The 72,089-nt window shown below is 40.8% G+C and overlaps 1 non-coding gene and 2 pseudogenes across 1 annotated transcript; 2 read left to right on the forward strand and 1 right to left on the reverse strand.

Annotated features, from left to right (window-relative positions):
* Positions 1-407: 407 nt before the first annotated feature.
* On the forward strand, positions 408-514 carry LOC127484966 (U6 spliceosomal RNA). Its single transcript, XR_007912171.1, has one exon. It is a non-coding gene; the product is annotated as a U6 spliceosomal RNA (small nuclear RNA).
* Positions 515-25,538: 25,024 nt separating this feature from the next.
* On the reverse strand, positions 25,539-57,953 carry LOC100340202 (inorganic pyrophosphatase-like; annotated as a pseudogene).
* Positions 31,826-32,595, forward strand: LOC100347544 (ribosome biogenesis protein NSA2 homolog pseudogene; annotated as a pseudogene).
* Positions 57,954-72,089: the final 14,136 nt, after the last annotated feature.

Consider the following 72,089-nt stretch of genomic DNA (forward strand, 5'->3'; position numbering starts at 1 on the left):
GATAAATTTTTAAACATATTGGATTAAATAAAATATTTAAATTTAATTTACCTTGTTAGTAAACATTTTTTTTAAAGAGATGTATTTATTGGTATGAAAGCAGAATTACAGAGAGAGAGAGAGCTGCTGGTTTACCCCCCAAATAGTGGTAATGACCTGGGCTGGGCCAGATCAAAGCCAGGAGCTTCTTCTGGGTCGCCCATATGGAAGGAGCCAAGGATTTGGGTAATCCTCCACTGCTTTCCCAGGCACATTAGCAGGGAGCTGGACTGGACATGGAACAGCCAGGACTTGAACTGGTGCCCATATTGGATGCAAGCATTGTGGTCCATGGCCTAACCCACTGTGCCACAGCACTGGCCCCTTAAGTAAAATTTTTAATGTGGCCAGAACACTTAAGATTACCTGTGCTTGCATTGGCAGCACATATACTAAAATTGGAATGATACAGAGAAGATTAGCATGGATCCTGCACAAGGATGACATGCAAATTCGTGAAGCGTTCCATATTTTTTTTAAAAAAGATTACCTATGAGGCTCATCTTTGTGATACATAGTCTTTTCTATTGTACAAAAATGATTTACTTACCCTTTCTTTATCCTGCCCTAAAGAGCCAGACAACTACCCCTCCACCATAGGGTTGGAAGACAGCATGTTTTATAGGAGTTGGAATCAGAAAAACTCTGGATTTCAAGCATTCAAAAGCAACTGTTGCAGGAATGAGGTGCTGCTGTAGGCAGGACAGTAGCTAGCAGAGAGGAGATGAGGTTTGACAGCCTTGGATGACCTTCATGGCAGCCCAAGCCTCTGTTGCTCATGCCTCCTTCCCTGTACCATCCAAACCTTCTTCCCATGCACTGCTTAAATATCCTTTTTTTTTTTTTTTAAATTTATATATTTGAAAGGCAGAGTGACAGAGAAAGAGAGAGATATCGAGAAGGAGAGATCTTCCATCAGCTGGTTCATTCCCAAAAGGGTCACAGCATCAAATTCTAGGCCAGGCTAAACTCAGGAGCCAGGAAATCCATACTGTTTTCCCATGTGGATGGCAGGGACCCAAGTACTTGGGCCATCATCTTTTGGCTTCCCAAGAACCAGCATTCTGATATGCAGGCATTACAAGTGGTAGCTTAATCCATTGTGCTACAATGCTGGCCCCATACCTCTCTTTCTTTTTTCTTTTCAAAGATTTATTTACTTATTTGAAAAGCAGAGTTTCAGAGAGGCAGAGGCAGAGAGACAGAAGTCTTCCATCTGCTGGTCCACTCCCTAAATGGTTGCAACAGGCAGAGCTGGGCCAATCTGAAACCAGGAGCTAGGAGTTTCATCTGGGTCCCTCAGGGGGCTGCAGGAGCCCAAGGACTTAGCCCATCCTCTACTGCTCTCCCAGACCATAGCAGACAGCTGGATCAGAAGTGGAGCAGCCAACTAACTGGCACCCATACGGGATGCTGGCACTGCAGGCAGCAGCTTTTACCCACTATGCCACAGTGCCGGCCCACATAGCTCCCTTTCTAAATACTGCCCAAACTACCCCACTCCCACCTCCACTTCCATGTGGTGGAAATGGCAAGTTCTGCAATGCTGCTAACTTAGAACAGGCACCTGGGACCAGTTGTGGCCCAGCAGGTTACGCTGCCACTTGGCAACACCAGCATCTCATATGGGAGTACCTGTTCAAGTCCCAGCTGCTTCACTTCTGATCCAGCTTCTTGCAAATGTGCCCAGAAGGACAGTAGAAGATGGCCCAAATACTTAGGCCCCTGCCTTCAAATAAATAAATCTTTAAAAAAAATCAAAAGAGTACATTAAAAAATTCCTAGAACTGGAGAATCAAATCCAGACTGAAAAGTCTGTTGAAGGAATTGAAACAGATCCACATATCCCCAGGTCAAGACAATACCACTCTAATTCTAGATCCTTTGTGAGGTGTTTTTGTTTATCTACATTCAATATCTTTCAGGGTCTTCTGTTTTTCCAATGTACTGTAATTTTATGACTGCAACATTGGAAACCAAAAGACAATGGAGCAATGTCTCCAAAATTCTGAGGAAAAATATTTTGCAGCTTAGATCTCTAAATCTAGAAAAACTGTCCAGCCAATGACAGCACTGCAGATATGCTATGTCCCTCCCCCCAAATACATTCTCATATGTCATTTATCATGAAGCTCCGGGATGACAATTCCATAAAAACAAGAAACTAAACTGAGAAGGAAATAGTATGGGATCCAAAAATGGGTGATGAAAGGCAGAATCCTCAGGAAGAAAAACATTTTTCTTCCCTTAGAGAATTTTGTGTGAACTAACTGGAGAGTGATTCCTAGGTATGAACAAACTATGGACAAAAAATGAGGCAATCATCAACTCTGGTAGAATAAAATAAATGAGATAGGAAAGGTAATCACAGTGTTTGGCCACAAATAATATTTATATAGTTAGATAAGTATTAAGTATCTAATAGAAACAGTTATATATGATTTGGTGGGAGGTAAAAGCATATGTGTGTGTACTTTGTGGCAGTGGGCTGCAAGAGAGTTAGAATTGCACCTTTCAGCACAGGGTGTCCCTGAATAAAACTCAAAGACTGAAATTTTAGAAGAAAGAGCTAAAAAAATTGAAGTGGTCATCATTGGGAAAGGCCATCCATTGTGCAGTTCATACAAGTAGTGGAAATGAGAGAGATGGACAGTGAATCAGGAAGGGCTAAGAGAAGATAGATAATGTAGGAAGTCCATAGGAAAATGGATTATAAAGCCAAGAAAAACAAAACATTAAAATACTCAGAATTCTTAATCCTAGAGAACAATTATACAATATAATATCAGAGTATGCAGTATGTGGACTAGGAAAAAAAAACTATTTCATGAGGATTTTTTTAAAATCCTGGAATGTAATGAAATGAGCGTTAATTCTGTAGATTAGATGGCATGATAGCCTATTTACCAGCAAGATGTATGAAGACCACTTGAGTGATCTTCCTTGGAATGATTCCTTGATAAAATTTCTGAGACTTACATAAATCTTTTCCTTTTTAAAGGCAAGAAGGATATGCCAAATAACTCTTTTACATTCTAATTTTTTTCAATGTGCTGCCAAACTAAAAACCACATTATTTTTTGAGGTGTTTGAAATATCATTAGAAATTATATTAGAGTTTTATTGTTGTATAACAAATTATCACAAAAGTAGTGACTTAAAACATATTTATTAAGTCACTTTCTGTGGGATCAGGAGCATAACTGGCTCCCTTGTTTCAGTTAAGATATCAGATGGGCTTTGTTCTCAACTGGGGAAAGATCTTCCAATGCAGAGGTTGCCAGAATTCAGTTAGAGGTTGCATTCAGATCCCAAAAGCTCACCAACATTCCTTGCTATGTGAACTTCTTCAAGAAGATTGCCCACTGGGTTAAGTCAGCAAGGAGGCTCAGTCAGTCCACCAGAGTGGAGTCTTACATAACATAAAAAACCACAGGGTGATACTCCATCACCTTTGCTGTGTCCTATTTCATAGAGCAAGTCAGAGATCATGTCTCAGTTCAGGGGCAGGGAATTCAACAAAGGCAGGAAATCAGTGGAAGTTACCTTCCATCTGTCTGCCACCTGAGTATATGACAACTAAAGAAAAAGCTAAGATTTTCTAAGCCTTGGTGAGCAAACTTTGTGTTTAACATAATAGTATCTCTACAGTTGCATGTTTTAAATGTTCTTTAAAAATTTTTATAGTTTAAAAGTAGTTTTTGATGAAACAACTCACAGCCCCACCCCGTTCTATTTTCATCTATTTGACTTAACTGTGCAATTGTTGTAAGTGGTGTTCATCTTATTTCCCATGCCTAGCACAAGGCCTGACTTGTACAAGCTGACCAATGAACGGTTGGCAATAAAATGAATTCCCTAAAATGTTTCAAAAATTCTAATATCAGTCCAGAAATTGTACCCTGGCTTGACAAGGTAAAGACCTGCCATCTAATAGTTCATGATTATTATTGCCACTGAGGTATAGAATAATAATGAAAACTAAAACTCAGTGTTTTCTCTGTCTCTGACACTGGTGAAAGTGTCATATACATTTTGGCTATTTTTTCTTGCAATTATTCTAAAAAGGTAATCATATATTTTAAGAACAATGAGTCCCTCTAAAGACACTAAGGCAGTAAGTTTCATAGTCAGTAGAGCTGAGATTCAAAACTAACATTTATCCTCTTACAACTTTATTAACTACATCCTCTTATTTTTTCTTGGTAAGGCAAAGGATGCCTTAGCCAACTCTCACATTACCATTCTCTTTTGACCTCAAGGTGTTCAACAGGTCTTTGCCCTTTGCACACAAAATAGTCTTCCACATTTAAACCATGAATAATTATTTTATGCAGCTCTTAAAATGTATTTATAAATAATCATGCATTCAAACATAATAAGTCATTTAGGACTGTAATTAGTCATTGTCAAGTCCTGGCAAACAGCAGGATTCTAATTGGAAAGCAGTGTTTGCCCTACTTGTGCCTCAATGAAACTTTCAGAGAAGGGCAGCATGTGCTTCTTAATCTGTTTTTCTAACAGCTAGTAGCAAATCAATGAAGATGAGGCTGGTGGGTATGATAAATTAATATGCACACTGACAACTTATAACCATGCAATTGCTTAGGGAATTACTATGCGACCATACCCAAGTAATTATATGTTTTAAATGATTTATCTCAATTTGTTAACAATACACCCCTAAAATGGAAATAAAAAGAGAGAAATGCAAATAGCATGCTATACCAACTTTATGTTGAACTTATTAAGAGGTTGCCCTTTTAATGAAGAATTTAATCAGTTAAGAGGTTTGTTATGAATAAGCATTCTTACTACTTGTTAAGTGTTTGTCACCACAGACCTGTCATAGTCTTCCTAATTATGATTAATACCTTATCTTGGATTCCATCTTCATTCACGTTTCAGTAATAAATGTAAGTTCTATTATATGATCAAGGTTCATGAAAACAGGATGATTTGCCTGTGACCTTATATTTTATTCATTTGTACATTCATATTTAACAGATTTCTGTGCAGTGAAAGTTAACCTTATAAGTCTTCTAATTTTTAAAGTGCATTTTATCCTTGACATGCTTTAAAGCCCTTTATACAATTTTAAATCATGGTTGTGTACTCAAGATAAATGAAAAATCCTAACATTTTGATTACCCTCCTGGATACCTAGAGACTGCTATTTAGGGGCACTGTTTAAAAATATTTTTTATCTAGTATGGGAAGAGTTAGTTTAATTCTCTCAAGCATTGCTAACGTTCTCATTATGGAAGGCCCAGACTTGTGAAGTTCAAAACAGCACATATAAAATGCAAGGTCAGATTTTCATTGCACTCTCTATATACACTGTGGTAAAAATAGATGTTTGTGTTGTTGGTTTTAGATTTTAGTGGAAAATTGTGTAGTCCTTTTTATATAATAGTATCTCTTTCTCTTTTTTGTTCTTTCTTTCCCATTCTTATGTGCATCCCATTTTCTGTTTACTTTTTCTCTCTTTTCTTTATTGTTATTTCTGCCCCCCTTTTGTTCCTTCTCTTAATTTTTTCTCCGTCTTCACTTTATTCCCTTCTCCTCTGCACTCTTCTTTGTGCACAGTCTCTGTGGATGCATTCTCACTATTTCCAACATCCTCTGTCCTTCTCTTTCTCGCCCTTTCTTGTCTACCTTATTCTCACTCAAGGGAGTTTGCATTCTCTGCTTGCATAAAAGGCAGACTGTAAGACATCTTTGAGTTTGATTTTGCATTTCATTTTTGTAAAGAATCTTTGGTTATTTACACTATCAGGTGTCAAAAGCTCAGAAAGGAACTAAACATAATAGTATTATTTCTTTTTCTATCCTTTTTATTAGACTGTGCAAGAATCTCTAGGAGAGCTATAAGTGCTACCTTTACTCATAAGCTTATGGGTGACACCATAAAAATTAAGCCAATTAATTTTTTTGGCGAAAATAACAATAATAATAGTAACAACGGACTGTAAGAAAGCCAGATCATTTATCAAACCTGAAGTCTGCTCTCCGAAGGGCTGGATATCAATGAGGGGCAACCTCTTTAGAAAGAAGCTCTCTGCTCCCCAGAGCCACAGGATCCTTCTCAATCTCTGGTGTTGATGAGGAACACTCCACACACACAGCATCATCAAGGCATTTGTAGTAAGCCAGGTAGCAAGAGCGAAGTGTATGCAAATCAGAGAAATGAACCCTCTCCTGAGGTCTTCCAAATCACTCAATTCTTGAAGCAATTAGCAGATAGTCTATTTCCCTTTAAACTAGATGCATTTACATTTTCCTCATCATTTGAAGCATGTCTTCACACATTTCAGGTTCTCCATTATAAGCAGAGATAAGTGCTATGCACTTATTGTCGAATCCAGTGGAATAAAGTCAAACACTTGTGGTAGGCAATATTCTAATGTTGTAAAGATCTGATGAGTTTTTCCTTAAAAAAATAACACAAAACAGACTACATTTTAATTACATTTTCTCAGAGGTATCTGGGGGAAGAAGGGTCATGTGTTTAAGAGTGTTTAATGTACTTAAAAATTATATCTTCTAGCAGGCTCCAGTACGGATTTAATAGGTCTGATCTTTTGAAATGAATCCTATATCATATTTATGATGATGTCTTACGCGAGAACGAGCCTAAATCTAATGACAGTCAATTCCTTTGATGAGGGTGATGATTACATCACTCGAACCAACACATTCACAGCCATCTTATCTTACTGACAACAAACTAGTAGCTTTGGACATAAATTTAATGTTTTAATCTCAGGGTTTTGGTTGTTATTTGTGGACAAGCCAGAACTAAGTTAGTTGTGCTTGTATAAATAAAGAGGAAATAGAAAGATCAGAAGCCAGAATTTTCCTTTGGTCATGATTTTCAACTTCTCTAAACACCATTTCTTTCCCATAATAACTATGAAATCTCTACCATACGGCAGGCACGGTGCTACAACCGATCTTCAAATTGTTGAGTCTTCTACAAGTCTGTTGTAGTAACAGCTAATAAGGACTGAAAAGGCTAGTGTGCCAACCGCAAGGAAACATGACAAAGTTGTATATAAGTGAACATAGATAATTGAGAGTGGATTATAAAAATTATTAGTAAATAAGAATCTATAGCAAATAAAAAGCCTAGATGAAGATAAATCAATTTCAAGTTTCAAAAATTTCTCAGGTAAACATAGGCATTTTCTTTTTTTTTTAAAGAATTATTTTATTTATTTGAAAGTCAGAGTTACACAGAGAGAGAAGGAGAGGCAAAGAGAGAGAGAGGGGGGTCTTCCATCTGATGGTTCACTCCCCAAATGACTGCAACGGCCGGAGCTGAGCTGAGTTGATCCAAAGCTAAGAGCTAGGAGCTTCCTCCAGGTCTTCCATGCGGGTGCAGGGGCCCAAGGAGTTGAGCCATCTTCCACTGCTTTCCCAGGCCACAGCAGAGAGCTGTATTGGAAGAGGAGCAGCCAGGACCCAAACTGGCGCCCAGATGGGATGCTGGCACTGCAGGTGGAGGCTTTTACCCATATGGGTGCCAGTTTTAACCTGTTGTGCCACAGCACCGGCCCTGGAATTTTCTTAAATTGCTCTTTTAATGGCAAAAACTTTTTTCCTATTAGAATAAAATTAAATTAGAATTTCATAATTTTCATTCTTTCAGGATGAAATCTGACTTAATGCTGTGTAGTCTAGGTCTTTGAATACTTAATCATTAGAACACTTAAGAGAGGAATCCTCCTTCTGAGGGAAAGGTAATTCAAAGTACAGCTCACAGTTCCAGCTTAGCTGAGTTGACATGGTATAAAGTCACAATAGTTGGTAAAATATGTATTGGCCAAAAATCATGTTGAGACAACTGGTTAGGCAAATGTAAAGGAAAAAAAGTCCACTAAATTATTTTTTAAAACAATTATTTATTTTAAAGGTAGGCAGAGAGAGAGGGAGAGACGTATATCTTTTGTTTGCTGGCTCATTCCTCAAATGGCTGCAACAGCTGTGGCTAGGCCAGGAGCTCAAGCTCCATCTGCGTCTCCCATGCGGGTGCAGGGGCCCAAGAATTTGGGCCATTGTCTGCTGCTTTCCCAGGCACATTAAGCAGGGAGCTGGATCAGAAGTGGAACAGCTGGGACTTGAACCGGCACCCATATGGGATGCCAGTGTCACAAGTGGCAGCTTAACCTGCTGCGCCACAATGCTGGCCCCATACTCACTAAATTCTTACCTAATTTCTAACACCATTAAATTCTAAATGAATGTATTGACTCAGAACAACATAACTATGTTCTACTAATCTTAAGTAATCATTTGAAAATGGAGTTTCAAATCATTTTAAGAAATTACATGATGGCTGGCACCGTGGCTTACTTGGTTAATCCTCCGCCTGTAGCGCCAGCATCCCATATGGGTGCCAGGTTCTAGTCCCAGTTACTCCTCTTCCAATCCTCTTTGCTATGGCCCAGGAAGGCAGTGGAGGATGGCCCAAGTGCTTGGGCCCTGCACCCACATGGGAGACCAGGAGGAAGCACCTGGCTCCTGGCTTCGGACTGGGGCAGCGTGCCGGCCGTAGCGGCCATTTGGGGAGTGAACCAACGGAAGGAAGACCTTTCTCTCTGTCTCTCTGTCTAACTCTGCCTGTCCAAAAAAAAAAAAAAAAAAGAAATTACATGATGATTTTAATAAAACCATGAAAACATTAAATAACAGATTATGTGTGCAAATGCTGAGTGTGGGTGAGATGCAGACACACATCAGGAGTCAGAGGAGTGAGTGTGATCTCAGCACAAAATAGAAGAATGCTCAGAAAGAGACTACCTTTTGGCCCTGTTGATAATGATTTTTAATATAATAGATTTACTGAGATGTAATTCACATGTCATATAATCCATCAATTTAAAGGGACAACTCATTGATTTTAGGATATTCACAGAGTTGTGTAACCATCTTCTCAACCAACTTCAGAATATGAAGGTACTTCAAAAGTTCACAGAGGGGCCGGCGCTATGGCACTGTGGGTTAATGCCCTGGCCTAAAGTGCCAGCATCCCATATGGGCACTGGTTCGAGACCCGGCTACTCTACTTCCAATCCAGCTCTCCACTATGGACTAGGAAAGCAGTAGAAGATGGCTCAAGTCCTTGGGCCCCTGCACCCATGTGGGAGACCCAGAAGAAGCTCCTGGCCCCTGGGTTCAGATTGGCACAGCTCCAGCCATTGCAGCCAACTGGGGAGTGAACCATCGGATGGAAGACCTCTCTCTCTCTCTCTCTCTCTCTCTCTGCCTCTCTTCTCTCTATGTAACTCTGACTTTTAAATAAATAAATAAGTCTTTAAAAAAAAGTTCATAGAAAGGGGCGGGCATTGTGGTGCATCAGGTTAAGCTCCTGCCTGTGACACTGGAATCCCATATGTGTGCCAATGTGAGTCCTGGCTGCTCCATTGTTGATCTGGCTCCCTGCTAATGTTCTTGGCAAGCAGTGAAAGACGTGCCTGTGGAGGCCCAAATGGGGTTGTAGGCTCTTCAGTGGGAGAGGAATCAGATGTTACCTCTTGATGAAAGAAGTGTTTATTATAGGTATGCTTTAAAACTGTTACAAATAATAGGGAATGGGTTCACTTTCATATATATTTGCTAGGTAAATTGACATACCCTTTTGTAGGGCAACTTGGAAATACATATCAAAATACACAATAATTCTATTTTGGGGAGTTTTAGGGTATGGATATACTTGCAAAAATGTCAAAAATATTAGCTTCCTCCATACCTCCAATTTTTTATTTTGAAAGTATTTGAAACTACAGAAATGTTTTGTAGTAGACTAGAGGTGATCACAAATGATTTGATAGGTTTTTTTTTTATTTATTCACAGAAAGAGTTATAGACAGTGAGAGACAGAGAGAAAGGTCTTCCTTCCGCTGGTTCACTCCCCAAATGGCCACTACAGCTGGTGCTGAACTGATCCAAAGCCAGGAGCCAGGTGCTTCTCCTGGTCTCCCATGAGGGTGCAGGGGCCCAAGCACCTGGGCCATCCTCCAGTGCACTCCCGGGCCACAGCAGCAACTTGGACTGGAAGAGGAGCAACTGGGACTAGAACCCGGTGCCCATATGGGATGCTGGCGCTACAGGCGGAGGATTAGCCATGTGAGCCACCAAGTGAGCCAGGTGAGCCTTAATGAGACGTGTTTGCCTTCTTTTCCTTGGAATCTGAGCTACCATGATCTGAGAAATACAAAATGGTACAAGTTACTCTGCTAATTCTGCACAGAATTCTCCTGTGCTGACAGGAGACCTAGATGTTTCTGGTATGGTTTCTTGAAGTCCTGAGCTACCTTGTAAGTTTGACCACCCTGGTAGAGAGACTATGTACAGAAATCCTGAGACTGCAGTGCGGTAGGGGAGAATTCCAGTTAAATCCAGCCATTCTCACCAGGACATCGGGCATGTTTCAAAGTCTCTAAATCAGCCTATTCATCAGTTTTGTGAATACCAGTCAACAAGTGATGCCAAGTAATGCCACAGGGAGCAGAGCATCATTCGGGCAAAGCCTCCCCAAATCCATGGCCCACAAAATAGTGCCATATAATAGAATAGTTTTTTAAAATCCCTTAAGCTTTGGGATAAATTGATATGCAGCAATGGATAATGAGAATACCCGTCACCTATATCCATCGACTATTAACATTTTGCCACATGTGTGTTCCTGCCTATTTAAATTTTTTTTATTTTTTTAACTTTTATTTAATGAATAATTATTTCCAAAGTACAGCTTATGGATTACAATGGCTCCCCCCGACCCCATAATTTCCCTCCCACCCGCAACCCTCCCCTTTCCCGCTCCCTCTCCCCTTCCATTCACATCAAGATTCATTTTCAATTCTCTTTATATACAGAAGATCAGTTTAGCATATATTAAGTAAAGATTTCAACAGTTTGCACCCACATAGAAACACAAAGTGAAAAATACTGTTTGAGTACTAGTTATAGCATTAAATCACAATGTACAGCACATTAAGGACAGAGATCCTACGTGAGCAGCAAGTGCACAGTGACTCCTGTTGTTGACTTAACAAATTGACACTCTTGTTTATGGCATCAGTAATCACCCTAGGCTCTTGTCAGGAGTTGCCAAGGCTATGGAAGCCTTTTGAGTTCACTGACTCTGATCATATTTAGAAAGGTCATAGTCAAGGTGGAAGTTCTCTTCTCCCTTCAGAGAAAGGTACCTCCTTCTTTGATGACCTGTTCTTTCCACTGGGATCTCATTCTCAGAGATCTTCCATTTAGGTCATTTTTATTTTTTTTGCCAGAGTGTCTTGGCTTTCCATGCCTGAAATACTCTCATGGGCTTTTCAGCCAGATCTGCATGCCTTAAAGGCTGATTCTGAGGCCAGAGTGCTGTTTAAGACATCTGACATTCTATGAGTCTGCTGTGTATCTCACTTCCCATGTTGGATCGTTCTCTCCCTTTATTATTCTATCGGTTAGTATTTGCAGACACTAGTCTTGTTTATGTGATCCCTTTGGCTCTTAGTCCTTTCATTATGATCAATTGTGAACAGAAATTGATCACTTGGACTAGTGAGATGGCATTGGTACATGCCACCTTGATGGGATTGAATTGAAATCCCCTGGTATGTTTCTAACTCTACCATTTGGGGCAAGTCACCTTGAGCATGTCCCACATAGTACATCTCTTCCCTCTCTTATTCCCACTCTTATATTTAACAGGGATCACTTTTCAGTTAAGTTTCAACACTTAAGAATGAATTACAAAATTCAACCAATAGTATTAATTAGAATAAACAAAAAAATACTAAGAGGGATAAGGTATTAAGTTGTTCATCAACAGTCAGGGCAAGTACTGATCAAGTCACCGTTTCTCATAGTGTTCATTTCACTTGAAGAGGTTCCTTTTTGGTGCTCGGTTGGTTGTCACCAATCAGGGAGAACATATGGTATTTGTCCCTTTGGGACTGGCTTAATTCACTCAGCATGATGTTTTCCAGATTCCTCCATTTTGTTGCAAATGACCGGATTTCATTGTTTTTGACTGCTGTATAGTATTCTATAGAGTACATGTCCCATAATTTCTTTATCCAGTCTACTGTTGATGGGCATTTAGCTTGATTCCAGGTCTTAGCTAATGTGAATTGAGCTGCAATAAACATTAAGGTGCAGACAGCTTTTTTGTTTGCCAATTTAATTTCCTTTGGGTAAATTCCAAGGAGTGGGATGGCTGGGTTGAATGGTAGGGTTATATTCAGGTTTCTGAGGAATCTCCAGACTGACTTCCATAGTGGCTTAACCATTTGCATTCCCACCAACAGTGGGTTAGTGTCCCTTTTCCCCTACATCTTCTCCAGCATCTATTGTTGGTAGATTTCTGTAGGTGAGCCATTCTAACCAGGGTGAGGTGAAACCTCATTGTGGTTTTGATTTGCATTTCCCTGATTGCTAGTGATCTTGAACATTTTTTCATGTGCCTGTTGGCCATTTGGATTTCCTCTTTTGAAAAATGTCTATTGAGGTCCTTGGCCCATCTCTTAAGTGGGTTGTTAGTTTTGTTTTGTGGAATTTCTTGATCTCTTTGTAGATTCTGGTTATTAATCCTTTGTCTATTGCATAGTTTGCAAATATTTTTTCCCATTCTGTCGGTTGCCTCTTCACTTTCCTGACTGTTTCTTTTGCAGTACAGAAACTTCTCAATTTGATGCAATCCCAGTAGTTAATTTTGGCTTTGACTGCTTGCGCCTCCAGGGTCTTTTCTAGGAAGTCTTTGCCGGTGCCAATATCTTGCGGGGTTTCTCCAATGTTCTCTAATAATTTGATGGTGTCAGGTTGTAGATTTAGGTCTTTAATCCACGTTGAGTGGATTTTTTCTGTAAGGTGTAAGGTAGGGGTCTTGCTTCATGCTTCTGCACATGGAAATCCAATTTTCCCAGCACCATTTATTGAATAGACTGTCCTTGCTCCAGGAATTGGTTTTGGATCCTTGATCAAATATAAGTTAGCTTTAGATGTTTGGCTTGATTTCTGGTGTTTCTATTCTGTTCCATTGGTCTATCCATCTGTTTCTGTACCAGTACCATGCTGTTTTGATTACAACTGCCGTATAGTATGTCCTGAAATCTGGTATTGTGATGCCTCTGGCTTTGTTTTTGTTGTACAAAATTGCTCTAGCTATTCGAGGTCTCCTGTGCCTCCATATGAATTTCAGCATCATTTTTTTCAAGATCTGAGAAGAATGTGTTTGGTATCTTGATTGGTATTGCATTGAATGTATAAATTGCTTTTGGGAGAATGGACATTTTGATGATGTTGATTCTTCCAATCCATGAGCATGGAAGATTTTTCCATTTTTTGGTATCCTCCTCTAGTTCTTTCTTTAAGATTTTGTAATTCTCATCATAGAGATCTTTAACGTCCTTGGTTAAGTTTATTCCAAGGTATTTGATTGTTTTTGTAGCTATTGTGAATGGGATTGATCTTAGCAGTTCTTTCTCAGCCATGGCATTGCCTGTGTATACAAAGGCTGTTGATTTGTGTGCATTGATTTTATTTCCTGCTACTTTGCCAAACTCTTCTATGAGTTCCAATAGTCTCTTAGTAGAGTTCTTTGGATCCTCTAAGTAAAGAATCATACTGTCGCTCCCCCTCTTCATGGAGGAACGACACTAAACCCTGCCTAGGCTTCATATCCGAGTCACGGCACCATTATGTCGCTCCCCCTCTTCGTGGAGGAGCAACACAGGACCCTGCGCTGTTCTTTCGTCTGCTCGGCCCTCCCCGGGTTTGCTGCTGGTTCTTCCCGGGTTGGCTACTATCCCTTCCACCTCCGTGGAAGGGCAGTTCCCCCTGGCCACATTCCCCACTTCCGCAGGGGAGCGGCACACCGCCGGCCGGTTCTCTCGGGGGCTGCACGGGTTCCCTTAGATGTTCCCCATAGATGTTCCTGGTGCATGCTGTCTCTCTCCTCCTTTATAGTCCTCCTCTGCCAATCCCAACTCGGCTGCCCACACGCCGAGTACGCCGCTCTCCCCCAATCAGGAGCAAGTCCTGCTGTTTATTGGTTGAACTGGAGGCAGCTGGGTAGAAGCTGTTTTCTCCTCTCCCAGCGCCTTATTGTGGGAGAGCAGATGCATAGAATAAGTCTTAATTCCAGTAACTTAGTCTAGTCCGAGCTGCTCCCCACACATACCGTCTGCAAAGAGGGATAGTTTGACTTCTTCCTTCCCAATTTGTATCCCTTTAATTTCTCTTTCTTGCCTGATGGCTCTGGCTAACATTTCCAGATCTATGTTGAATAGCAGTGGTGAGAGTGGGCATCCCTGTCTGGTAGCAGGTCTCAGTGGAAATGCTTCCAACTTTTCCCCATTCAATAGGATGCTGGCCATGGGTTTTTCATAAATTGCTTTGATTTATTGAGGAATGTTCCTTCTGTACCCAATTGGGGTAGAGTTTTCATCATGAAAGGGTGTTATATTTTATCAAATTCTTTCTCTGCATCTATTGAGATAATCATATGGTTTTTCTTCTGCAGTTTGTTAATGTGGTGTATCACATTGATTATTTTGGGAACATTGAACCATCCCTGCATACCAGGGATAAATCCCACTTGGTCTGGGTGGATGATTTTTCTGATGTGTTGCTGTATTCTATTGGTGAGAATTTTATTGAGGATTTTTGCATCTATTTCATCAGGTATATTGTCCTGTAATTTTCTTTCAATGCTGTATCTTTCTCTGGCTTAGGGATTAAGGTGATGGTGGCTTCATAGAAAGAATTTGGGAGGATTCCCTCTTTTTCGATTGTTCTGAATAGTTTGAGAAGAATTGGAGTTAGTTCTTCTTTAAATGTCTGGTAGAATTCAGCAGTGAATCCATCTGGTCCTGGACTTTTCTTTGTTGGGAGGGCCTTTATTACTGTTTCAATTTCTTTCTCAGTTATGTGTCTATTTAGGTTTTCTATGTCTTCCTGGTTCAATTTAGGTAGGTTGCATGTGTCCAGGAATCTATCCATTTCTGATAGATTTCCCTCTTTACTGGCATACAAGTCCCTGTAGTAATTTCTGATGATTCTTTTTATTTCTGTGGTGTATGTTGTTACATTTCCTTTTTCAACTCTGATTTTATTGATTTGGGTCTTTTCTTTTTTCAGTTAGTTGGGCCAATGGGGTGTCAATTTTGTTTATTTTTTTTTCGAAAAACCAGCTCTTAGCTTAGTTGATCTTTTGTAATGTTTTTTTGGATTCAATTCTGTTGACTTCTTCTCTGATTTTAATTATTTCTCTTCTCCTACTAGATTTTGGTCTGGTTTGCTGCAGTTTTTCTAGATCCTTGAGATGCACTGAAAGCTCATTTATTTGGTGCCTTTCCAATTTCTTGATGTAGGCACCTATTGCTATAAACTTTCCTCTCAACACTGCTTTTGCTGTATCCCATGTTTTGATATGTTGTGTTGTTATCCTCATTTACTTCCAAAAGTTTTTGATTTCTCTTTTGATTTCTTCTATGACCCAGTGTTCATTCAGGAGCATGTTGTTCAGTCTCCATGTGTTTGTATACTCTCTAGGGATTCCTGAGTTGCTAATTTCCACCTTCATTCCGCTGTGGTCTGAGAAGCTGCATGGCATGATTCTGATTCTTTTAAATTTGCTGAGACTTGCTTTATGGCCTAGTATGTGGTCAATCCTAGAGAAGGTTCCATGCACTGCTGAGAAGAATGTAAAATCTTTAAATGTAGGATTGAAAGTTCTGTAGATATCTGTTAGATCCATTTGGGCAATAGTGTCAATTAAATCTGCTGTTTCCTTGTTGATCTTCTGTCTGGTTGATCTGTCTATTTCTGAGAGTGAAGTATTGAAGTCCCCTAGTACTATTGTATTGGAACCATGTCTTCCTTTAAGTCCCTTAACATACCTTTTAAACAAACTGGTGCCCTCTAATTAGGTGCATATACATTTATAATAGTTACATCTTCCTGTTGAGTTGAACCCTTAATCATTATATAGTGTCCCTCTTTGTCTTTCTGAATAGTTTTTGTGTTCAAGTTTATTTTGTCTGATATTAATATGGCTACACTTGCTTTTTTTTGGTTTCTGTTGTCATGGAATATCTTTTTCCAACCTTTCACTTTCAGTCTGCATGCATCTTTGTTGGGAAGATGTGTTTCTTGTAGGCAGCAAATAGATGGGTTTTGTTCCTTAATCCATTCAGCCAGTCTGTGCCTTTTAACATTCAATGTGACTATTGAAAAGTAGTGACTTTGCCCTGCCATTTTCCCAAAGATATTTTCTAGTATATGCTTTGAGCTTCCTCTGATCTTTTACTGGTAGGTTTTCTTCCTTTACCTTCTTTCATACTGATGGCTGTGTTTCTGTGTTTCTGTGTGTAGCACATCTTTAAGCATTTTTTGCAGGGCTGGACAAGTGGCGACAAATTCTTTCAATTTCTGTTTGCTGTGAAAGGTCTTTATTTCACCTTCATTCACAAATGATAGCTTTGCAGGATATAATATTCTGGGCTAGCAGTTTTTCTCTCTTAGTACCTGGGCTATATCACGCCATTCCCTCCTAGCTTGTAGGGTTTCTGATGAGAAGTCAGCTGTCAGTCTAATTGGAGATCCTCTGAGAGTAATCTGACGTTTCTCTCTTGCACATTTTAGGATCTTTTCTTTATGTTTCACTGTGGTGAGTTTAATTACAACGTGCCGTGGTGAGGGTCTCTTTTGGTCGTGTTTATTAGGGGTTCTATGAGCTTCCTGTACTAGGATGTCTCTGTCCTTCTCCAAACCTGGGAAATTTTCTGCTAGTATCTCACTAAAAAGGCCTTCTAATCCTTTCTCCCTCTCCATGCATTCAGGAACTCCTAGAAACCCAATGTTGGTTTTTTTAATAGTATCCTGTAGATTCCCGACAATATTTTTTAGATTTCTAATTTCCTCTTCTTTTCTTTGGTCTGACTGTATACTTTCCTGTTCTCTGTCTTCTAAGTCTGATATTCTCTCTTCTGCTTCACCCATTCTGTTTTTAAGGCTCTCTAATGTGTTTTTCATTTGATCTATTGAATTCTTCATTTCATTATGATTTCTCATCACTATCACAGTTTCATGTTCTACTAGTTGCTTCATTTAATTTTGATTCCTCCTTACTATTTCATTTTCATGAGAGAGATTTTCTATCCTGTCCAGTAAGGATTTCTGTAGTTCAAGAATTTGTTTTTGAGAACTTGTTACTGTTCTTATCAATTTTTTGATATCTGCTTCTTGCATTTCTTCTATCTCATCATCTTCATAATCTTGAATTGGGGTGTCTTGTTCATTTGAGTTTGTTCTTGTTTCCTTGGTTTCTCATTTGTTGTTTGGCATTGTGGAGATATTCTTTGGTTTGTTCACTGTAGTGATTTTGCTCGTTATACTATGACTCTAGATTAAGTGGACTGTCTGCTTTTGATGGATCCTTAGAGGCTGTGATGGGTGTGGCCAGAGAGCTCTGTTTGGTTCATCAGGGTTAAGGGTGTGCCAGAGGTGACTCAACCAGATTGTTCTCTCACTCGCTCACTCGCTCTCTCTCTCTCTCTTTTTTTTTTTTTGACTCAGTTGGGAAGTAATTCCACACAGCTGAGTGGAATTGAGGGTAGTTAATGTATGAAATCTGGCCCCTTTGGGTATTCATCTGTTCTACCCCTGGGACCACACAAAGAGTTTATGCAGCTCTCAGTGTGGTATCAAATTTCTCTACAGTCTCTCACTGGGTTACCAAGGTTACCAAGTTTGTGTACTCAGTGAGTTCTCTCACCCCCCCCCCCTCAGATTTTCACAGTCTCAGTTTGTTAGCTCCACACCTTCACTAGGTCCTAACCTCCTGTTATTTCTCCCCACTAGAGTCAGGTTTTTCTTCTTGGCTGATGGCGAGCGCCACTTTACTTATGTCCAAAATGGCACCTGCTCTTTGTCTTGCTCAGCTTGTAAGGTGAGTGGAGAGAGAGGCTAGTGTCCATGCCGGTTTCCTTATTTATTTGTTTTTTTTTTTTCTCTCCTCCAGTCAGCCTGGTGAATTTCCCCAGCAGGGCTTCAGGCCTCGTTCCCTCTAGGCTCTTTCTGCCTTTCCTTGCCAATGTCTCTGGTTACAGAGGTTTTTGTCTCACCTCCCCTTCCAGCACTGGCCTGCAGACTCTGTGACTGGGCTTCCATGTGGTAGGCGACCTTGCTCTCCCTGTAGGTCCTCTGTGTCACATCCACTAGATTCGGAAGAGTTTCCTCTGCAATTTTTTCCTGAGACTACAGTAACTCCATTTTTATTAAACTATCTTTTCTCGGACTATCGGTGTGTGCCTTCACTATTCTGCCATCTTGACTCCACCTCCGTGTTCCTTCCTTTTTGTGTAATCACAATACCCTGATCACTACCAAGCTATTAGAGACTGACACAATGAGGTTATGTAACCTATTTTTCATGTTTAGATGCCATTAATTACTCTAATAATGTCTGTATACAGTTAAAAAAAATGATCATGATTTCTATCAGTTGAGGTTTGGTTAGCTATATGATAGTATAAGTAAACCATATAACCTTGGGACAAATGTAGCACATTTATATGTGCTTTGGGAAGACTTTTGAGGAATATCATTAAATGAAAAACTGAAGTGAAGAACAGAATGATAATAATAGTCCCATTCATATAGATTTTTTAAAGGATATACACATGTCTGCAAAAGCAAATGTCTAGATATTTCTTTGAATTTGTTTGATTCAAACAATTATTGCCTTTTTTAAACTCATATTTTTTAAAAAACTACTCACTAGAGAAAAGATGTATTTTCATGTCCAAGTGTTTTTAAAATCTAGTGAAAATATTTTCTCTTAAAAAATGAAATACGGGCCGGCGCCGTGGCTCAATAGGCTAATCCTCCACCTTGCGGCGCCGGCACACCGGGTTCTAGTCCCGGTCAGGGCGCCGGATTCTGTCCCGGTTGCCCCTCTTCCAGGCCAGCTCTCTGCTATGGCCAGGGAGTGCAGTGGAGGATGGCCCAGGTGCTTGGGCCCTGCACCCCATGGGAGACCAGGAAAAGCACCTGGATCCTGGCTCCTGCCATCGGATCAGCGTGGTGCGCCGGCTGCAGCGGCGGCCATTGGAGGGTGAACCAACGGCAAAGGAAGACCTTTCTCTCTCTCTGTCTCTCTCTCTCACTGTCCACTCTGCCTGTCAAAAATAAAAAAAAAATGAAATACAACAAACAATAAAACATAGTACTGCAATGTTAATATAGGCACGAGTGAAGGATGCAGAGAGTTCCTACTGGAGGCCCGGACCACAGTATTAAGTCATTTATAATCATGTGAAAGAGGATTAAGAAATATCAGTCAGGGGACTGGGGCTGTCTGCAGTGCCAGCATCCCATATGGGTGCCGTTCAACTGCTGGCTGTTCTGCTTCTGGTCCAACTCTTTGCGAATGTGCCCAGGAAAGCAGCAGAGGATGGCCCAAGCCCTTAGGCCCCTGCACCCACTTGGGAGGCCCAGAAGATGCTCCTAGCTTTGGTCTAGTCCAGGTCTTGATATTGCTGTCATTTGGGGAGTGAATCAGCGGATGGACGATCTTTCTGTCTCTCCTTTCTCTGTCACTCTTTCAAATACATAAATAAATAAAAAAAAGAAACATCAGTCAGATGCCATGCAATACTTTGAATTATGAGCTTAAATACTGATCAGAGACTTTAGACTTACTGAGTCATGTTAAACATACAGTTGCCATTTTGGCACAGTGGTCCCATATAAGAATTTCAGTTCTAGTCCCAGCTACTCTGCTTCTGATCCAGCTCCCTGCTAATGTACCTGGGAAGGCAGTGGAAGATGGTCCAAGTACTTGGGCCCCTCCACCCATGTGGGAGATTCACATGGAATTCTGGGCTCTTGATTTTGGCTTGGACCAGTCCTTGTCAGTGTGACCATCTGGGGAATAAACAACTGAATGAAAGGCCTTTTCTCTCTATCCTGGTTGTTCTGCCTTTAAATGTTATAATCATGTTTTTAAAAGAATACTTTCCCTTTTATGGTTCATATTCTGGATTGAATGATAGGATGTTGGGAATCCCCTTGGAAATGATCAGGTCAGTATGGGTAGGGTAATCAGACTTCCAGGGTGACCCCCAATGATTCCCATATATTGATATTCACAGTCTAGTGTGATGTGGTCCCTTGGGTGAGGGCTAAATCAAGTGACTTGCTTTTAACCACTAGGATGTGGGGAGGAATATTGCACCCTCTGTGTATTGACATCTCAGCTTTTGACCAGGGTTGGGAAAACTTTTTTCTGCCAAGGGTCGTCTGGATGTTTATCACCTCATTCGCAGGCCGTATAAAATCATCAGCTTAAAAAATTAGCCTGCAACAGATTTACTGAATTTCAAATCCCTGCTGTGGCTGCTTTGGCAGGGCCACGCCAAATGATTTCATGGACCTATGTGGCTTGGAGATGGGACGTTCCCTACCCCCACTTTATGTGATGATGAAGAGAGCTGGCATGCTAGAGAAGTGCACACACACAGTGAAGGAACTCGCACAGTAGTCTCGGACTTGCCCCCAGTGAGGAACCAAGGCTTTCAGTCCAGCAGTCCTCAAGGACTGAAATCTTGTCAAAAACACATCCTTCTCCAGGTGATGTTATAGATTCCAGGTTTACAGCTCTGTTGCTGCCTTGTAAGAAACTGTGAAGAGGATCTAGGTAACCATGCCCAAATTCCTAACCTAAAGGAATTGAAAGATGGGGCTAATGTTGTGGTGCACCAGGTTAAGCCACTTCTTGCGATATCAGCATCCCATATTGGAGTGCTGCTTGGCTGCCTTGCTTCCCATGCAGCCTCCTGCCAATGTACCTGGGAAGCAGCAGGTGATGACCCAAGTGCTTGGGTTCCTGCCACCCACATAGGAAAACCAGATGGAGTTGCAGGATCCTGGCATCAGCCTGCTCCAGACCTGGCTGTTGTGACCATCTGGGGAGTAAACCAGCAGATAGAAGGTCTCTCTCTCTCTCTCTCTCTCTCTCTTTCCCTCCCTCGTCCTACCCCCTCCCTTATCTCTCTCTTGAGATAAACAAACTTTTTAAAAAGAGGAATTGAAAGATGAAAAATGTATTATTTTAAGTCACACTAAGTTTTAGAATAGTTTTTTATATAGTAATATATAATTAATAGAGGAGAATAAGAATAAACTTTTCTAGAAAGGGCAGGAACTATAAAAATAAAACTAGTAAATTTTACTGAGACATATGACAGGAAACTTGAATAAATGGAGAAAAAGGTTATATTTCTTTTTTTTTTTTTAATGGCACACAAATAATAGTTTATTTAAAAGGTAAGGAAAACACACACACACACACACACACACACTCACACATGGGCATTATTCAGGAATAAAGTGGGCCAGGGAGGGAAAAGGATGGAAGAAGGAGATATAGAGATGGTGCCTCAGCTCCCTGTTTTGTCTGCAGAAAATGAAAAAGGTAATATTTCTAGACAGGAAGGTTGATTCACATAAAGACATTTGTTCATGGAAGAGTGTAAAGAAGTTTTTTTTTTTTTTTTTTTTTTTTTTTTTTTTTTTTGACAGGCAGAGTGCATAGTGAGAGAGAGAGAGAGACAGAGAGAAAGGTCTTCCTTTTTGCCGTTGGTTCACCCTCCAATGGCTGCCATGGCTGGCGCACCGCGCTGATCCGAAGGCAGGAGCCAGGTGCTTCTCCTGGTCTCCCATGGGGTGCAGGGCCCAAGCACTTGGGCCATCCTCTACTGCCTTCCTGGGCCACAGCAGAGAGTTGGCCTGGAAGAGGGGCAACTGGGAAAGAATCTGGCGCCCTGACTGGGACTAGAACCCGGTGTGCCGGCGCCGCTAGGTGGAGGATTAGCCTATTGAGCTGCGGTGCTGGCCACAAACAAGTTTTAAATTCATAGTTTTTTCACAATATGCATTTTTCTATGAACCTTTGGAGAACCTCTTAAATACATGCATGTCAAACTTTTTGCACCAAAAATAAACATTCTTAATTCCATCTTCAATTAACTTTTTGAAGTACCCTTGTATATTTAATATAATATGAAATAACATGAGATTTGAGGGAAGGAGGGTAAAATTGGCAAAATAATTATATAATTTATCAGGAAAAGTAAATACAAAAATAGTTAAGGACTTTTTTTTAAAAGAATAAGAGGTATGAATACAACACAAAACATAAAGTAAAAAATCACTTAATTACTGTGAACTGATATTCAAGAACAGATTGCTGGTAAAGAAAAACCTATGAAAAAGGGTACCCTAATATATGTAAGAACTTGGTCGGTGCCGCAGCTCACTAGGCTAATCCTTCACCAGGGGCGCTGGCACCCCAGGTTCTAGTCCCAGTTGGGGCACCGGATTCTGTCCCAGTTGCTCCTCTTCCAGTCCAGCTCTCTGCTGTGGCCTGGGAGTGCAGTGGAGGATAGCCCAAGTCCTTGGGCCCTACACCCGGATGGGAGACCAGGAGAAGCACCTGGCTCCTGGCTTTGGTTCGGCACAGCGTGCTGCAGCACGCCAGCTGTAGCGGCCACTTGGGGGGTGAACCAATGGAAAAAGGAAGACCTTTCTCTCTGTCTCTATCTCTGTCTCTCTCTTACTGTCTAACTCTGCCTGTCAAAAAAAAAAAAATAAATAAAGAAAGAACTTAATATATGATAAAGAATTACTGCAAGAGGAGAAAGTTCTCAATACATTACACCGAGATATTTTACTAGAAGTTATTTGGGAAATAAATCTACGGGCCTAGGTAAGCCTATCTATAGTACAGAAGAGGTCATGGACCACAGTTTAACACTCTTCATTTAGATCTTCAGTTCATGTTTAAAGGAAATTTGGTACTGTCTTCCGCTTCCCCTTCCTCTCTTCCTCTGTGCCTTCTTTCCTTTTTATTTTTATTCTAGTTGCTTTACAAAAGAACCTCTTCATTTTGAGAAAATTGCAGATTTCCAAGCAATTCTAAGAAATGCCAAAGACAAAATTATAACTACCATTTAAAGATCTTAAGTGGCTTTATTTGGGATTCTAGAGTCAGGCCACACTGCATTCCACAAGGTGTTGTAGATATTTAACCAGTGCAGGTGAAATAGAAAAACTCCTCCTTTTACATTTTTCAAGCTGTCCTTCCATAACATACTTGCTTGAATATTTCTTCCACATAGATTTAATACCACATCAGATAATATTATACATTTTGGTTTCAATTGTAACTTAGAAAACACAGGAGGAAAAAAGCTGCTATTATATTTAGTCATATTTTTCTTTTAATTCTCTTTTTTCCTTACTGTTATCCCAAGTTTCCTTTTTTAATCTTTTTCTAAATTGAGATGATCCTTCCTTTTTGACTTTTTGATGTACTGCTTTGACCAATCACTGCATTATTGTTCCTAGCAGATGTTCTAAAAACATAGTACTGGGATATATACTAAAAACATATACCAGGGGCAGGCACTGTGGCACAGGGGATTAAGCTGCCCCATCCCGTCAGAATGCTGGTTCAAGTCCTGGTACTTGGCTTCCAATCCAGCTCAGTGCTAATGAGACTGGGAAGCTAGGGGAACACTGCTCAAGTACTGGAGTTCCTGCCCCCGTGTGGGAGGCCAGCACTAGCTGTTGTGGCCATCTGGGGCACGAACCTGTGGGCAGAGGATCTCTCTCCCTTTCAAATAAATAAAATACTTTATATATATATATATATATAATATATGTATATATATATATTTAATATTTATTTGAGTGGTAGATTTCCAGAGATATGGAGAGACAGAAAGGAGTTCCATCTGCTGGTTCATTCTCCAAATGGCCACAGCTGAGCAGATCCAAAGCCAGGAGCTTCTTCTGGGTCTCCTAGGCGGGTGCAGTGGCCCTAGCACTTGGGCCATCTTCCGCTGCTTACCCAGGTCATAAGCAGAGAGCTGGATCAGAAGAGGAGCAGGTGGAGGCTTAGCCTACTATGCCACAGTGCCAGCACCGTGTGTGTGTGTGTGTGTGTGTGCATGTGTGTGTCTGTGTGTATAGTGGTGAACGCTTAGTCTAGTGGCTAAAGTATGGTTAAGAGGTGAGATTTTGGAATTGTGGTTAAGATGCTGTTTAGGACTCTCACATCTTGCATCAGAGTGCCTGTGTTTGAGTCCTAGATCCACTCCCCGTTCTAGCTTCCTGCTAAGGCACACCCTGGGAAGCAGCTGGTGATGGTTCAAGTAGTTGGATTCTTGCTACACAGTTGGGAGACCCAGATTGAGTTCCGGGTTTCTGGCTTCAGCCTGGCCCATCTCTGGGTGTTGCAGGCATTTGTGGGGGTGAACCAGTGGATGGAAGATCTCTACTTATAAAATAAATGAAATTTTAAAAAGTGAAACATGCCACTAATCTATTTTTTAAGCATTTAGAAGTGTTTATATGATAGAAATATTTCTTAGCATTTTAGGTAAATTTTTAAAAACAGAACATTATATATTTATAAGTATAATTGCCATATGTGTACAAAATAGCTTATGTAAAAATATTCTCTAGTTCTAAAAATTTATTGGCATTTTTTTAGAGTACTGATTATAATTTTCATATACAATGATGCCCATTTTTTTCTTTTTCTCTCTAAATTTAAAATTGAATTTGGAAGAATAATGCCCATATTTTAATATTTGGTTCATTTTTGCTCACATATGGTCCTCATTAAAATGGCACCTGTCTCTCTCAGAGTTGCTCAAGGTAAACATGGAGTCAACCACCTCCCCCCCAAAAACCTGAATTTTTATTTGAGAGGGAGCAGAAGAGGGAGAGCTAGACATAGTTATTTCCCAAATGCTGGTTCAATCCCAAACACTTCCAAAGGCTGGGACTGGGCCAGGCCATAGCTCAAAGCTGGGCACCCAATCTAGGTCTCTCAAATGGGAGTCAGGGACCCAACTACTTGAGCCATCACCTTCCTTCTCCAGGATGTGCAGTAGTCGGAAGCCAGAATCAGGAATGAAGCTGAGACTCACACCCAGGCATTCTGATATGGGATGCTAGCTAGCACTCCAGTGGGCATTTTATGTCCTGGAGTTCTTAATTCCTGTCTTTTTCTCTGCCTATCTCTTTATCTGTACAAAGGTACTTCACAAAGTTCATGAAAAAAATTCAATTTAAAAGATTAGTTTGGTACAAAAGAATTGTTTTAAATCTACATATAGTTTATTTATAATATACTTTTTCATTAACTTTTTAAATGCTGCCCTTCCTAAATCTATCTATGCTGTTCTCACATCTTTTAACAAAATAATTTTATTTCTTTACACATGGCAAACATATATATCCAAAATGTGCTCTTCTTGCACAGCTATTCACAAATGGCTTCCAAGTCACCTTTGCTATTATGTACACCTGTACTAGTTCTCTTAGCTATGAGAAATGCTTTTAGACAGCTGGTATTATGAATGCATTGGAATGGTCACAGCAGATGTTGCTCTAGTTAGATGCATTCTACAAATTTAGACGTTTAAAGAGCTACTGCGTTTGCATCTAATACTTCTGAATGAACAGATTTCAGTAACATCAGCTTGTATTCTGGAGAAATCACATTCATTTTTTTGGTGATGGAACCACTTCTCCACATCTGTTGCTATGATGCAGGCAGACGCACATGGTGGTTGAAAAGCATCCTGGCTGCATTGGGATCATTCTGCCAAGAGCATTCAGATCCTGTCACATTCATGCAACAATTCTTTTTCCATCCATTTTCTTAGTCACTAAAGCTTTCCAGTAGTCATGAGTGCATTCAATAATATCAACTGCAAAGTCCTTGTGTTTAAATTCTACATTAAAAGCCAATTCATTTTCTAGTTTTTTTTTAATAGGGAATCTTGTGCCTTCTAAACCAGCCCATAATGATGGCCCAAGTCCTTGGACCCCTGCACCCATGTGGGAGACCCAGAAGAAGCTCCTGGCTTCAGATGAGCTCAGCTCCAGCCGTTGCAGCCATCTGGGGAGTGAACCAGCAGATGAAAGAGCTCTCTCTCTCTCTCTCTCTCTCTCTCTCTCTGTCATTCTACCTCTCAAATAAATAAAAATCTTAAAAAAAAAAAATAAAACAGTCCACAGTAGCTCCTAGGTAGCCAGGTTTCAGCCACTGACAACATTAATATCATTGTAACTGGCCGAGACCAATCCTCCATATTCACAGCAATGACTTCCTAGTGTTTCCTCCTCCTCAGGTACAGCCAACATGCTGAGAGCTCTTGCCCCAGTTATTCCACCTCTTGCACATACATGTCTGGCTTCTAATTTCACACACATCAATTGAGTCATTGCCACAACAGCCAGCGTGTTTGCCACTGTGTCCTACTCTTCCCAAGTCTGAGGGATGGCACCATAGCTCCATATATATCCCTTGTAATGGAACACGTCAGCCACATAACAGTTTGCCTTTTTCTACATCTTGCTTAATTGTTTTCAAAGCATCCTTTGTAGCAATCTCCATTTTTGCATTAGACCAGAATGGTACTTCCACCACCTTGTAGAACACATCCTTATCGGCATGGATTGAATATCATGAAATGGAGTTATTGTCCTTTTTCACTTTCGAGGAAGGTGCAGCACTCGATGCCTGCACGTGGTGTTAATGGATGAGAGACCATGCATGCCCACTGCGAGGACTGGCCATCTCCGTTTTCTCCACCCATTACCGCCAGAGAACACAGCGCCCGTATCTACTTTTCCTTCTTTCTTTGCTTTATCTTTTTTTTTTGTCTTTACTTATACCTACCTGACATGTTCTGTATTTATTTGTTTATACAATCTGTAAGCTCTCTCAGGGAAGGGGATTTGCTTTTTATGTACTGTTATCAGTATCTGGCACATTGTTGAATGAATGGATTTATGAAAGAAGGGAGACTGTGGAGTATAAATGGCCTGAGTGAAGACAGAAAAGTACAGAGACAAGCCTACTTTATCATAAGTATTTCATAGATTACTTCATCTTGATCTTTTAAAGCCATAACTTATGCTTTAAAACATTAAATTAGGGGTGGGCATTTGGTGGAGTGGTTAAGACATCGCTTGGGATACACAAAACCTGTATCAGAGTGCCTTGGTTTGAGTAGTGGCTCTGCTGCTTTTTTTCTTTAAGATTTATTTTATTTATTTGAAATACAGTTACACAGAGAGGTAAAGACAGAGAGAGAGGTCTTCCATCCGCTGGTTCACTCCCCAGATGGCTGCAATGGCCAGAGCTGTGCCAATCCAAAGCCAGGAGCCAGGTGTTTCTTCCCAGTTTCCCATGCAGGTGCAGAGGCCCAAGCACCTCGGCCATATTCTATTGCTTTCTCAGGCCATAGCAGAGAGCTGGATCTGAAGAGGAGCAGCCGGGACTAGAACTGGTGCCCATATGGGATGCTGGTGCTTCAGGGCAGGGCTTAACCCGCTGCGCCACAGCGCCAACCCCAGTGGCTCTGCTTCTAATTCCAGCTTTCTGTCAGTGCACACCCTGGGAGGCAGCAGGCAATGATTCAGGTAGTTGGATCCCTGGACTGAATTCCCAGCTCCTGGTTTCAACCTGAGCCATCCTCGGCTGTTGCAGGCTTCTGGGGGAGTGAACCAGATGATGGAAGATTGGTCACTTTCTCTCTCTGCCCTTCAAATAAAATGAAAATTTTAAAATTAAACATATATAATTAAGTTCCGAGAGAGAGAGAGAGAGAGAGAGACATATCCTTGTAACAATCCATTGAAATGAGGGTTTGTCTTTACGTTGATATATGTGTTATGGACTGTAATTGTGGTAGGTATCATGGATAGTATGCTAATAAAGGGCATGGCAAAGGATGCACGGGGAGTTTAATTGCAAGTCACCACTGCAGTTGAGTCCAACCTTTGTGCATAGAGCCATTCATCATGAGCGACAGCCAAGAGAGGTGGAGAAAACAAATTCTTTCATGGCTCACTCTCTCTGCTCCTGGCCTCACCCTGTCACTCAGTTTACAGTCTTCTTTGTTGCCTGTAATCATTCCCAGAGGATGTATTTATCACCATGGAAAAAACTCGAATGACATCAGCAGCAGCACTCACAGCTCTGTGCTGCGATCCAATAAATAATACTGCGCAGGATGTAGAAGTGCTGAAGCATGTGACCAAGAACCAAGCAGGGTTATCAAGCCTCAGCCTTAACTGAGAGGTAGGTAGTTAGCTATGCAGAATCTCCAGCCTGACCCCAGGTTTGCATTGTAACAAGATCCTGAGTGATTTGCGCATACGCTGAAGTTTGAACATCAATCCGTAGAAGATCTGATGACCTAAAACCACCACCTTTTTATGACATGATTTAAGACCATCATTATCACAAGTAGATTCCAACTAAAGTGAGAAAACAAAGCTTTTCTCTTCTCATCCAGGAGATGGTGTAGAAACAGAAGTTGAATTAAGACAATGAATTGATCTATGTGAATACATGATTTCGAAAGTACGCACTAGTCAATTTTGTCCCCTTCCCTTTGAGATAGATATTATTCCTGTTTTCAGTGGAATAAACTGATGTTTAGAAAACTGATCTGACTCTCCCAAACTGACAGATAGAAAATGGAATAAGAGGCCGGCGCTGTGGCTCCCTGGGCTAGTCCTCTGCCTGCGGCGCTGGTACTCCGGGTTCTGGTCCCGGTTGGGGCACCGGATTCTGTCCCGGTTGCTCCTCTTCCAGTCCAGCTCTCTGCTGTGGCCCAGGAAGGCAGTGGAGGATGGCCCAAGTGCTTGGGCCCTGCACTCGCATGGGAGACTAGGAGGAAGCACCTGGCTCCTGGCTTCGGATCAGCGCAGTGCACCAGCTGTAGTGGTCATTTGGGGTGTGAACCAACGGAAGGAAGACCTTTCTCTCTGTCTCTCTCACTGTCTAACTCAGCCTGTCAAAAAAATAAAAAATGGAATAAGAATGATCAGGATCAATCTATGGACATGCCCACCCTCAATCTACTTCTCTTTAGTCTTATCACAAAAATGTAAAGTTCTTTTGTAAAAAAAATTAAAGCTCTCTCTCTTTTGCAAAGGATGATACAGTTAGTCAAAGCATAATTTTTCTTCTTCAAGACTGAATTTCATATTTATTAAATGCAGCATCACTCTGAACAGATAATTTTTTCATGGTTCTTTGTAAATCATTCAATTGAGTCTTTTTGAAAGGCCTCTGCCTTTGTTGAATATTCATTGCCAAACCTGGCTAACATTTCTTAAGATATAAACAAAGTACATATTTGGAATCAGCCAAATGAGTGCTTAGCACTCTGGCAATTGGTAAAGAGATCCCTAGTTAATGATATCAGTTGATTTTGGCTTATTTCTTCAATATGTAATGATGTTTATGAATAATTTTATTCACACAATTTGGTAATTAGAAATAAGCGATGAGGATTTGAGAAGAGTGAGGGAAACATCTAGAAATTCCTTTAAATAGTTTTTAGAAGATATGTGAAAAAGTAGAGAGTATCTCTATTTAATATGCAAGTATGGGGAATGAGTGTGAGAAGGATGACAAGGTTATGTACATGCACACACATAATTTGATCACATTACTTAAAAATTTTCCCTTAGAGCCTTTTAGGAAAAATCTTTTGTACTTGAGCTAATAATTCCTTTGCTGAGTCTGTGCAAGACTGACAACAGCAGCACTGAGTGGTTTATAATTCTATAAACAAAATCATTAGTGATTAAGATAGAACGCACTTAGATAAGTTCCAGGATATCAGGAAGACATGGTTGTCAATCTCTTCTGGTACTCTTCTGTAGATTCTTTGCTAAAAATAATGGCAGAGCTGAAGGTTTTAAAAGCTTTTCACTCCTCCACAAACCTTACATTAAATGACTGTTGGAGGTATACAAAACATTAAATGCAACAGATTTATAGGTTTGTTTATCATAAGTATCAAAAACCAGTTTTGTTTGGGTATCTGAAATCCAGTTTTAAGACAACACAACTTGGGTAGCCTCTGTGGTCCCATCAACATACCAGAGGGCTGTAAGTTATAAAAATATGGCTCAAGAAATAATAGTTGATATTCTGTACATGTTCTAGTAGGTCTCAAGGGCCCAAGCAATCTATATGGTCTCCACTTAAGACACATCATGTGAATTCTCTATACGATCTTGCATTCAGACATATTTCATCAGCAATCATTTAATTAAAAATTGGAGCACTATGGGAGGTTCATAGCTTATTGCCATTATTTAATATTTGTTTTATGACCATCAAGTAAGGAGTTGTAGAAACCAGCAATTTTTCTCTGGGGAAATAGATACAATCAGAACATCAACCCCAAGCACACATAAAACAGCATCTAAATCACATTTATCTTCCACCAGAGAACCAGAAACACGGTGACTATGTCTCCAGAATTAAAAATTAATAGCTATAAAAGGAACTATAAAAGGGGTGAAAAGGATGTAGGTTTTGTAACAATAAATAGGGAGCTCCTAGAGAGCCATTTATTTGCATTTTGGAGCTGCAGAGTTACAAAGATGGTCAGTTCTGTTTCATGGTTTTTAAATGAAAAAGACTGCTTGCAAAAACCAACTTGAACTCAGTGAAACTTTGTTTTGCAGTGAATTACTAGATTAATGGAGAGTGAGAAGCAATTATAAAATCTAATTGTGTAATGCTTTGGTACAAATTTGTTGTAAAGATATTTGTCTCAATTTGTGATGTTTTAAAATCAAATATTGACTCACAAAAAGTAATTCAGAAGAGTCGAATTATATTTTTTTTCTTTGACAGGCAGAGTTAGACAGTGAGAGAGAGAGAGACAGAGAGAAAGGTCTTCCTTTTCCATTGGTTCACCCCCCAAATGGCCGCTACGGCTGGCACGCTGCGCCAATCTGAAGCCAGGAACCAGGTGCTTCCTCCTAGTCTCCCATGCGGGTGCAGGGCCCAAGCATCTGGGCCATCCTCCACTGCACTCCCTGGCCACAGCAGAGAGCTGGACTAGAAGAGAAGCAACTGGGACAGAATCTGGCGCCCTGACCAGGACTAGAACCTGGGGTGCCGGCACCGCAGGCAGAGGATTAGCCTAGTGAGCCAAGGCGCCGGCCCAGAAGAGTTGAATTCTAAATGTGAGGGTGTCTTAGTAATGTACTGGCTAATTTATTTCTTATATTTTCCTTTTTATATTTGCATGATTATATCATAAAACAGATATTTAGATAAGCCAAAGAGTTCCTTCAATAAAAATTTGAAGTGATAAAATATTGACTTTTTTAAGGAAAAACAAGTTGAACTTAAAATGAAAATAATGCAATCAGATTTTCTAATTCATCTCATAATGTGTTGGTACAAAGTAAATTTATTCACTCATTTAACGATATTTGCAAAGTTACATTTTTTAAATGAAAAGGACTAGAAGTTTTGTCTACTATATTCAACAGAACAGTTGATATTCTGTATTGGATACAGTCAGTTGAATGATATTTCACTAATAAAATACTTGTAAGGCTGTATATGAATAGGATTATACTTTAGATTTAGATATATCACTCATTGTCTAAGAATTCCTACACTTTTGGATTCAGGAAAAGTTTGTTGAATGAGGAACCATCACAGTACTCTCCAAGCTGAGGACAAGAGGACAGCATACTGGTCACCCCACCTGGCAGATAAGGAACAAAAGGAAAGAAGTTAGAGAGAAGTTGAGCATTTCTTGTCATGGGAGGCCCAGGGTTCTCTTGTGGGTTTCTGAGACCCGAAAGTTGGGAAGTTTTTCATGCCTGGGAGGCTACACTCGGTGGTTCCAAGGCAATCATCATGCCACAAAATGAATATATTGAATTACACCATAAACATTATGGGTATTGTTTAGATTACCATGAGGAAAAGAAAAAAAAAAGAAAGTCAGGTGGCTCATGAATGTCCAAAGAAAGCAAAAAAGATAAGAAGGTTAAGCTGTATCATAAGTAGCGCCATGCTAAGAAAATACAGATGTAAAAGATGATCAAGACGCATGAACAGAGAAACACCAAAGAATGATGCAAAGACTCCCAAGGGCGTAGTGGCTGCCTATCTGCTGGACGGAGAGGGACAGTCCTGAGCTAAAGTACTTTCCAATATCATTAGACAAAAACCAAAACAGAAGGTGGAAAAATGGGAAATCCCCATGCCTAAAGTTTGAACCCAGCGGAAAACAGAAGTATTAAAAGTTATTTGGATAGTAAAAAGAAAAGTAGGCATGGAAGAGGATGGTTACCAAAGTCTGCTTTGTTGGAGATGGCTGTACAAGAAAATCACCTAAATATGAAAGATTCATTAGACCAATGGGCTTATGTTTTAAGAAGGCCCATGTGGCACATCCAGAACTGAAAGCCGCTTTCTCTCTGACAGTACTTGCTGTAAAAAAGAATCCATCATCCCCATTATACACAACGTTGAGTGTAATTACCAAAAGTACTGACACTGAGGTGAATGTGAGTGAGTTGGGCCTCATGACACAAGGAGGCAGGGTTATATGGGGGAACTATGCCCAGGTTACCAATAATCCTGAAAATGATGGATGCATAAATGCAGTCTTACTTGTTTGACAGCAGCTTCATATAAGTAACTTCTAATCATGATTGAAGATTACAAACTAAATGGGAAAACTGTCATTACTGTGATTTTTTCCAGATACTACCAAACAGCCTTACATATCTACAGTCATCAGGTTAATTATTTTAAGCCATAAAAAACTTTAAAAAGATTTTTTAAAGGTCTTCCTTCCATTGGTTCACCACAAAAATGGCCGCTATGGCTGGTGTGCTGTGCTGATCCAAAGCCAGGAGCCAGGTGCTTCTCCTGGTCTCCCATGGGGTGCAGGGCCCAAGGACCTGGGCCATCCTCCACTGCACTCCTGGGCCACAGCAGAGAGCTGGACTGGAAGAGGAGCAACCGGGACAGAATCTGGCACCCCAACCGGGACTAGAACCGGGTATGCTGGCGCCGCAGGCAGAGGACTAGCCAAGTGAGCCATGGCGCTGGCTCTTTAAAAACATTTTTTACAAAAAAAAAGAAAAGAAGGAAAGAAGTTAGATGATGACCACACCCTACATTTAAACAGTGTACCACATCTGGTTCCTAGAAACAAACAAGAAGTGGAGGGATCCAGAAGAGTCCAGAAACTGGGGTGGCTCATCTTTGCCTTGTGGAATGGAGAAGCCTCTTAACTGTAGTCAGCAGCACGCTGATTACTCCCATGATAGCGCTAAAGAATCTACTGCAAATGGCACAGGACACTTTCCTTTTTCACTTTTCACTGACAAGTAAAGTAGGTTTCTTTTTTTAAATTTATCTGAAAGAGAGAGAGAATCTTCCATCTGCTGGCTCACTCCACAAATGGACCTGGAAGTGGGAATTCAGCTTTGGTTTCTTCCCACAAGGGTGACAGAGACCCAAGTACTTGAGACATCTGGTGCCCCCCAAGGTACACATTAATAGAAAACTGGGTTGAAAGTGAAGGAGTCGGTGCTCCCTCCCTCCTTCCCTCCCTCCCTCCCTCCCTCCCATTCTTACAATCTTCATTTGTGGTTAACTGATTTTCTCTGGTGGTATATTTTGTTTTCCTTCTTAGTATTTTCCATAAGTCTGTTTTGGTTCTTGCTTTATGGTTACCATAAGGCTTATAAAGCACATCTTTTGGCTATAACAAGCTATCTTGAAATTATAATAATTTAACATTGATTATAGATAACTGTTGGGGGCGGAGCCAAGATGGCGGAATATTGAGGGCGTGCACTGATAGTCCAGGAAAAGATAGTTTAATAAAAATGGAGTTACTGTAGTCTCAGGGAAAGGCTTGGGGAAAAAATTGCAGAGGAAACTCTTCTGGATCTAGTGGATGTGACACAGAGGACCTACAGAGAGAGCAAGAATTCCCACGGCTTGGAAGCTCAGCCACGGAGTCTGCGCACCATTGCTGGAAGGGGAGGTGAGACAAAAACCTCTGTAACCAGAGACATTTCTGGGGAAACAGCAGAAAGAGCCTAGAGGGAACGAGGCTTGAAGCCCCGATGGGGAAAGTTCACCAGGCTGACTGGAGGAGAGAAAAAAAAAAACTAATAAATAAGGGGAACCAGAACCGACATGAGCCTCTCTCTCCACTCAACTTACAAAGCCGAGCAAGACAAGGAGCAGGCACCATTTTGGACATAAGTAAAGTGGTGCCTACCATCAGCCAAGCAGAAAAACCTGACTCTGGTGGGGAGAAATAACAGGAGGTTAGGACCTAGTGAAGGTGTGGAGCTAATGAACTGAGACTGAAAATCTGAGGGTGGGTGAGAGAACTCACAGAGAACACAAACTTGGTAACTTTGACAACCCGGTGGGAGACTGCAGAGAAATTTGAGACCACACTGAGGGCTGCATAAACTCTTTGTATGGTCCCAGGGGTAGAGCAGACGAATACCCACAAGGGCCAGATTTCATACATCAACTACCCTCAATTCTACTCAGCTGTGCGGAATTACTTCCCTTCTGAGTCAAAAAAAGAGAGAGAGAGAGAGAGAGAGAGAGAGAGAGAGAGAGAGAACAATCTGGTTGAGTCACCTTTGGCACACCCTTAACCTGGAAGAACCAAACAGAGCTCTCTGGCCACACCCATCACAGCCTCTAAGGATCCATCTAAAGCAGACAGTCCACTTAATCTAGAGTCATAGTATAATGAGAAAAAGCACCACAGCGAAGAAACCAAAGAATATCTCCACAATGCCAAACAACAAACGCAGAAACCAAGGTAACAAGAACAAGGAAGACACTATGATGCCCCCAAATGAACAAGATACCCCAATTCAAGATTATGAAGATGATGAGATAGAAATATGCAAGAAACAGATCTCAAAAAATTGATAAGAACATTAAGAAGTTCTCAAAACAAAATCTTGAACTACATAAATCCTTACTGGACAGGATGGAAAATCTCTCGCATGAAAATGAAATATTAATGAGGAATCAAAATGAAATGAAACAACTAGTAGAACATGAAACTGTGATAGTGAAGAGAAATCATAATGAAATGAAGAATTCAATAGATCAAATGAAAAACACATTAGAGAGTCTTAAAAACAGAATGATGAAGCAGAAGAGAGAAAATCGGACTTAGAAGACAGAGAACAGGAAAGTATACAGTCAAACCAAAGAAAAGAAGAGGAAATTAGAGATCTAAAAAAACCAACATTAGAAATTAGAAATCTACAAAACCGGCCGGCGCCGCGGCTCACTAGGCTAATCCTCCGCCTTGCGGCGCCAGCACACCGGGTTCTAGTCCCGGTCGGGGTGCCGGATTCTGTCCCGGTTGCCCCTCTTCCAGGCCAGCTCTCTGCTGTGGCCAGGGAGTGCAGTGGAGGATGGCCCAGGTCCTTGGGCCCTGCACCCCATGGGAGACCAGGATAAGTACCTGGCTCCTGCCATCGGATCAGCGCGGTGCGCCGGCTGCAGCGTGCTGGTCGCGGTGGCCATTGGAGGGTAAACCAACGGCAAAGGAAGACCTTTCTCTCTGTCTCTCTCTCTCACTGTCCAATCTGCTTGTCAAAAAAAAAAAAAAAAAAAAAAAAAAAAAAAAAGAAAGAAAGAAAGAAAGAAATCTACAAAACGCAACATTCAGGTTCTAGGAGTTCCTGAAGGCACGGAGAGGGAGAAAGGATTAGAAGGCCTTTTTAGTGAGATACTAGCAGAAAATTTCTTGGGTTTGGAGAAGGACAGAGACATCCTAGTACAGGAAGCTCATAGAGCCCCTAATAAACATGACCAAAAGAGATCCTCACTGCGACACGCTGCAATTAAACTCACCACAGTGAAACATAAAGAAAAGATCCTAAAATGTGCAAGAGAGAAACATCAGATTACTCTCAGAGGATCTCCAATCAGACTCACAGCTGACTTCTCATCAGAAACCCTACAAGCTAGGAGGGAATGGCGAGATATAGCCCAGGTAGTAAGAGAAAAAATGCCAGCCCAGAATATTATATCCTGCAAAGCTCTCATTTGTGAATTAAGGTGAAATAAAGACCTTTCACAGCAAACAGAAGTTGAAAGAATTTGTTGCCACTTGTCCAGCCCTGCAAAAAATGCTTAAAGATGTGCTACACACAGAAACACAGCCATCAATATGAAAGAAGGTAAAGGAAGAAAACCTACCAGTAAAAGATCATAGGAAGCTCGAAGCATATACTAGAAAATATCTTTGGGAAAATGGCAGGGCAAAGTCACTACTTATCAATAGTCACATTGAACGTTAATGGCCTGAACTGTCCAGTTAAAAGGCACAGACTGGGTGAATGGATTAAGGAACAAAGCCCATCTATTTGTTGCCTACAAGAAACACATGTTTCCAGCAAAAATGCATGCAGACTGAAAGTGAAAGGTTAGAAAAAGATATTCCATGCCAACAGAAACCAAAAAAAGCAGGTGTAGCCATATGAATATCAGAAAAAATAAACTTGAACACAAAAACTGTTGAGAGAGACAAAGAGGGACACTATATAATGATGAAGGGTTCAATTCAACAGGAAGATGTAACTATTATAAATGTATATGCACCTAATTAGAAGGAACCGGTTTGTTTAAAAGGTATGTTAAGGGACTTAGAGGGAGACTTAGATAGTACTGGGGGACTTCAATACTCCACTCTCAGAAATAGACAGATCAATAGGACAGAAGATCGACAAGGAAACAGCAGATTTAATTGACACTATTGCTCAAATGGATCTAACAGATATCTACAGAACTTTCAATCCTACAGCTAAAGATTTTACATTCTTCTCAGCAGTGCATGGAACCTTCTCTAGGATTGACCACATACTAGGCCATAAAGCAAGTCTCAGCAAATTTAAAAGAATTAGAATCATACCATGCAGCTTCTCAGACCACAGCGGAATGAAGGTGAAAATTAGCAACTCAGGAATCCCTAGAGAATATACAAAAGAATGGAGACTGAACAACATGCTCCTGAATGAACACTAGGTCATAGAAGAAATCAAAACAGAAATTAAAAACTTTCTGGAAGTAAATGAGGATAAAAACATAACATATCAAAACTTATGGGATATGGCAAAGCAGTGTTAAGAGGAAAGTTTATAGCAATAGGTGCCTACATCAAGAAATTGGAAAGGCACCAAATAAATGAGCTTTCAACGAATCTCAAGGATCTAGAAAAACTGCAGCAAACCAGACCAAAATCTAGTAGGAGAAGAGAAATAATTAACATCAGAGAAGAAATCAACAGGATTGAATCAAAAAAAAAAAAAACATTACAAAAGATTAGCCAAGTGAAGAGCTGGTTTTTGAAAAAAATGAATAAAATTGACACCCCATTGGCTCATCAAACTAAAAAAGGAAAGACCCAAATCAATAAAATCAGACATGAAAATGGAAATGTAACAACAGACACAACAGAAATAAAAAGAATCATCAGAAATTACTACAAGGACTTGTATGCCAGCGTACAGGGAAACCTATCAGAAATGGATAGATTTCTGGACACATGCAACCTACCTAAATTGAACCATGAAGACAGAAAACCTAAATAGACCCATAAAAGAGAAAGAAATTGAAACAGTAATAAAGACCCTCCCGACAAAGAAAAGTCCAGGACCAGATGGATTCACTGCTGAATACTTCCAGACATTGAAGGAAGTACTAACTCCAATTCTTCTCAAACTATTCAGAACAATCAAAAAAGAGGGAGACCTCTCAAATTCTTTCTATGAAGCCACCATCACCTTAATCCCTAAGCCAAAGAAAGATGCAGCATTGAAAGAGAATTACAGACCAATATCCCTGATGAACATAGATGCAAAAATCCTCAGTAAAATTCTCGCCAATAGAATACAGCAACACATCAGACAAATCATCCACCCAGACCAAGTGGGATTTATCCCTGGTATGCAGGGATGGCTCAATGTTCACAAATCAATCAATGTGATACACCACATAAACAAACTGCAGAAGAAAAACCATATGATTATCTCAATAGATGCAGAGAAAGCATTCAATAAAATTCAACACCCTTTCATGATGAAATCTCTACCCAAATTGGGTATAGAAGGAACATTCCTAAATACAATCAAAGCAATTTATGAAAAACCCACAGCCAGCATCCTATTGAATGGGTAAAAGTTGGAAGCATTTCCACTGAGACCTCGTACCAGACAGGGATGCCCACTCTCACCACTGCTATTCAACATAGTTCTGGAAGTTTTAGCCAGAGCTATTAGGCAAGAAAGAGAAATTAAAGGGATACAAATTGGGAAGGAAGAAGTCAAACTATCCCTCTTTGCAGACGGTATGATTCTTTATTTAGAGGATCCAAAGAACTCTACTAAGAGACTATTGGAACTCATAGAAGAGTTTGGCAATGTAGCAGGATATAAAATCAGTGCACAAAAATCAACAGCCTTTGTATACACAGGCAATGCCATGGCTGAGAAAGAACTACTAAGATCAATCCCATTCACAATAGCTACAAAATCATTCAAATACCTTGGAATAAACTTAACCAAGGATGTGAAAGATATCTTCGATGAGAATTACAAAATCTTAAAGAAAGAAATAGAAGAGGATACCAAAAAATGGAAAAATCTTCCATGCTCATGGATTGGAAGAATCAACATCATCAAAACGTCCATTCTCCCAAAAGTAATTTACAGATTCAATGCGATACCAATCAAGATACCAAAGACATTCTTCTCAGATCTAGAAAAAATGATGCTGAAATTCATATGGAGGCACAGGAGACCTCGAATAGCTAAAGCAGTTTTGTACAACAAAAACAAAGCCGGAGGCATCACAATACCAGATTTCAGGACATACTCCAGGGCAGTTGTAATCAAAACAGCATGGTACTGGTACAGAAACAGATGGATAGACCAATGGAACAGAATAGAAATACCAGAAATCAATCCAAATATCTAGAGCCAACTTATATTTGATCAAGGATCTAAAGCCAATTCCAGGAGCAAGGACAGTCTATTCAATAAATGGTATTGGGAAAACTGGATTTCCACATGCAGAATCATGAAGCAAGACCCCTACCTTACACCTTACACAAAAAGCCACTCAACATGGATGAACGACCTAAATCTATCACCCGACACCATCAAATTACTAGAGAACATTGGAGAAACCCTGCAAGATATTGGCACTGGCAAAGACTTCTTGGAAAAGTCCCTGGATGCACAGGCAGTCAAAGCCAAAATTAACTATTGGGATTGCATCAAATTGAGAAGTTTCTGTACTGCAAAAGAAACAGTCAGGAGAGTGAAGAGACAACCGACAGAATGGGAAAAAATATTTGCAAACTATGCAACTGATAAAGGATTAATAACCAGAATATACAAAGAGATCAAGAAATTCCACAAAACAAAACTAACAACCCACTTAAGAGATGGGCCAAGGACCTCAATAGACATTTTTCAAAAGAGGAAATCCAAACGGCCAACAGACACATGAAAAAATGTTCAAGATCACTAGCAATCAGGGAAATGCAAATCAAAACCGCAATGAGGTTTCACCTCACCCCAGTTTGAATGGCTCACATACAGAAATCTACCAACAAGAGATGCTGGAGAAGATGTGGGGAAAAAGGGACACTAACCCACTGTTGGTGGGAATGCAAATGGTTAAGCTACTATGGAAATCAGTCTGGAGATTCCTCAGAAACCTGAATATCCCTACCATACCACCCAGCCATCCCACTCCTTGGAATTTACCCAAAGGAAATTAAATTGGCAAACAAAAAAGCTGTTTGCACCTTAATGTTTATTGCAGCTCAATTCACAATAGCTAAGACCTGGAATCAAGCTAAATGCCCATCAACAGTAGACTGGATAAAGAAATTATGGGACATGTACTCTATAGAATACTATACAGCAGTCAAAAACAATGAAATCCGGTCATTCGCAACAAAATGGGTGAATCTGGAAAACATCATGCTAAGTGAAATAAGCCAGTCCCAAAGGGACAAATATCATATGTTCTCCCTGATTGGTGACAACTAACCAAGCACAAAAAAGGAAACCTGTTAAAGTGAAATGGACACTATGGGAAACGGTGACTTGATCAGCTCTTGCCCTGACTGTTGATGAACAACTTAATACATTATCCCTCTTAGTATTTTTATGTTTGTTCTAGTTGACACTATTGGTTGAATTTTGTAATGAATACACAGTTATTCTTAAGTGTTGAAACTTAACTGAAAAGTGATCCCTGTTAAGTATAAGAGTAGGAATAAGAGAGGGAAGAGATCTTCAATTTGGGACATACTCAATCGGACTTGCCCCAAATGGTAGAGTTAGAAATATACCAGGGGATTCCAATTCAATCCCATCAAGGTGGCATGTACCAATGCCATCTCACTAGTCCAAGTGATCAATTTCTGTCCATAATTGATCATATTGATAGGACTAAGAGTCAAAGGGATTACATAAACAAGACTAATAAAAAAAGGCAGAGGACTATCCAACATGCGAAGCAGGATACACAGCAGACTCATAGAATGGCAGATGTCCTAAACAGCACTCTGGCCTCAGAATCAACCCTTAAGCATTCAGATACGGCTGAAAAGCCCATGAGAGTATTTCAAGCATGGAAAGCCAAGACACTCTGGCAAAAAAAAAAAAATGACCTAAATGAAAGATCTCCATGAGTGAGATCCCAGTGGAAAGAACAGGTCATCAAAGAAGGAGGTACCTTTCTCTGAAGGGAGGAGAGAACTTTCACTTTGACTACGACCTTTCTAAATATGATCAGAGTCATTGAACTCAAAAGGCCTTCACAGCCTTGGCAGCTCCTGACAACAGCCTAGGGTGATTACTGACGCCATAAACAAGAATGTTAATTTCTTAAGTCAACAACAGGAGTCACTGTGCACTTACTCCTCATGTAGGATCTCTGTCCTTAATGTGTTGTACATTGTGATTTAATGCTATAACTAGTACTCAAACAGTATTTTTCACTTTGTGTTTCTGTGTGGATGCAAACTGTTGAAATCTTTACTTAATATATGCTAAATTGATCTTTTGTATTTAAAGAGAATTGAAAATGAATCTTGATGTGAATGGAAGGGAAGAGGGAGCAGGAGAGGGGAGGGTTGTGGGTGGGGGGGGAAGTAATGGGGATGGGAAGACATTGTAATTCATAGCTGTACTTTGGAAATTTATATTTATTAAATAAAAATTTAAAAAAATTGGCTGCAATGGAAATAAAAGACAAAACACAAAGATAAGAAATCCCAATAAGGAGCTCTACACTTGGGGGTGGCAATGTGGCATAAGGGGTAGAGCCACCACCTATGCTGGTGTCCCATATGGGCTTTGGTTTGTGTGCTGGCTGCTCCATTTCCAATCCAACTCCCTGCTAATGGCCTGGGAAAAGAAGCAGAAGATGGTCTGAGTTCTTAGGCTCCTGCTACCCACATGGGAGACCTGGAGGAAGCACCTGACTCCTGGCTTTGGTCTGGCCAAGCCCTGGCTCTTGTGGCCATCTGGGGAATGAACCAGCAAATAGCAGATGTCTTTCTGTTTCTCCCTCTCTATGGAACTCTTTCAAATGAAGAAAAAAAAATCATCTACATTTGTGCTTCATCCCTTTTTACATTTTAAATTTGTTACATTTAACCTTTTTCAATATTGTCAATCTCTAACATTTTCATGTAGTGTTATAATTTTTTAGTCTTCACAGTGAAGATATAAATTGTTTACCTACAATGTTTATAGTAGAGCATTCTGAACTTGTTTGTATAGTTATTCTTGTCAATGAACTTTCTACCTTCTGATACTTTTTCTTACTTTTTAACATTCCTTTCAGTTTGAAGAACTCCTAGCATTTTGTATAACAGACTTTGTGGTGATAAATTCTCTTAGTTTGTTGCATGGGAATGTCTTTCATCTCTCCATCATGCCTAACAGATAGCTTTGCTGGATACAGTTGTTCTTGGCTGGCAAGAATTTCACTACTAAGCCGGCGCCGTGGCTCAATAGGCTAATCCTCCACCTTGCGGCGCCGGCACACCGGGTTCTAGTCCCGGTTGGGGCGCCGGATTCTGTCCCGGTTGCCCCTCTTCCAGGCCAGCTCTCTGCTATGGCCAGGGAGTGCAGTGGAGGATGGCCCAGGTGCTTGGGCCCTGCACCCCATGGGAGACCAGGAAAAGCACCTGGCTCCTGGCTCCTGCCAGGATCAGCGCGGTGCGCCGGCTGCAGCGGCGGCCATTGGAGGGTGAACCAACGGCAAAGGAAGACCTTTCTCTCTCTGTCTCTCTCTCTCACTGTCCACTCTGCCTGTCAAAAAAAAAAAAAAAAAAAAAAAAAAAAAGAATTTCACTACTGTAAAAATCACATTACAAACTCTGCTGACCTGTAAGGTTCTGCTGTGAAGTCTGTAGGCAGATGAATTGGAACCCCTTATGTGTTATTTGCTTCTTTTCTCTTTTATCTTTGAGAATCTTCTATTTAACCTTGGGAAACAATTATAACATGATTTGGAGTAGACATGATTTTTAACCTTCCAGTAGCAGGAGAGTTGTAACTTTCTTTGGTTTTGGAAAATGTTCTGTCATGAGCTCTTTTTTAAAAATTGATTTAAAGACTTATTTTTATTTATTTGAAAGGCAGAGGTTCAGAAAGAGGTGAGAGACACAGAGACAAAGAGAGATCTTCCACCTGCTGGTTCACTCTCCAAATGGCTGCATCAGCCAGGGCTGGGCCAGGTTGAAGCCAGGAGGCAGGAGCTTTTTTCCCAGCTCTCTCATTTGGGTGCAGGGGCCCAAGGACTTGGGCTGACTTCTGCTGCTTTCCCAGGAGCATTAGCAGGGGGCTTGATCAGAAGCGGACCAGCCAGGATCTATACCAGCTCCCACATGGGATGCTAGCACTGCAGATGGTGGCTTAGCCTGCTACACTGGCCCTGTCATGAGCTCTTTGAACATGCTTTCTAACCCTTTGGCATTCCCATGTCCCTCTTGAATCCCAATACTTGAATGTTTGCTCTTTTCATGCTATCCAATATGTCCCATAAACTTTCTTCATTCTTGATTTTTCCTTCTTGAACTATATTTTCACATAGCCTGCCTTCAAGCTCTGATTCTGTCTTGTTTGATGTATTCTGCTATTGATGTGTTCTATTTCATTTAAAATTTTACCTAGTGTACTTCTCAGTTGAAGGATTTCTCCTTCATTTATTTTTTAAGATTTTATTTATTTATTTGAGAGGTAGAGTTACAGACAGTGAGAGGGAGAAACAAAGAGAAAGGGCTTCTTTCCATTTGTTCACTCCCCAGATAGCCGCAACAGCTGGAGCTGCACTGATCCGAAGGCAGGGGTCAGGTGCTTCTTCCCAGTCTCATTTTGGGTGCGGGGGCCCAAGCACTTGGGCCATCTTCTACTGCTTTCCCAGGCCATAGCAGAGAGCTGGATTGGAAGAGGAGCAGCCAGGACCAGAACCGGCACCCATGTGGGATGCCAGCGCCACAGGCAAAAGATTAACCTACTGTGCCACGGCGCCAGCCCCTGCTTCATTTTTTAAAATAAAGATTTATTTATTTGAAAGAGTTACAGAGAGGCAGAGGTAGAGAGAGAGAGAAAGAGAGAGAGAGAAAGAGGTCTTCCATCCACTGATTCACTTCCCAAATGGCTGCAATGGCCATAGCTGGACTGATCCAAAGCCAGGAGCCAGGAGTCTTCTCCAGGTCTCCCATGAAGGTATAGGAGCCCAAGGACTTGGACCATTTTCTATTGCTTTCCCAGGCCATAGCAGAGAGTTTGATTGGAAGAGGAGCAGCCAGGACTCAAGCCGGCACCCATATGTGATGCTGGCATTGCAGGTGGCAGCTTCCCACTACACCACAGCACTGGCCATTCTTCTTGATTTTGTTCAATCATTTCTATTAAATCTCTGTATTCTCCTGGATTTTTTTCACATTTTCTTGAAAGATTTATTTTGAACTCTTTATCTGAGTTTTTGGAAATTTCAATTTCCAGGTGGTTGGTTTCTGGCTCTTGGACTTAGTCTGAGCTGACTTTAGCATAATGGAAGTATTGTTGAAGCCTTTTGGGACCTTGTGCAACAAAATATTTAATAGACAGCTCCTATGTGATCACCTAGCTGATTCTATACCCATGCCTTTGCTAGAGTGAATAGTGGAGCAGCAGCTCCAGTGTTATCAAGGAGCTGGACAGAAAATCAGAACTATTGGCCCTACCGCAGACTTATTTAATCAATCTGCATTTTGACAAGATGCTTTGACAATTTATATGTATAATAACATTTGAGAAGTACTGCTCTAATGAGAGTGGTCGTATTTTTCTTTCTTTTTTTTAAAGATTTATTCATTTTATTTGAAAGGCAGAGTTAGAGAGAGGCAGAGAGAAGAGGGAAGAGAGAAAAGAGAGGAGAGAGAGAGAAGAGAGAGAGAGAGAGACAGAGAGATCTTTCATTCTTTCATTCACTGGTTCACTACCCAGATGGCCACAATGGCCGGAGCTGCGCCAATCCAAAGCCAGGAGTTTCTTCCAGGTCTCCCATGTGGTGCAGGGCCTAAGGACTTGGGCCATTCTCAACTGCTTTCCTAAGCCATAGCAGAGAGCTGGATCAGAAGTGGAGCAGCTAGAACTCAAACCGGTGCCCATATGGGATGCCAGGACTACAAGTGGGCGGTTTTACTGACTATGCCACAGTGCCAGACCTGAGTGATAGTATTCTACCTATGCCTGAAAGAATTCAGTGCTTCACCGAACCTACTCATTCAAGGATACACACTCATTTACTGGCATTGTGTTTTATTACAAGAAAGCCAAAAACGCATAGGCTGGTGCTATGGCATATTGAGTTAAGCCACTACCTGCAAAGTCTGAATCTCATTTCAGAACACAGTATCAAGTCCCAGCTGCTCTGCTTCTGATCCAGCTCCATGGTAATATGTCCAAAAAGTCAGCAGAGGATGGCCCAAGTACTTGGGCCCCTGCCACCCACATGGGAGATCTAGATGGAGTTCTAGGCTTCTGCCTTTGGCCTAGCTCTCCTCTGATCATTGTAGCTATTTGTGGAGTGAATGAGTGGGTAGAAGATCTTTCTCCATCTCTCCTTCTCTGTCTCTTTGGCACCCAACACAAAACCATCCAGATACCTATAGAAAATATTATGAGACCTAAAGGGAAAGATAGACTTCAATACTATAATAGTGGAGGACTTCAACATCCTACTCTCATCAATGGCTAGATCATTCAGACCAAGAAAATCAATAAAGGTATCAGAGTTGAAGCATACTATCTAGCCAAAGGACCTAACAGACATTTACAGGACATTTCACCCAATGGCTACAGAACAAATATTCTTCTCATCACCACATGGAATGTTTTTTAGGATAAACCACATATTAGGCCACAAATCAAATCTTGAAAACTTAAAAGATTGAAATAGTACCATGTATCTTCTCAGACCATAAAGGAATAAAACTAGAAATCAACAAGAAGAACAATAGAACATCCATAAACACTTGGAAATTAAATATTTGCTACTGAATGATCAATGGGCATTGGAAGAAGTTAAAAAGGAAATAAACTTTTGTGAAATAAATGAAAATACAACATATCAAAACCTGTGATACAGCAAAAGCAGTATCAAGAGGGAAATTTATAGCATTAAGTGTTTACATTAAAAAGAGAAAAATCTCAAATTAAAGGTACATCTTGAAGACTTAGAAAAACAAAAACAAACCAAATCCCAAATCAGCAGATGAGAAATAAGGATAAGAGCAGAAATAAATGAAATTGAAACTAAAAAAAAAATCAGCAAAACTAAAGGTTGTTTTTTGAGAAAATAAACAAAATATATAAACCTTTAGCTAGACTAGCAAAGAATAAAAGGCAAAACAAACAAAATTAGAGATGTAAAAAGGAGACATTACAACAGACACCACTGAAATACAAAGGATCACAGGAACTATAATGATGAACTATATGCTAATGAACTTGAAAACCTTGAAGAAATGCATACATTCCTGCATTCATATAACTTACCAAAATTAAATCAAGAAGATATAGATGGAGCAGGCACTGTGGTGTAATGGGTTAAACCACTGCCTGCAATGCTGGCATTCCATATGGGTGCCGGCTCAAGTCCTGGCTGCTCCACTTCCCATCCAGTTCCCTGCTGATGGCCTGGAAAAGCAGTGGAAGATGGCTCAAGTGCTTAGGCCCCTGCACCTATGTGGGAGATTTGCAAGAAGCACCTGGCTCCTGGATTCAGCCTGGCCCAGTCCTGGCTGCTCTGGCATTTGGGGACTGAACCCACAGATGGAAGATCTCCCTCTCTCTCAATATCTCCCTCTCTTTATGTAACTCTGCCTTTCAAACAAATAAATCTTTAAAAATAAATAAAAAGAAGATATAGGCCATCTAAACAGACTCGTAACAAGCAATCAGATTGAAGTAGTAATCACAAGTTTCCATCCAGGAAAAGTCTAGGACCTGATGGTTTTACTACTGAATTCTACAAAACATTCAAAGAAGAAGTTAGCTCCAATACTCTTGAAACTATTCCAAAATACTGAACAGGATGGAACTCCGTCAAACTCTTTTTATGAGGCCAGCATTACTTTGATACCAAAACCAATGACATGAAAAAAAACTACAGACCTATTTCCTTATTGAACATAGCTGTGAGGATTCTCAGAATACTAGCAAATCAAATCCAAAACCACATCAAAAAGATCATATATCACAATCAAGTGGTCTTTATCTCAGAAATGCAAGAGTGGTTCAACATTTGCAAGTTAATAGACCTCATAAATCACATCAATAGTATAAAGAACAAAAACCATATGGTCATCTCAGTAGATGCAGAAAAAGCATTTGTTAAGATTCAACACTCCTTCATGATAAAAACTCTCTACATATTAGGTATAGAAGGAACATTCCTCAAAATTATAAAAGCTATTTATCACAAACCAATACCCAGTATCATACTGAATGGGGAAAAACTGAAAGCATTTCCCCTCAGATCTAGAACAAGACAAGAATGTTTGCTTTCACCACTCTTATTCAATATAGTATTGGAAGTTCTAGTAAGAGCAGTTAGGGAGGAGAAAGAAATAAAGGGCATCAAATTAGAAAAGAGAAGAAGTCAAATTAAACATGTTTGCAGATGACATGATGTTGCACATGGAAAAACTCAAACACTCCACCAAAAAGCTGTCAGCATTGATAAATAAACATACCAAATTTTATTTACAAAATAAACATACCAAAAAAGTAGCTTCTTTATGCTAGTGATGAACTGACAGAAAGAAATCAAGAAAGAAATCCCATTCACAATAGCCACAAGATAGATATTTGGGAATAAATTTAACCAAAGAAGTGAAAGATCTCTATAGTGAAAATTAACATTGATGAAAGAAATCATCAAGGACATACAAAAATGGAAAGATATCCCTTGCTCATAGATTGGAGGAATCAATATCAATAAAATGTCTATATAACCTAAAGCAATCTATAAATTCAATGCAATCCCTATCATAATACCAATGACATTATTTACAGAACTAGAAAAAGCAATCCTGAAATTCATATAGAATAAAAAAAAACAGAATAGATAAAATGATCCTGAACAAGAAAAATCAAGATGGTGGCATCACAATTCCTGACTTCAAAGCATACTAAAGAGCTATAGTAATTAAAATAGCATGGTACTGGCATAAAATCAATATATAGATCAATGGAACAGAATAGAGAGCCCAGAAATTAATCCACATACACATAACCAACTGATTGTTGACAAAAGTGCTCAGACCAAACAGTGGAGTAAGGATAGTCTCTTCAACAAATGGTGCTGGCAAAACTGGATTTATATATGTAGAAGAATGATATTAGATCTGTACCTCTAACTATATACAAAAATCAACTCAAGAAAGATCAAAGACCTAAATTTAAGAGCTGAGACTATGAAGTTGTTAGAAGAAAACATAGGGGAAACACTCTAAGACATTGGTGTAGATTAAAACTTCTTGGATAAGACCCTTAAAGCACAAGCAACAAAAGGAAGACTAAATAAATGAGCCTATATCAAACTCAGAAGCTTTTGCACAGCAAAGGAAATGATCAATAGAGTGAAGAAATAGTCAACAGAATGGGAAAAAATATTTGCAAACCACCTATCTGACAAAGGATTAATATCCCAAATGTATCAACAACTTTAAAAGCTTAATAACAAACAAACAAAAAAAACCCACCAATCCAGCTGAGTAATGGGCAAAGGGCTTCAATTTTTTCTTCTCAAGAGAAAAAATACAAATGGCCAGCAAATATATGAAAAAATGCTCAACATCACTAGCCATCAGGGAAATGCAAATCAAAACCATAATGAGATCCTACCTCACCTCTGTCAGAATGGCTAAAATCCAAAACAAAAAGAGTAACAAATGCTGGCGAGGATGTGGGAGAAAAGGAACACTTACACACTGTTGGTGGGAATGTAAATTAGTGCAGCCATTGTGGAAAACGGTGTGCTGATTTCTTAAACTAGAAATAGACTTGTCATGTGATCCAGCAATCTCACTACTGGGCTTACACATTGAACACAATGAATCAAAGAGATACCTGCACCACCATGTTCATAGCAGCGCTGTTCACAACAGCCAAAATATGGAACCAACCAAGGTGTCATCATCACATGAATGGATTAAGAAAATGTGCTATGTATTCACAATGGAATATTATTCAGCTGTAAAAAAGGAAATTCTGGCGGAGCCAAGATGGCGGAATAGTGAGGGCGCGCATCGATAGTCCGGGAAAATTTAGTTTAATAAAAGGGGAGTTACGGTAGCCTCAGAAAAAAGAACCAGGAAAATATTGCAGACAAAACTCTTCTGGATCCAGTGGGCGTGAATCGGAGGACCTACTGGGAGAACAAGGTCGCCCACCGCGCGCGAAAGCTGAACCGCAGGACCGAGCCGCGGGACTGAGCCGCGGAAGCCGAGCCGCGGGACTGAGCTGCGCAAGCTGCAGGGTCTGCGTGCAAGTGCTCGAAGGGGAGTGCAACAGCGGGGAGACTTGAGAAGTCCAGGGCTCCAAGTCCACACATCGGCGCTGGAAGGGGAGCAGACCTGCGTGGAGAGCGTGGGAGCCCACAGTTCGGGACATCAGCGGCAGACTCAACACACCAGCGCTGGAACGCGAGGTGAGCCGAACCTCAATAACCCGAGACACCGGCAGGCAAGCGGAGAGAGGAGACTAGAGGGAACGACCCCCGGGGCGGGGGGGACTTCACCAAGCTAACTGGAAGAGAGAGAGAGGGAAAAAAAAAAAGGTGACTGGTATGGACACGGGTTTCTCTCTCTCCGCTCACCTCTCAAGGGCGAGCAAGACAAAGAGCAGGCGCCATCTTGGACATACGTCATAAGCAGAGCGACCTCAGGTCTGCACCGGCCCTGAGCCTAGCAGTAAAACCTGACTCTGGGTGGGGCGAATTAACAGGAGATTAGGACTTAGTAAATTTATGGTGCTACTGAACTGAGACTGTGAAAAAAGAGACGGTGGGGGAGAGAACTCACGGAATTCACGTGAGCACTCTCCAGAGACGCTACAATTCCGTAACTTTGGCAACCCAGTGGGAGACTGAAGGAGAATTTGAGCCCACTCTAAGGGCCGAACAGATTCCCTGTGTGGTCCTTGGGAAAGAGCTTCTGATCTCTGGCTCCTGTGGGTATATCATTTGCCTGCTAACTACCTCCAACTTTGTTCAGCTGTGCAGAATAACTTCCCTGTTGAATCAAAAAAAAAAAGAGAGAGAGAGAGAGAGAGGTTTACCACGCCTAACCTGGGAGTGTCACCTTTGGCACACCAAACAGAGCTCTCAGGCCACACCCATCTCAAGCCCTAAGGCTCCATCAAAAACAGATAGTCCACTTAATCTAGAGTCATAGTATAACAAGAAAAAGCACCACAGTGAAGAAACCAAATATCTCCAATATGACAAATAACAAACGCAAAAACCAAGGTAATAAAAACAAGGAAGTCACCATGAAGCCCTCAAATGAAAAAGACACCCCAATTCAAGATTATGAGGATGATGACATAGAAGAAATGCAAGAAGCAGATCTCAAAAAATTGATAAGAACATTAAGAAGTTCTCAAAAACAAATTCTTGAACTACAGAAATCCTTAATGGACAAGATAGAAAATCTCTCTCGTGAAAATGAAATATTAAGGAGGAATCAAAATGAAACGAAACAACTAGTACAACAGGAAACTGGGATAGTAACTGAAGTGAAGAATTCAATAGATCAAATGAAAAACACAATAGAGAGCCTTACAAACAGAATGGGAGAAGCAGAAGAGAGAATATCGGACTTAGAAGACAGAGAACAGGAAAGGATACAGTCAGACCAAAGAAAAGAAGAGGAAATTAGGAATCTAAAACATATTGTCGGGAATCTTCAGGATACTATTAAAAAACCCAACATTCGGGTTCTAGGAGTTCCTGAAGGCATGGAGAGGGAGAAAGGATTAGAAGGCCTTTTTAGTGAGATATTAGCAGAAAATTTCCCAGGTTTGGAGAAGGACAGAGAAATCCTAGTACAGGAAGCTCACAGAACCCCTAATAAACACGACCAAAAGAGACCCTCACCACGGCACGTTGTAATTAAACTCTCCACAGTGAAACATAAAGAAAAGATCCTAAAATGTGCAAGAGAGAAACGTCAGATTACTCTCAGAGGATCTCCAATCAGACTCACAGCTGACTTCTCATCAGAAACTCTACAAGCTAGGAGGGAATGGCAAGATATAGCCCAGGTACTAAGAGAGAACAACTGCCAGCCCAGAATATTATATCCTGCAAAGCTATCATTTGTGAATGAAGGTGAAATAAAGACTTTTCATAACAAACAGAAATTGAAAGAATTTGTTGCCACTCGTCCAGCCCTGCAAAAGATGCTTAAAGATGTGTTACACACAGAAACAAAGAAACACGGTCATCAATATGAAAGAAGGTAAAGGAAGGAAACCAAGGAAGGAAAGCTCACAGCAAAAGATCACAGGGAATTCAAAGCATATATTAGAACTTATCTTTGGCAAATGGCAGGGCAAAGTTACCACTTATCATTAGTCACATTGAACGTGAATGGCCTGAACTGTCCAGTTAAAAGACACCGTTTGGCTGATTGGGTTAAAAAACAAAACCCATCTATTTGCTGCTTACAAGAAACACATCTTTCCAACAAAGATCCATACAGACTGAAAGTGAAAGGCTGGAAAAAGATATACCATGCCAACAGAAATGAAAAAAGAGCAGGCGTAGCCATCTTAATATCAGACACCATAAACTTTACCACAAAAACCATTAAGAGAGACAAAGAGGGACACTACATAATGATTAAGGGATCAATTCAACAGGAAGATATAACAATTATCAATGTATATGCACCTAACTACAGGGCACCGGTTTATCTAAAAGATTTGTTAATGGACTTAAAGGGAGACTTAGACCCCAATACAATAGTACTGGGGGACTTCAATACTCCACTCTCAGAAATAGACAGATCAATAGGACAGAAGATCAACAAGGATACAGTAGATTTAAACGACACTATAGCCCAAATGGATCTAACAGATATATACAGAACTTTCAATCCTACAGCTAAAGATTATACATTCTTCTCAGCAGTACATGGAACCTTCTCTAGGATTGACCACATACTAGGCCATAAAGCAAGTCTCAGCAAATTCAAAAGAATTAGAATCATACCATGCAGCTTCTCAGACCATAAAGGAATGAAGTTGGAAATGAACAACTCAGGAATCCCTAGAGCATACGCAAACACATGGAGATTGAACAACATGCTCCTGAATGAACAATGGGTCATAGAAGAAATCAAAAGAGAAATCAAAAACTTTCTGGAAGTAAATGAGGATAACAGCACAACATACCAAAACATATGGGACGCAGCAAAAGCAGTGTTAAGAGGAAAGTTTATATCAATAGGTGCCTACATCAAGAAATTGGAAAGGCACCAAATAGATGAGCTTTCTATTCACCTCAAGGATCTAGAAAACCTACAGCAAACCAGACCCAAATCTAGTAGGAGAAGAGAAATAATTAAAATCAGAGAAGAAATCAACAGGATTGAATCAAGAAAAACATTACAAAAAATCAGCCAAACGAGGAGCTGGTTTTTTGAAAAAATAAACAAAATTGACACCCCATTGGCCCAACTAACTAAAAAAAGAAGAGAAAAGACCCAAATCAATAAAATCAGAGTTGAAAAAGGAAATGTAACAACAGACACCACAGAAATAAAAAGAATCATCAGAAATTACTACAAGGACTTGTATGCCAGCAAACAGGGAAACCTATCAGAAATGGATAGATTCCTGGACACATGCAACCTACCTAAATTGAACCAGGAAGACATCGAAAACCTAAACAGACCCATAACTGAGACAGAAATTGAAACAGTAATAAAGGCCCTCCCAACAAAGAAAAGCCCAGGACCAGATGGATTCACTGCTGAATTCTACCAGACATTTAAAGAAGAACTAACTCCAATTCTTCTCAAACTATTCAGAACAATTGAAGAAGAGGGAATCCTCCCAAATTCTTTCTATGAAGCCAGCATCACCTTAATTCCTAAGCCGGGAAAAGATGCAGCACTGAAAGAGAATTACAGACCAATATCCCTGATGAACATAGATGCAAAAATCCTCAATAAAATTCTCGCCAATAGAATGCAACAACACATCAGAAAGATCATCCACCCAGACCAAGTGGGATTTATCCCTGGTATGCAGGGATGGTTTAATGTGCGCAAGACAATCAATGTGATACACCACATTAACAGACTGCAGAAGAAAAACCATATGATTCTCTCAATAGATGCCGAGAAAGCATTTGATAAAATACAACACCCGTTCATGATGAAAACTCTAAGCAAACTGGGTTTGGAAGGAACATTCCTCAATACAATCAAAGCAATCTATGAAAAACCCACAGCCAACATCCTATTGAATGGGGAAAAGTTGGAAGCATTTCCACTGAGATCTGGGACCAGACAGGGATGTCCACTCTCACCACTGCTATTCAATATAGTTCTGGAGGTTCTAGCCAGAGCTATTAGGCAAGAAAAAGAAATTAAAGGGATACAAATTGGGAAGGAAGAACTCAAACTATCCCTCTTTGCAGATGACATGATTCTTTATTTAGGGGACCCAAAGAACTCTACCAAGAGACTATTGGAACTCATAGAAGATTTTGGCAAAGTAGCAGGGTATAAAATCAATGCACAAAAATCAACAGCCTTTGTATACACAGACAATGCCATGGCTGAGGAAGAAATTCTAAGATCAATCCCATTCACAATAGCTACAAAAACAATCAAATACCTTGGAATAAACTTAACCAAGGACGTTAAAGATCTCTACGATGAAAATTACAAAACCTTAAAGAAAGAAATAGAAGAGGATACCAAGAAATGGAAAAATCTTCCATGCTCATGGATTGGAAGAATCAATATCATCAAAATGTCCATTCTCCCAAAAGCAATTTATAGATTCAATGCAATACCAATCAAGATACCGAAGACCTTCTTCTCAGATCTGGAAAAATTGGTGCAGAAATTTATATGGAGGCACAAGAGACCTCGAATAGCTAAAGCAATCTTGTACAACAAAAACAAAGCCGGAGGCATCACAATACCAGATTTCAGGACATACTCCAGGGCAGTTGTAATCAAAACAGCATGGTACTGGTACAGAAACAGAAGGATAGACCAATGGAACAGAATTGAAATACCAGAAATCAACCCAAACATCTACAGCCAACTTATATTTGATCAAGGATCTAAAACTAATTCCTGGAGCAAGGACAGTCTATTCAATAAATGGTGCTGGGAAAATTGGATTTCCACATGCAGAATCATGAAGCAAGACCCCTACCTTACACCTTACACAAAAATCTACTCAACATGGATCAAAGACCTAAATCTACGACCTGACACCATCAAGTTACTAGAGAACATTGGAGAAACCCTTCAAGATATTGGCACAGGCAAAGAGTTTCTGGAAAAGACCCGGGAGGCACAGGCAGTCAAAGCCAAAATTAACTATTGGGATTGCCTCAAATTGAGAAGTTTCTGTACTGCAAAAGAAACAGTCAGGAGAGTGAAGAGACAACCGTCAGAATGGGAAAAAATATTTGCAAACTATGCAACAGATAAAGGGTTAATAACCAGAATCTACAAAGAGATCAAGAAACTCCACAAAAACAAAACCAACAACCCAATTAAGAGATGGGCCAAGGACCTCAATAGACATTTTTCAAAAGAGGAAATCCAAATGGCCAACAGGCACATGAAAAAATGTTCAAGGTCATTAGCAATCAGAGAAATGCAAATCAAAACCACAATGAGGTTCCACCTCACCCCGGTTAGAATGGCTCACATTCAGAAATCTACCAACAACAGATGCTGGCGAGGATGTGGGGAAAAAGGGACACTAACCCACTGTTGGTGGGAATGCAAACTGGTCAAGCCACTATGGAAATCAGTCTGGAGATTCCTCAGAAACCTGAAGATAACCCTACCGTTCGACCCAGCCATCCCACTCCTTGGAATTTACCCAAAGGAATTTAAATTGGCAAACAAAAATGCGGTCTGCAGCCTAATGTTTATTGCAGCACAATTCACAATAGCTAAGACCTGGAACCAACCTAAATGCCCATCAACGGTAGACTGGATAAAGAAATTATGGGATATGTACTCTTTAGAATACTATACTGCAGTAAGAAACAACGAAATCCAGTCATTTGCAACAAAATGGAGGAATCTGGAACACATCATGCTGAGTGAAATAAGCCAGTCCCAAAGGGACAAATACCATATGTTCTCCCTGATCGGTGACAACTGACTGAACACCAAAAAGGAAACTTGTTGAAGTGAAAGGGACACTATGGGAAACGGTGACTTGATCAGCATAGCCCTGACTGTTAATGAACAACTTAATACATTATCCCTCTTAGTAGTTTTTTTGTCTGTTCTACTTAATATGACTGATTTAATTCTGTAATTAATACACAGTTATTCTTAAGTGTTGAAATTTAACTGAAATGTGATCCCTGTTAAACATAAGAGTAGGAATAAGAGAGGGAAGAGATATATAATTTGGGACATGCTCAAGCTGACTTGCCCCAAATGGTAGAGTTAGAAACATACCAGGGGACTCCAATTTAATCCCATCAAGGTGGCATGTACCAATGCCATCTCACTAGTCCAAGTGATCAATTTCAGTTCGCAATTGATCATAATGAAAGGACTAAGAGTCAAAGGGAGCACATAAGCAAGTCTAGTACCTGCTAACACTAACCGATAGAATAAATAAAGGGGAGAGTGATCCAACATGGGAAGTGAGATACTCAGCAGACTCATAGAATGGCAGATGCCCTAAATAGCACTCTGGCCTCAGAATCAGCCCTAAAGGCATTCAGATCTGGCTGAAAAGCCCATGAGAGTATTTCAGGCATGGAAAGCCAAGACACTCTGGCAAAAGATCTCTGTGAGTGAGATCTCAGTGGAAAGAACAGGTCTTCAAAGAAGGAGGTACCTTTCTCTGAAGGGAGGAGAGAACCTCCACTTTGACTATGACCTTGTCTAAACAAGATAAGAGTCGGAGAACTCAAGGGGCTTCCATAGCCTTGGAAACTCATGACTGGAGCATAGGGAGATTACTGATGCCATAGACAGGAGTGTCAATTGGTAAAGTCAACAACAGGAGTCACTGTGCACTTACTCCTCATGTAGGATCTCTGTCCTTAATGTGCTGTGCATTGAGATTTAATGCTATAACGAGTACTCAAATAATATATTTCACTTTGTGTTTCTATGGGGGTGCAAACTGTTGAAATCTTTACTTAATGCATACTAAACTGATCCTCTGTAAAAAAAAAAAAAAAAAAAAAAAAAAAAAAAAAAAAAGAAAAGAAACTATCAACTCCCAACTTGACTCTCACTGGGATTAAACATGACAATAGGTCTGCTCTGATTTCATCATCATTAAAAAAAATCATCTATTATTTTTCACTTTATGTTTCTGTGTGGGAGCAAACTGTTGAAATCCTTACTTAATGTATACTAAGCTGATCTTCTGTATATTAAGATAATCGAAAATGAATCTTGATGTGAATGGAAGGGGAGAGGGAGTGGGAAAGGGGAGGGTTGTGGGTGGGAGGGACGGTATGGGGGGGAAGCCATAGTAATCCATTATTCGTACTTTGGAAACGTATATTCATTAAATAAAAGTTAAAAAAAAAAAAAAAAGGAAATTCTACCATTTGCAGCAAAAAGAACACAACTGGAGGATATCATGTTGAGTGAAATAAGCCAGACCCAGAAAGACAAATACTACATGTTCTCCTTTATATATGGGAACTAAAATCTAAAAAACAAACAAACAAAAAAAAAAAGAAAAAAATGCCTGTATTAGTATTGCTGCAAATATAGTTTTGTAAAACAGTTTACAACTTTGTCAAGCCAATGGTTAAGAATGTCATGGTACTATAGTTCTAATTAGCTGTGATTACTTAAAAATTTACTGTTTGTGGGTGAAATGGTCATTTTTCCATTCAATTTTTGTTTATAAATTCCCACTAAACAAGGGTCCTTTTGCTTTTTACTTGTTAAACTTCTTATTTGGTTAAGTATTAAGCCTTTTTACTGTAATGTAATTTTTAAAATGTTATCTCAAAAACTAAAAAAAAAAAAATAAGAAACAAAGGGAGAAGGAAAGAGGTGGGAGAGAGACAGTAGCGAGAGTGAATATCATGTTTTTAGAACTGTATCTACAAATCACATTCAATTTGTTAAAATCCAATTAAAATTCTAAAAACACCAAAATACAAGTTAAAATGAATATATATATATATACAACATAATTTAAACCTAGCAAATACAATATTCAAGAAGAAAAAAAAAAAAGAGTAGCCCTTCACCTGTGCCTTAAAATGCTCTGAGTTGGCATGCCAACACACTGGGAAAGTAAATTACCTCATTCCCTAGAAGCCTTCAACCAATGATTGGTAGGAGTTGGTACAGAAATCCTCCAGATCTTTGCCCCTCTGGTAGCAAAATTCTAATAAGAGTTTCACAGGCTTCCTGAGTTATGCAACTTGATTGAGCTCCAACACCTGTCCAGGTAACTTGCTAAATGATGAACACCTTTTTGACTGCTTTCTCTTTCTTGTCTTTATCATTCCCTCTCTTGACTCCAGCTTCCTGCTAATACCAACCCCAGGAGACAGCAGGTGATGGCTCAGATGATTGTGTCATTGCCATCCTCTGAGGAGACCAGGTGAATGTTCCCTGTTCCTGGCTAGGGCCTGGTTCAGCTGTGGCTGGTGTCGGCATCTGGGCAGTAAATCAGCAGATGAAGGCTCTTTCTCTGCCTTTCTGTGCCTTTCAAATAAATAAATAAACTATTTGCATTTGGATCTTGGACTCTGAGTCTGCTTCTGGCGAAGCTTACAGTAAGACCCTGCTTTGCACAGTACGGGAAATACAAAGTGCTCTTTTGATCTGAGGAGTAGAAACTACTATCAGCTGATTTGTCAATTGAGTTGGCCCCCAGAAGCCTGCCAGAATTTCTGGAAGTGAAGACTAAAGAGATAAGAAACCTCATGCTTAAAGGAGAAGGGAGATGGGTGTTTGAGACACAGCTCTATAGACTGTAATGGACCGGGAGAGAGGAAGACCATCATTTGAGAACCCAGCCCATCTAAGCTCTATCCTAGAGAGCATCTCAGTTTGGCAGGTTTGGCAAGGATGATCTCTGAAGGAGTTTCTTACAAACATGGTGCCTGACTCTCCCAGCTCCGAGTCCACATCCACCAAGCAGTGCTCTGGCTCTAATTCAGCTTCCTGGTAGATCACCTGCATGGAGCCCACACTGGTCACGTAACACTGATGTGGGTAATGAATGTATTAATTTATGATCTAGGCTCTTATCTCCTGCTGAGAAAGAAAGACTAAATGGAGCTAGTATCATGTGCAAATAGGAATAGAATTCATTTAGGGGCCGGTGCTGTGGTGTGCCAGGTAAAGCCACCATCTACAGTGCCAGCATCCCATGAGTGCCAGTTCGAGTCCCAGCTGTTCCACTCCTGATCCAGCTCCCTGCTAATGCAGCTGGGATAGCAGTGGGAGATGGCCCAAGTCCTTGGGCTCCTGTACCCACATGGGAAACCCAGAAGAAGCTCCTGGCTTCTTTAGCCTGGCCCAGCCCTGGCCATTGTGGCAATTTGGGGAGTGAACCAGCAGATGAAAGACCTTTCTCTCTCTCTCTCTCTCTCTCTCTCTCTCTCTCTCTGCCTCTGCCTCTCCTTCTCTGTAACTCTTTCAAATAAATCTTTTTTTAAAAAAAAAGGAACAGAATGTATTTAACAGTGAAAATATACATACAGAATGTATTTAACAGTGAAAATAAGCATATAGTCACGTGTGAGTGTGGACCACTCCATACAGAGAAATACAGCATGAGTGGGCCAAAGACTTGCCTGTAAACGAGAGAGAAAAACCCAAGAATGGTACTTCTAAGCAAAAACGGGAGCATCTGTCTGAGAGCAGTCCGTGGTTGAAAGTGGGCTTTCGCCCACCTTCCATTTGTTTTTTAAAGAAAGAGAGTCAAAGTCAAAGTGGAGGTTCTCTCCTCCCTTCAGAGAAAGGCACCTCCCTCTTTGAAGACCTGTTCTTTCCACTGGGATCTCACTCACAGAGATCTTTTTGACCGTGTCTAAACAAGATAAGAGTCGGAGAACTCAAGGGGCTTCCATAGCCTTGGAAACTCATGACTGGTGCATAGGGAGATTACTGATGCCATAAACAGGAGTGTCAATTGGTAAATTCAACAACAGGAGTCACTGTGCACTTACTCCTCATGTAGGATCTCTGTCCTTAACGTGCTGTACACTGAGGCTTAATGCTATAACGAGTACTCAAACAGTATATTTCACTTTGTGTTTCTATGGGGGTGCAAACGACTGAAATCTTTACTTAATGTACACTAAACTGATCTTCTGTAAAAAAAAAAAAAAAAAAAAAAAAAAGAAAGAAATTATCAATTCCCAACTTGACTCTCACTGGGATTAAACATGACAATAGGTCAGATCTGATTTCATCATCATTTAAAAAAAATCATCTATTATTTTTCACTTTATGTTTCTGTGTGGGAGCAAACTGTTGAAATACTTACTTAAGGTATACTAAGCTGATCTTCTGTATATTAAGATAATCGAAAATGAATCTTGATGTGAATGGAAGGGGAGAGGGAGTGGGAAAGGGGAGGGTTGTGGGTGGGAGGGACGGTATGGGGGGGGAAGCCATTGTAACACATGAGTCGTACTTTGGAAATTTATATTCATTAAATAAAAGATAAAAAAAAAAGTAATACACAGTAGTCTATTATCATGCTTCAATAAAGGCATTATTGCAGAGGAAAAAAAAAAATAAAGAAAGAGAGTGATACTTAATCAGATACACAAAAGGGGTGGGATCTTAGCATGTGCCCTGGTCCTAGATGTGTCAGGTGCATCCTGGGAAGGTGGGCATATCAAGTTGAGAGTTAAAGAAATAGGGTTACATCACAGGGGTACAAGAATTACCGCTAGCATAAACTTTAAAAGATTTATATACCGGGACCAGCGCTGTGGCTCAGCGGGTAGGGCCGCCGCCCGCAATGCTGGCATCCCAAAAATGGGTGCCGGTTCGAGTCCCAGCTGCTCTACTTCCAATCCATCTCTCTGCTAAGGCCTGGGAAAGCAGTGGAAGATGGCTCAAGTCCTTAGGCCCCTGCATTCACATGGGAGACCTGGAAGAAGCTCCTGGCTCCTGGCTTCAGATCGGTACAGCTCCAGCCATTGCGGCCATCTGGGGAGTGAACCATCGGATGGAAGATCTCTCTCTCTCTCTCTGCCTCTCCTTCTCTGTGTAACTCTGACTTTCAAGTAAATAAATAAATCTTTAAAAAGAACCTAAAAAATTTATTTATTTATTTATTTATTTGAAGGCATAATGAGAGAGAGAGAGAGAGAGAATCTTCCATTTGCTGGTACACTCCCCAAATGGGCGCAGCAGCTAGGGCTGGGCCAGGCTGAAGCCAGGACCCAGGTGCTTCATCTGGTTCTCCCACGTGGGTGCAGGGGCCCAAGCACCTGAGCCATCTTCCACTGCTTTACCAGGCACATTAACAGGGAGCTGAATTGGAAGTGGAACAACTTCACTCACAATTTTTATTGATATTCAAGTGAGCTAAATATTGCTTGATGAAAAAGCCCCAAGCCTGGGGGCTTTATCTAGGACACATGTGTCCACACCGGTGGGATGTTCTTTACACTCTCCATTAGCTTCCTTGCACTTAAATACCTAATCTAAATTATTAAGGAAAAATATAGGAGTATGCATTTGGCACAGTAGTTTTTTTTAAAAGATATATTTATTAATTGAAACTCAAAGTTACAGAGAGAAGTAAGTCTTCCCATCTGCTGGTTCACTCCCCAAGTGTCTGCAATGGCCAGAGCTGGGCCAGGCAGATGCTAGGAGCCAGGAACTTCTTCCAGGTCTTCCATGTGGGTACAGGGGCCCAAGTTGGTTCCTTGGCACAGTAATTAAGAAGCTACTTGAAACACCGAAGTCCACATTGGAGTGCTGGGTTTATTCCCTGGATCCACTTATTCCAGTTTCCAGCTACTGGGCATCCTGGGAGGCAGCAGGTGATGGTTGAAGTGTTTGGGTCCGTCTCAGCCACATGGGAGACTTGGATTGAGTTCTAGACTCCTGGTATCAGCCCGGCCCAGCCCCAGCTGCTGTGGGATTTGTGAATGGAAACTCTCCCTTTCAAGTAAAATTAAAATAAATACAACCAAATTTTAAAAAGTTTTTTTTTAAAGAAAAATACATTTATTTTTCTTCATATGGAGGGGCTGGCTGGTGTAGCAGCTAAAGCTACCACCGCAGTGCCAGCATTCCACATGGGTGCTGGTTCAAGTCCTGGCTGCTCCACTTCCCATCTGGCTCTCTGCAAATGGCCTGGGAAAACAGCAGAAGGCAGCTCAAGTCCTTGGGCCCCTTTACCCACGTGGGAGACCCAGAGGAAGCTCCTGGCTCCTGGCTTCAGATTGGCCCAGCTCTGGTTGTTGTAGCCATTTGGGGAGTGAACCATAGGATGGAAGATCTTTCTCTCTCTGCCTCTGCCTCTCTAACTCTGCCTTTCAAATAGATAAATACATCTTTACAAAAAAAAAAAAAAAAAAACTAGTATGGAAAGGGAATAAAGTGGGAAAAAATAATATCCCTTTTCCTCATGACTTCCCCCAAGTCCTGTCCTATTTTTTAGAATTAACCATTGTTACTAATTGCTTCTAGGTAGCTCTATAAATATTTCTAGGCATCTACAACTAATATTTTAGGTGATGTTATCACATAATATCATATTATGCCCCTGTTCTTTTTTGAACTTAACCACATATCTCATCCATTATTACCTGTAAATATAAATTGATCATCCGTTTCTTCATTCCTTGACGGGCACACGCAGGGGAAACTGACAAAGCAGGGGCAGAAGGAGGAAAACAAGAAAGAGAACAACTTTGGTGAATTTATACAAAGTATAATTCAAGATATTTTCAGGATCTAAAGTGATCTGGAGAGAAATTATTTCGATTTCAAATTTTCATTTCGGGTTTCTGGCTTAAAATTATTTTAAGCTAGCACTACGTATTGGGAAAGAACCATCATGTTTTTAATATTCAGGGCATTGGGTGGGCCTTGAGAGTGCCAGAATCCAATGTGAATAATGGCTCATGTCCTGGCTGGCCCTCTTCTGATCCACCTCTCTGCTAATGCACCCGGGAAGGCAGCAGAAGATGGTCCATGTAATTGGGTCCCTGCACCCAACATGAGAGACCCAGATGAAGCTCTTGTTAACTCCTGGTTTTGGCCAGGCCTAGCTCCGGCCATTGGCGCCATTTGGGAAGTGAACTAGTGGATGGAAGTTTTCTCTCTCTCTTTCTCTCTCTGCCTCTGCCTCTCTCTAACTCTGCCTTTCAAATGAATAAATAAATAAATAAATATTTTTAAAAAAAAATGAAAGAAAGAAATGTAAGGACAGTCTTCTGTAAGCAACACAAGAAGTCTATTTCTTAAAAGAAATTCTTCACAAAAACAAAACAAAAATAGGGGCCGGTGCCATGGCTCACTTGGTTAATCCTCCACCTTCCGGCACTGGCATCACATATGGGTGCCGGGTTCTAGTCCCGGTAGCTTCTCTTCCAGTCCAGCTCTCTGCTGTGGCCCGGGAGGGCAGTGGAGGATGGCCCAAGTGCTTGGGCACCTGCACCTGCATGGGAGACCAGGAAGAAGCACCTGGCTCCTGGCTTCGGATCCGCCAGTGCTGGCCATAGCGGCCATTTGGGGAGTGAACCAACAAAAAGAAGACCTTTCTGTCTGTCTGTCTCTCTCTCAGTGTCTGTAACTTTACCTGTCAAATAATAATAAAAAATAATATTCAATGCATTAAAATTCTTTAAAAACATCTATGACTCTCTTTTTATGGCCATGCCTTTTTACAGTAAAAGCATTTTATTTAACCAGTCTCTATTAAGGCCACTCCAGATTATGATGACAAACCGTGCTGTAATGAACATCTACTCTGCATCAAGTTGTCTTTGCTTACCTATAGATCTACATTCCTACACAGGGGTAGAAAGTCCCACAAAGCTAATTCTCAAGTCTTAATTCTCAGACTTGCTTGAAATTCAAACTCTTTCTGAGGAAGGGAGAGAGAATTTTGTCTGAGAAGAGGTCAATACTGATTGGCCAATCAGCTGCAAGCAGGCAGCTCCTTCTTCCATTGCTCTAAACTTTACCTCCAGGAAATTTTGTGGGAAGAACACAACACATCTCCTCCTTACACCTGTAGAACAAGTTTGGGAGACTTTCACACAGGTGCAGTTGGAGGAGTTTAGAGGCCTCCAGGAAAGTGAACTCACTATTTTCATCAGAGGATTACATCTAATTGCACACTATCCAATTTGTATAATTTTTCTTTTCATTCTGCGCAAGTGGCCAGAAAAAGATGCCAGAAAAAAATTGAGGCAGAGTAAGATTTCCCCATCACTTATTTTTTTTTATTACAATAGACCTGGTAAAATACATTGGTTTTTTCTTTAGACCATGGTAGAAGCCATTAATTTGGAGCCCTCACTAAGAGAATCTTTTAAAGCGGGACCCACTGTTGCTTGTGCCTCCTCAAACTGAATTCTGCTTTAGAACAATCCTATTGTGTTCTATAAAGCAGCATAAATCTTTCCCTTGGAGAACGCGCTACTATATGAACCAATTTGGACATAACACAGCAGAGGGCAGGATTTGGCGTGGAGTAATTAATTTGTAATTAGTCAGCTAAGGGTGTGTGAGTATGAATGCACATGTGCAAATATACTTGCCTTCAAACACTTGCCCTGCACTCCTGTGTGGATGACATTCCCTGGCTGTACAAAAGGGAAAAGATGAACTGTCAGAATTGCGAAACCCTTAGAATCCTTTTGTCGCCATTTATTCTTAACCACCCCACCCCCATTTTTTTTTTTTCAGAAATTAAATCCACGTTACATTCATGCCTATTTTTGAAATTGGATAGCTATGCAGGAACCCCATGTTTCTTGGAGATTTTGCTGTTTTCACAAAGCAAAGGCGCTCTGGATCCCTGATTGCTTTGTAAAGAGTAGCTCCCCAAGATGACTCAGTCTTTAGTACAAGTAGCTTACCTGATTAGTTGCCATTAAAGCTAATGGAAGACAAATATTCTTCCTGCCAAGGAGAGCGCCTGCAACTTTAATAACACCCCAGGGATACGTAGGACCTCACACCTCCAACCCAGACATTGTTTAACCATACCCCACAACTTGTGAATTTCAATTATTTGTTCAGAGGGGCCATTCATAATTGCCTGGTGTAAGCCTGCCTTTAGGATGCAAAGCAGAAGACAATGAAAACGCTACCCGGGCGAATTAGGGCAGCAGCACTTAAACATATAAATTAACCAGGCCTCTTTTCACAGCTCCCCTTTTCTATTCTGAGAGGTTTCAGACTGGTGACATCAAAGACAGGATTATGGGAGAAGATAAAAACTTGATCTAATGTCCATGTTTGAAGTCATGAAAGTCCTCCCCTCTCCTCGGCAAAATAACCCTCTTCATAACACACACACAAAAACCAGGGTCCAGGTGCACAGGGGTGGGGGGCAGGCTGAGCATGGGGGAGTCTGCAAGGGGGCCCCAGGCTTCCTAAGGTTGTAGGAGTAACTGAGGGTTAAAACTCTGCCAGCCCGAATGTGCTAATAGATTGTTTGTAGGCCTGGACTGGCTTTGTCCTGCTGCAAATTAATGTTAAGTCTTTATTTTAAGCTCCTGTGATGTTGGGATGGTTCTTTAATGACATCTTAACTAGCTTTCCCTTATCACCAGCAAAGACAGCAGCAGATATTTTTTCCCTTTATGTGAAAGGAAAGTGATCTCTAACTTCCATGCCATGAACAAATATTTCCTTTCATGTTAATTTGTCAATCAAATTTCTTGCCCAGCAACAACCTGAGTGTTGCATTAATGTCCACTTTGTGCTAGTGGGATAGGAAACATTTGTAATCACATTCAAGTGACAGGCTTAAAAATAGATTTTAATAAATAGGTGTAGTTTCTTGGGAGAGGGGGGAAAGTTTGCAAGAAGAAAGTACATGAGTTCTTCCAGAAGTTTGTGGAAATGGAATGAAAAAAAAGTTTATTTTGCTGCAAACATTTTTTGACATTCTTGCATATTTTTTGTAATACACATTTTTCCATGAATTTCTTACAAACCCCTCATAGAATTTAAGGTATTGTTTTCCTTTGGAATTCTTAGGAATTTTTTGGGATACATACAAACGTTGGCCCTTTAATAAATAAATATATGCAGCTGCACTGCCTGGCATTACAGCCAGGAAGATTTATTTTCAGAACTCTGCAAGCTACAGGCCCATGACTTTTAAAGTCTTTAGTCCTTTAAGCACTAAATCAGCATTCAAGTGGCTGTTTAATCTCCCAATGGCCAAAATGAAGTGCTCTGGCCTAGATTATAACAGACTGGCTGTTAGGAAATCCTTTCTGTAGCACCAAACCTAGTGAGCATGGAGTAAAAATAGTCTTTAGGCAAAATGTGTTGTACTGGGGACCCTCCTCACGTTCTCCTTTTCTCATGCTTTGTAGATACAGCAGGTTTAAATCAAAACATAAACAAAAATCTTTTATTGTGGGGATGTGGTAGCAAGTATGTTGCTTTTGTTGGACAAATTGAAGACATTTAGATTGAATGGCCACGAAAAGCTCTCAATTCCTCTGTGCATTCCCATATTTGGGGAGCTTGTGGCAAGTGTGTCATTGCTTGTCTGTATTACTGGAACATGTTCCAAGGGAGAAGCCCGCAAACTCATGGTGGTCCATCACCTGTTCCATTCTGAAGGATGGCTCTGCCATAGTTGGGAGGGACCCAATAATTGAGCCATCACCTGCTGCCTCCCAGGGTGTGCATTAGCAAAAAGCTAGAATCAGGAAGCAGGGCCAGGACTTGAACCCATGCACTCTCATATAGGATGCCAGTGTCCCAAGTACTGTCTTATCTGCTGTGCTAAATGCCCTTCAGGAAAAGTCAGATTTTAAGAAAGAGACTTAAGGGGACTGGTGTTGTGGCATAGCAGGTAAAGGAAATGCCTGTGACATCAGCATCCCATATAGGTGCCAGTTCCAGTCCTAGCTACTTTACTTCCAATCCAGCTTTCTGCTAATGAGCCTGGGAAAGTAGTAGAAGATGGCCTAAGTGCTTGGGCCCCTGTACCCATGTGGGAGAACCTGATGAAGCTCTGGGCTGCTGACTTCAGCTTGTCCTAGACCTAGCCATTGTGGCCACCTGGGGAGTGAACCAGAGGATGGATGATCTCTCTCTCGCTCTCTCATTCTCTCTCTGTCTCTCCCTCTCTCTTTAATTCTGACTTTCAAATAAATAAATCTTAAAAAAAAAAAGGAAGAAGAAGGAAACTTGCAAAGCCCAATCAATGGCTTAGAAGTCTGAACAGGTCCAGATGATGTACACCAACCTCAGTTTTACTTCTTTTTATGCATTCCCCGAATCTTAAGTTTATGTTTATCCCTTTTCATTTACTTGGTTACATGTGCTAAAGGCAAATCACTCATTTATTCTGTTGAAGAAAATGTGTTCATCTCCTGATTTGTGTTTTCAGGGACATTTAAGAAATTCAGCACATCCAGTGCTTGAAAACTCATAGGGGCTGGCACTGTGGCACAGTCCGTTAAAGCTGTGGCCTGTGACACCAGCATCCCACATGAGCACTGGTTCAGGTCCCAGTTGCTCTACTTCTGATCCAGCTCCTTGCTAATGTGCCTTGGAAGGCAGAGGAGGATGGCCTAAGTCCTTGTGCCCTTGCACCTGTGTGGGAGACCTGGAAGAAGCTCCTGGCTTCGGATCAGCTCAGCTCCTGCCATTGCAGCTATTTGGGGAGTGAACCAGCAAATGAAAGACCTCTCTCTGTCTCTATCTCTCCCTGTAACTCTGTCTTTCAAATAAATATTTTTTAAAAACCTCATAAACAAGTTACAAATACATGGTACAATGGGTTTTCAGAGTATAAGTCACATACTAGAAACTGATAAAATAGTCTGTAAGGAAGACTCAGTCAAAAAACTTGCCCAGTTGCTGCCTGTCATTAGTCACAGGTTTATACAACTTTCATCTTCAAAATCTTTTCCGTTTTGGACTGATCTGCCAAGGTGCAATCAGACCTATATAATTTCTATCCTTTTTTCCTCAAAGTCTATCCATGGCTCATGTAACATAACAATCATTCCAGATTGCATGTCACAGTCTGATGACCCAAGGTCAGGGCTCAGCCTTTGTAAACAGTTCTGGTGGGCACCCAGGGTCCGTGAAGTTTGCCTGTGTGCTCCATTGTCCAGTAACAACCACAAGGTGGGCTAGGCATTCTTTCCCTGATGAACCATACGTGAACATACACTCTCATGATATGCCTTCCATATCTCACGATCTTTGCTAATCAGTGGGAAATCCAAAAGAAGGCACACTATGAGTGTTCTATACTTACTGAATAATTCAAATACCTCTGAAATGTAAGGACTTGAATTAGCGTAACTTAGAGGGGAGCTTTGGACTTCCCTAATCACTTCGGGGTTAGGGTTTCCACAGTTCTTCCTGTCTGGGTCATCGTTGCTGCTGTATAAATTCTTGCAAGATAAAAGGTAAAGGTTTTCATCTCCTGGTGCAGTTCTGGAGGCTTTGGTGGGTGATTCTGAGGGCATGCAGAGGGAACAACTATAATTCCTCAAACGGCCCTTGAAGGTCACTGTGGCACAGTAGCCCTGGGCAGATCCCTGAATCTTTGAAAGTAGAATTGGTGGGGGAGTGGTTGCCTGAAAGGTTCTTCCATCAGTGCAGCTCTAGAGAATTCTACGAGTCTTAGTGAGAGTGACTACTGGATTTTTAAAAAATTTTAAAACATTTTCTTTATTTATTTGAGAGGTAGAGTTACAGACAGAGAGTGGGAGAGACAGAGAGACCTTTCATCCACCGATTCACTCCCCAAATGGCTGCAATGATCAGAGCCAGGCTGATCTGAAACCAGGAGCTTCTTCCGGGTCTCCCACGTGGGTGCAGGGGCCCAGGCACTCGGGCCATCTTCTACTGCTTTCCCAGGCCATAGCAGAGAGCTGGGTCAAGAGAGGAGTATCCATGACACAAACCAGTGCCAGCACTGCAGGTGGAGGCTTAGCCTACCACGCCACAGTGCCGGCCACCGTCAGAGTCATCTTGAAATGCTAAGGTTGAATCATTTTCCAAGCTTCTCTACAAGATGTACAGTGGTTGGGTTTGAGGTTAATTAAAACTTTGAGTTGTTCAGCTCTGTATTTAAACTTCTAAAGAATGGATTTGTCCCTAAGTAGGTTTGTAGAAGGTGCAAAATTTTCGGAAGTTTGTAATAACTTCGGCTTCAAATTCAGAGAGAATGTCAAACAAGGATCACCTTGCCGGGGGTCCAAAGAGAGAAAAACAGCTCCACCACGACAGAAGAAGGCATTCAGCTGGAGAGTCTGTTGGACTGTCAAGAACACACTCTCCACACCCTGGATTGCTGCAGCACAGCTTTTGCACTCATCTCTTCCAGCTCTCATCAGAAAGTGAAAGGCCCCTTGCAGCACACTCCACTCCAGGGATCTGGAAGAGGACTGTGCCCAAAGCAACTGCAGCTTCAGTAGAGAAGAAGCAGTCCCTGTAAGTAAGGGTTTCCTGGCTAACTCCAGCTCAACTGATTTGTATAACTGTTTCAAAAAAATTGGGGGGGGGGGGCAGCACTGTGTCATAGCAGGCTAAGCTTCTGCCTGCAGCACCAGTTCATGTTCTGGTTGCTCCTCTTCCAATCCAGCTCATGCTGATGGCCTGGGAAAGCAGTAGAAGATGACCCAAGTCCTTGGGTCCCTGCACCCATGTGGTAGACTCAGATGAAGCTCCTGGCTCCTGGCTTCAGATTGGCCCAGCTCTGGCCATTGTGGCCATCTGGGGATTGAACCAACTGGTGGAAGACCTTTCTCTCTGCCTCTCCCTCTCTCTATCTGTAATGCTACCTCTCAAAGAAATAAATAAAAACTTTAAAAATTTTTCAGAAAATTTTTGAATTTTTCAAAACTGACAATTACTGATTTTTTACCTAATCAATAATTATTGAGGTATGTGTATTGGAATTTCCAACTGTAATTGTGTATTTACCTAGTTCTCCTTCCAGTTACATCAGTTTTTGTTTTATGTGTTTTGGAATTTTCTGCATTTGTCATGAAGGAGCAAATATTGTTTTTTATTTATCTTATTTAAAGACTTATTTATTAGATAGGCAAAGTGATGGTGTACAGGGAGAGACAGAAAGAGCTCTTCCATTTGCTGGTTCACTCCTCAGATGGCTGCAATGGCTGGGGCTGGGCCAGGCCAAAGCCAAGAGCCTGAACTTCATCTAGGTCTCAGAAACCCAGGCTCAATCTAAGTCTACCATATGGGTGGACGGAACCCAATATTTGAGATACCACTGCTGCCTCCCAAGAAAGCTGAAGCTTAGAACTCAAACCAAGGTACTCTGATATGCAACACAGGTGACTTGACCAGGATTTTAACTGCTAGGTTAAACACTGGCTTTTTTTTTTTTTGTCTTTCTTTCTTTTTTGAATATTTTTTTGAAAGGCAGAGTTACAGAGAGAGAGTTCTTCCATTTGCTGGTACACTCCCCAAATGGCTGCAATGGCTGGGGATGGGCCAGGCTTCATGAAGCCAGGAACCCTTAGCTTCATTCTGAGTCTCCCACAAGGGTGCAGGGGCCCAAGCATTTGGGCCATCTTCCACTGCTTTCTCAGGCACATTAGCACAGAGCTGGATCAGAAACGGAACAGCTAGATCTGAAGTAGGTGCCCATATGGGATGGCTTCCATCGAAGGTGGAGGCTTAATCTGCTATGCCACAATGGTGGCCCCTGCCTGTGGCTTTTTATACTTTTAATACTTATTTATTTAAGAAGCAGTTGGATTGTGGGGTGGGAACAAAGAGAAAACTCCCATCTGCTGCTTCACTCCCCACCTGACTGCAACAGCCAGGGCTGGCTCAGGGTCAAAGCTGGGGTCAGAACCCAATCCAGATCTCGCACATGGATGACAGGATCACAGTTAATTGAGCTGTCACTGCTGCCTCCCAGGATCCCCACAGGCAGGAAGCTGCAGTCAGGAGCCAGAAGTTTATACCAAACCCAAGCATTTGGATGTGGGACACAGGCATCTACACTGTAGTCTTCATAGGCCAAACATTGTCGCTGATTTTAAATCTTTGATAATGATAAAATACAGATAACATAAAATTTTCAATTTTAACTGTCTTTATAGAAAAGTAGAATTAAAATTTTATTTTTGATGTAAAAATTTTGAAATCCATGAATAGTTTTTTCATATTATTTGTTTTCCATGAGCTTCTTGAAGACCCTCATATGCAAAGGCAAAAGACCCAGAATACTCAAGACAATATTGAATAAGCAGAACAACGTTCAGGACTTTAAAAAAAGTGGAGGACTGAGAATATCTAACATCAGAACCCATTGTAAAGCTACAGTGATCAAAACAGAGTGCTAAAAGAATAGACAGATTAATAGAAGAGACATCCAGAGATATACTCACATAAATCCAGTCACATGTTGTATAAAGTTGTTTCAGTCCATGATGGAGCTCAGTGGTCCCATAAATTTATGTTATCTGCAGTTTCCTAGCTATCTTAGTTTGTGTCAGAACACAAAATTTCTTAACAACACAGTTCTCCCCATCAGTTGATCTTTGACAAAGGAGCAAAGGCAGTCTGATGGAGATTCGATAGCCTTTTCAACAAATGGGTGAGTACAACTGGGCATCTATTTTTCAATAATGAATGGTATTACATCCTTACAAACCTTCCACTCTTCTCAAGCTATAACTCAAAATGGATCCTAGGCCTAATTGGGAAATACAAAATTAAAAAACTCCTAGGATGTATAATAGGAGAAAATATAGATGGCTTTGGGTTTGGTGATGACTTTTTAGATACGGAGGCAAACATCTATGGAGGAAATGATTGATAAATTGAACTTCATTAAAATTAAAAATTTCTGGGGGCCAGCAGTGTGGCATAGCAGGTGGAGTCACCGCCTGCAGTGCTGGCATCCCACGAGGGCACTGGTTCAAATCCTGGCTACTCCACTTCCGATCCAGCTCTCTGCTGTGGCCTGGGAAAGCAGTGGAAGGTGGCCCAAGAACCTGGGCCCCTGCAGGCATGTGGGAGACTCTGGAGGAAGCTCCTGGTTCCTGGCTTCAGATCCGCACAGCTCCAGCCATTGCGGCCAGTTGGGGAGTGAGCCAGCAGATGGAAGACCTCTCTCTCTCTCTCTCTCTCTCTGCTCTCCTTCTCTCTCTGTGTAACTGTGATCTCTAATAAACAAATAATTCTTTTTAAAAATATTTCTGTTCTGAGAAAGACAATGTCAAATGAACCAAAAGGTAAGCCACAGACTGTGAGAAAATATTTGTAAAAGACATATCCGATAAAGAACTGCTCTACAAAATTTACAAAGAACTCTTAAAATTAAAACAAGTAACCCAATTCAAAAATTCACAAAAGATCTAGACATTTTACCAGAGAAGATATACAGATGGCAAATAAGTATGTGAAAAGGTGTTCAACATTGTATGTCAGTAGGAAATTACAAATTAAAGCAACATTGACATACTATTATGGTTTGAATATTAGTCTGAGTATCCTCCAAAGTCCCATTCATTGAAGGCTTGGTCCTTAGGGTGGTACTACTGGGAGGGGGGCCCAGTGGGAGGTCCTTAGGTCATGGAGGACATAGCCCCAAAAGGTAATTCTTGCAAGAATGGTATTAGAAAAGCCTGCATTTGGGTTCATTCTGTCTCCTGGTTTGTGTGTGATCCATCCCACATACATGCTCCACCGTTTCCATCCAGTGGCCTCAACAGATGCCAAACCAATGGGGTCACCCAATTTTGGACTTGAGCCTCCAAAACTATGAGTTATATATACCTTTTCTCTTCACAAAGTTAATTACCTCAGGTATTTTCTTGTAGTAATGACAAGCTGACTAACACAGACACCACTGTACATCTATTAAGATGGTCAAAATCCAGAACCTGGGTCCACCAGATGCTGGAGGGGATGTAGAGCAAGAACTTCCATTCACTTGACTGGTGGGAATGCAAAATAGTACAGCTATGTTCAAGGACATTTTGGCAGTTTCTTACAAAACTACACATACTCTTCCTACATGGCAATTACACTCCCTGGTCTTTATCCAAATGAGCTGAAAACTTATATCCACACAGAAATCTGCACATATATATTTATAGTTTTATTCATAACTGTCAAAATATGGAAGTAATCAAGATGACT

The sequence above is a fragment of the Oryctolagus cuniculus genome, chromosome 1, assembly GCF_964237555.1.
Source record: "Oryctolagus cuniculus chromosome 1, mOryCun1.1, whole genome shotgun sequence".
Taxonomy (NCBI): domain Eukaryota; kingdom Metazoa; phylum Chordata; class Mammalia; order Lagomorpha; family Leporidae; genus Oryctolagus; species Oryctolagus cuniculus.